Below are 60,948 nucleotides of genomic sequence, written 5' to 3' on the forward strand. Positions count from 1 at the left end.
TGTTGGGTCATTTGTAATATGCAAATAAAAAAAAATGACAGAAATGTACCAAGACTAGGTCTTGGATTAGCAGTGTGGGAATAATAATAAATACGAGCTCGAGCGGTGTTACACCGACTTCGAGCAAAAACCGATTCGATAAAAGAATTAGAATGTAGCGATAAGGCTAAATTCTAATTGACTCCAAAAAATATGAAAACACCACGAAAATTTGTTTTGAGAGGTGGTTGAACCAATTCAAAATGACCCCGCTCTGATACCAATTGTTGGATCGAGCCGCGCTAGAGGGGGGTGAATAGCACTCGTGGCTATTTTATCGATTTAAAACTAAGAGTAGAAACGCAGCGGAAAATAAATGAAAGCACACAGAGACGCAAGTTTTACTTCGTTCAGAGCCTATAGCGACTCCTACTCGAAGGCCCGCGGTCCTTGACCGCTTCCGGTGGGCAACAACTATAATATCGAAAAGATTACAATTTGTAGTACAATTAATGCAATAACGAAATTATACCAACGAAAAAGGAGAATGCAGAACTTTGGCGTTGATTCGTTGGAGCAGCAAGGCGTTGTTGAAGTGTATGGACCAACACACAAGAGCACAGCACTTCTGTTCGAAATCGATGTCTGAGCTGCACCTCGAGGCCTCCTTTTATAGCTCTGTGAAGTCTGATCCAGATCCCCAAGTCTCGGGATCAAATTTGACCCAAAGCGGATCGGTCGACCGATCCCCACGTTTGGTCGACCGATCAGATGATCTCCACCGCATCTGATCCGTCCATCCGTCGATCCGCTTCGATCTGGTCAAACTTTATCCCTGGGTTCAGTCGACCGATCCCAAGGTTCGGTCGACCGATCAGTCTCCTCTGACCCGCACACCTCGGCTTGATCCAGTCGACACCTATCCCAGGTTCGGTCGACCGATCCCGATGTCCGGTCGACCGATCCCTGGTCGAACCCGACCCATCTTCTGGAGATCTGATCTGGTAGCTTGAAGGTTCGGTCGACCGATCCCAAGGTTCGGTCGACCGATCCTGGTCAGTTCTAACCCTGCACGAAAATATTAGTTTCCTGCTAAACAGAGTTAGAACACACATAAGGATAAAATGATAAATAGAATTTTCAGTCATCGGACTGACCGGGTCTGACTTCGAATTTCCACCCGAAAACCCTAGGTCGACCCGACGCTTACTGTTCCCTCTACGAGGAATGCGTCCTCACCTACTCCACTCAGGAGATTTTACCTGTTGCCAGTATGATCCTCCAGATCGACTGGACTTTTGCTCAGCACTCGACGCTTCCGGACTTTCTGCTGGACATCCGCTTCCTGGCCAGTCCAGTCTTTCACCTGGTTCGCGACACCAGGACTTTCCACCTAGGGTTACCACCCCCTAGGACTTTTGCCTGAAGTCATCGACCTGCCAAGACTTTCCGCATAGGGTTACCACCCCTTATGACCTAGGGTTACCGCCCCCTAGGGTTTTCCCTTTGCCTAACCGCAGCAAGGACTTTTCTCCACCTAGGGTTACCACCCCCTAGGGTTTTACCTTGCCTAACCACAGTTAGGACTTTCCTGAAACACTCATTCAACATGTTAGATCACCAAACACCTTAACTTTGAATCCTTTGCCATTTATCAAAACTCGGGTTCGATCGTCGGATGCTTCCCGCACCAACAGAATAGGTGTCGTTAAATAATATTGATATTACATCGATTTTCCACTGTTGCCAAAATCGGTGTCATTAACTGATATGCCATCAGTTTTATATCGTTGATGGAATTGGTGTTGTTAATATTACATCGGTCGTAAATCGCTGCCAAACCTGGTGTTATTAACATATATTACATCGATTTTACACCGTTGCTGAAATGATGTCGTTAAGTGATACTACACCGGTTCATAATCGATTTGAAAATCGGTGTCGTTAAGTGATACTACACCGATTATAACCCGATGTCTAAAATGGCAGACCTTTTACATCGCCTTCATAGACATCGGTCAATTTTGTAATAGACAACGGTGGAAAATCGATGTCTATGAGGGTTTTTCGTGAAGTGATTCCTCGAGTGTACTTACCTCCAGGTCCTTCGAAATGTAGTAGGTGTCGATGATTGACGTCCATTCTAGAGTTCTGGGAAAAGCGTTGAGTGCGTAGCGTATGGTGTCCCGGTTGGTTACCGTTTCACCTAGATTTTCGAGTCTGGTAATTAACTCTTTTACCTTTGCATGTAGATCGACTACTTTCTCACCTCTTTCCAGACGGATGCTCGTCAGTTTATTCCAAAGTATATCTCTCCTTGCGAGTTTGGCTTCGAATGTGCCTTTGTGAAGCTCCAGGAATTTTTCATAGAGTTCTTTGGCCGACGAGTAGCTTCCAATGTGGTTGCTTCTTGAGGTGCCAGCACGCTCAACAAGTGATACTCCGCTCGGTTATTTGCTATGGAATCATTCTGCTCCTTTTTCGTCCAAAGACTCTCTTCTTTTTCCTCTCTATTTTGATTTGTCAGAGCTACAAAACCGTACTTTATTATTAAATGAATTTCGAAATCGATTTTCAGAAATACCTCCATACAACGCTTCTAGTGTGCGAAGTCCCCCTCGAATTTTGGTGGAGCAATGCTTGGTCCGACCATTGGTTGCTTGCTTCGGTCGGCGGTTAGTCCTTCTGAAGTGTCCTTGCTCTGATACTACTTGTTCGTCCCTTTGGAGGCTGGCAAGAGGGGAGGGGTGAATTATCCTAAAAAAATAAATTCGACCTTTCTCAAATTTTCAACTAAAACACTTGCATAAACAAAGTAAACAAAAGAGAACAAAGAAAACGAGACTCACAATTTACTTGGTTACAACCGGGGAGGTTATTAATCCAAGGCAGATGAAAAGCATACTACAAAGTCTTCTCTGAGCGGAGAAGCCTCTTACAACGTTGACACACAAGAAATAGAAGCTTAACTCTAAAATGGAGCATACAAGTGCTAGAATTGAATTACTTGTGATTGATGAAAAGCTTCTGGACTAAGGTTATATTTATAGCATTGGTCGGGGTGGCTCGAAGGGGTTCCAGGCGCCTTGGGGAGGGGGGGATAAAACTTTATCCCCAACGTAACGGATTGCGCTAGATGCGATCTAGTCAAAAAACTGACTCCGGGCGCCCAGAATGGTTCCGGGAGGCCGGACCACTAAGTCAACCTAGTTGACTTTCTGGTCGGGGCCTTCTGCTCCGGTGTTGCTCGCCTCAATCTAGGTCTTCCGCTCCGGCTCTGCTAGCTTGGGTGATCTTGACCATCCGGAATAGAGCTCACCCGAACCCAACTTCCGGCCTTCTCCTCGAGCAGCCTTCCTCCTCGGTTTCTCGTCCCTCGAACGTTGTGTACGTTCTTCTTGTCCACCGGTGTACTCTTCCGCGATCACCTCGTCCCTCGGACGCACCGAGCCCGTCGGCTCTCTCCCCGTACCGTCCTTCTCGCTAGCCGCGTCTTCCGCTCGACTTCTTGTGTTCCTAAGCTCCTGCACAATTAGATACAAGGGTTAAACAAAATAGGACATAACTTAACTTGTTTGATCACATCAAAACACCTTGGGGTTCCATCATAATCTTCAAGTATCAGGACTCTATTTATAGTTCATTAGTCGCAACTAGCTGTTTACTGACGCGACACCTCTCGGACGCCTAAGCCGATCCGGAAGCCTAGACTTGGTCAACTCGATCCACTCCGCAATAGCTTCTTTCCAATGGATCTTGCTTTCCCGTGTGCCTAGACTTGATCCAGGCACCTGGAGTCAGTTGACGTGTACTCCAGTGTTGGATGCAATGTCTCGCTAACTTGGCCGAGACATCCAGGGCACCTAGACCTAGTCCGGGTGCCTGGACAAAGTTAATTCAGCAGTTGACTTGTCCAGTCGCTTGGGTCATTCTCTGATCTTCCAGAGTTGAGCTCACCCGAACCCAATTCCGACCTTCTCCTCGAGCAGTCTTCCTCCCCGGATTCTCGTCCCTCGAAAGCACAACACAAGTATTTCTTGTTCGCCAATGTACTCTTCCACATCTCCTCGTCCCTTAAATACACCGAGTCTGTCGACTTGCTTGTCATACTATCCTTCTCGCTAGCTGCGTCTTATGCTCGACTTCTTGCGTTCCTAAGTTCCTGCACACTTACACACAAGGGATCAAAATTGCAAAGTCTAACTTAATTCGGTTGATCACATCAAACTAACCCGGGGTACTTACAATTCTCTCCCTTAGTAGTATCAAGTTATATTATTTTCTCTCCTTGACTCCACAGATGTTTGGTAGTCATGGTATCGAGTTATTTTCTCCCTCATTGGGATTGATTATTATTATATTCTCTCTCAGTAGGTTCGAACATGTTATTTTATCTCTCATTGACTTGTGGATACTTGGAAGTTGTGGGATCGAGCTATTCTTCCCATCAGTGGCATATTATCTCGTTGACTCCATGGGCATTCAGGAGTTGAAAGATCAAGTTATTCATTCTCAGTAGGAGTGGAGTATTCTTTCCCCCTTAGTGAGATTAAGTATTGTCTCATTCTCTCTCATGATTCTGTGGGCATTCAGGAGTCACGGGACCAAGTTATTCATTCTCAATAGAATTGGGTTATTCAGATCTCCCTTAGCGGGATCGAGCTTATTATTCTCTCCTCAAATTCATGGGTGTTCAAGAGTCAAGGGATCGAGTCATTTCCTCAACGAGATCTATATTACTATTCTCTCCCTGACTCCATGGATACTTGGGAGTCAACAAATTAAGCTATTATTGTTGGTGCATGAAACACCAGATGATCAAACCTATGTTTTGATAATGACAAAGGATTCAAAAGTTAAGATGTCTTGTTGTCTAATAAGGTTGATTGAGCTTGCAGGAAAGACCTAAGTTGTCTTAGGCAAAAGTTCTAGTGGATTCTAGGCAGGTGGAAAACCTTAGGGGGTGGTAACCCTAGGTCCTAGGGGTGGTAACCCTAAGTGATGGAAAGTCCTAGCTATGGTTAGGTAGGTGAAAAACCCTAGGGGGTGGTAACCCTAGACGGAAAGTCTTGACGGGTAGAGAATCTTTGGGTGAAATCTTAGAGTCAGAGATTCTAGGTGAAAATTCCGGTGTTTGCGAACCAGGTTGAAGACTGGATGGGTCGGGAATCAGATGTCCAGCGAAAAAGTCCTGAAGACTCGGACGTGGAGAAAAAGCTCAGTCGGTCTGGAGGATCGGTCTGACAACATGTAAACTCTCCTGAGAGGAATAGGTGAGGACACATTCCCTGTTGAGGGAACAATAGGCGTCGGTTTGACCTAGGATTTTCCGAGATAAAATCCAAAGTCAGAACCGGACAGTCCAGAGACTGTCAAAATAACTTATTATTTCATATTTTATTATGCTAACTCTATTTTTGTAGGATATGTTTTGTATTTTGGACTAATGCATCTTGCAGGGAGAGAAAAGGACTTAAAAGCATTGGATGAACTGTTCCCGAGACGCCCTCTATAGAGCTTGGAGGCGCCTCTAGTGCCTTGGTCGAAATCCTCGCGCAGCAAGGCACGAAGGCGCCTTCCAAGGAGATGAAAGGCGCCTTGAATGCTAGATGGAGGGTGCCCTTCATGGAGCTTGGAGGCACCTTCGAGTGGATAAGCAGTGGGTGCCGCAGAGCTTATCGACGCTACGAAATTAGGATAAGTATCCCCGCTGAAGGTGTCTCCTATGGAGGTTGGAGGTGTTGGAGTGTATACTAAAAAGCCTAGCTTTTGTAAACATTTATTTTTGAAATAAAAGAATCACATTGGTCAATATCTACATTTATTTGTTAAATGTAATTGTTCAATTAATTTATATAGTAGATAACATGGAGTGTGGTGTCACACTCAGAAGATCATGTTATCGGTTCTCTATAAATTATAAACAGTTGCTCACGACTAAGATGGAAAGGAATAAACCATCAGAATAATCGTAGTGATATTAAGTATTAGTTTATCTTAATTAATAAATTACACTGGTACACTCTAAGTGTATTGAGTAGGACCATTTTAGGTAAGTTCTTTTTGTACTGATTTAATAAAAAAACTAGACCTTAGTTATTATGGAAGAGTGTACTCTTAATCCTAATATAATAACAAGTGCATATATTTAATGTTTATTTCTTTGACTTATCAAAGGGTGAGGTTTAGCTCGATAAATCAATATGCCCAATAAGTTGGGAAATGATATTACTTATAGTGTGTATTGTTGATTATAGAAGGAATCTGTGTCCTAGTTATCTAGGTTGAGAATGCCCCCAAGAGGAGCTCATAAGGATTGTCATGTTAAACCCTGCAGGTGGACTTAGTCCGACATGATAATGAAGTTGAGTGGTACTACTCTTGGAGCTAGATATTAACTAAGTGAGTTGTCAGTAACTTACTTAATTAGTGGGCATTTGTTATCTTAAACACAGGGAGACTAACACACTCATGATAAGAAGGAGCCCATAATGTAATTTGGTATTAGTGCGGTAGTGCGGTAGTGCGATAATAACTCTCTAGTGGAATGAGTTATTATTGATGAACTTGAGTTGTGTGTTTGGGGCGAGCACGGGATACTCAAGCTCATCAGAAGGTCAAAACCAATTTCTCCTCTAGGTCCCTATCGTAGCCTCATTATAACCTCAAGTCCATCCAAATGTAAGGCTCTTCTTGGTGTCCAAGAAGGGGGTCGGTCCAATGCTTGGTGACCAAGCAAGGGCCGGCCACATCCTCTTTATAGGGGCCGGCTCTATTGCTTGGTGACCAAGCTTGTAGGGGCCGGCCAAGATTAATTCAAATAGGAGGGTTATTTTGAATTTTTAAAATCTTTTCTTTGTAGAAAACTATAAGTTTTAAAAGAGAGATTTTAATTTTTTTAAAAAACTTTCCTTATTTGAATTAGGTCACATGTTTTAATAGAGAGTTTTAAAAGTTTTAAAACTTTCCTTTTTTAACCATTCTCATGGTTTAAGAAAAAAGGAAGATAAGTTTTAAAATTATAATTTTCTATCACCATGTTAAAAAAGGAAATTTTATAAGAGAAGTTTTAAATTTTAAAACATGATTTTAATTTTTAGAACTTTCCTTTTTTAACTCCTACTTTAGGAAAGAGAGCTTGTAAAATTTTATAAGAATTTTTCTTGTAAAATTTTATTAAAAAATAAAAATTCTTTTCCTCTTATAGGGGCCGACCACCCTTGCTTGGTGCCCAAGCAAGGTGGTCGGCCATGTTTAAAAATATAAAATCATCATCAATTAATTTTGGTGATTGATTCAATCAAGAGGAAAGAAAAGGAAAATTAAAAGGGAAAAGGAAAAGCTAGAGGAAGATTTTAATTTTTGTAAAAATTCTTCCCTTATTTGCCTTGGGCAACTAATATAAAAAAAGGGGTGGGGAGACTTCATGAGACACAACTCTTATTCTCTTGCTTGGAGACTCTCTTGGTGTGGCCGACCCTCTCCCTTCTCTTTTCCCTTTTGCTCTCTTCTCCTTGGTGGTGGTGGTGGCCGGTTTTTAGAAGAAGAGGAAGAAGCTTTTGGGTGGTGTTCATCTTGGAGGATCGTCGCCCACACGACGTCCAAGGCGAGGCGAGGAATACGGCAGAAGATCTCGAGGTCATTAGCTTACAAAGAGAAGGTATAACTAGTAATTTTCTTCCGCATCATACTAGTTATTTTCATTATAAGTATTCTAAATACAAGAGGCAATTGGATAGAGCTTATCGAATTTATTTTTCAAGTTTGTATTTTCTTCTTTTTCGAATTTGTGATTCGATTGTTCTTTTTGGTTAACCTAGATTTATTTAAGGAAATTAAATATTAGCTTTCCTTAAAAGGCTTTGTCTAGGCGGTGATGGTTGCTCCCATATCCAAGAAGGTCATGTGCCTCGCCATGCAGTCCTGGAAGCCAATTTTAGAAATTAATATTTAATGGAATTAATAACATAGGTGGATTTGAATCAATAGTGTTAAGTTCCGCTTGCGATTCAAATCTAAACCATTAAGAACAGATAAGTTAAATTTGGAATCAATGATGTTAAGTTCCGTCTGTGATTCCTAATTTAACTTCTAAAGAATACAATAGGTTATTTAAGGAAAGGTTCAACACTTGTACAAAAAAAATTTTTATATAGTGGAACCAGTACGTTTTCCTAGGACTAACCAACAGGAGGCGCCTTCAATGGCTTACTTAAGCCTAGTTTGAGCAGGGGCAAAATATAAGAAATTTGCAAGTCTTCTTTTGTGTGTTGCTCGAAAGACATTTCGACAAAGTCATAACACTGTTTCGACGACCTAAAACTCCAATTCCATATTTCTTAGTTGTTGGTATATTTTTACAACACTTAATTAACTATACTTAAATTTGTAATATTTTGGACTGATGGTAAATTACACAAAGTAAACACTCAACGAGTGTGGGCCTTGGAGTAAGAGTCATCACAGGCTTCGAAACAAGTAAAACCAACTTGTGTCATTGTTTTCTTTAATTGTTCTTATTCTGCTGCATTTATTCGATTCTTTTAAAACAAATGAATTAGCCACGAGCGCTATTCATCCCCTCTATCGCTTTTCAATCCTACAATTATCTCCATCTTCAAGACGTTGGTGGGGTCACCTTAAAACTGCATATCAAGTTCAAGTATGTATGGTTATATCATTCGAATATGAATTGTTGCTCTTCTTTGTAGCTTTACAGTAAGGTATTTTGCGTCACAAACCATAGATGTCCATCAGCAATTGTCCTCTTAAGGGATGAACCTCCCCTCCAATCAAGAGCTCACAACCTCCTGTCTCAGATCAGTAGCATCCGTCAGCAATTGTCCTCTTAAGGGCTCAACCTACCTTCAACACATTTTGAAAAAATTATTTTCTTTGAGAAATACATAATTTTGAAAGTTTTTGAAAAATCAGATCATTTGTAAAATTTAAAAAAGTATTTTGAATCTATACTCTTAAAATTATCTTGAAAATATTTCTTACATAAAAACTTTTTTTAAGCATATTTCTTAGAAAAATATTTTCTTCAAAATTACTTTAAAAATTTTGCTTAGAAAATTCTTCTTTAAACTTATTATGAAAATCTTTCTTAAAAAATTTTTTCTTCAAAATTTCTTTAAAAAATTTTCTTAGAAAATTTTTCTATTAGAAATTTGGCTAGAAGGACCTAACACCAGACTGAAATCCAGCTAGGTCCACGGGCCCCGATAGTTGGTGTGAAGTCCAGATAGGTCTGCGGAACCCGATATCTGACGAGAAGTCCGGTTGGGTCTACAGGACCTAACAGCCGACCGAAGTCCAGTTAGTCCGCGGGACCTAACAACTGGCGGGAAGATCTAGTGGGTCAAAGGCAAGTCAAGCGACTACAATTGGTAAGTAAAAGGTAAGCAATTGGAGGAGAGATCCAGTGAGAATGCCTTCCCAATTGAGGGAACTGTAGGAGTTAGTCCATCTTAAGTCAATTTGGGAAACCTAAGCTGAGATCTTGACTAGATTCTGATGTCGAGGAGACAGAATATAATTACTACTATTATCATACTGTATTATGCTAACTTTATTTTACTGGATAAATTTATTTTTTGTTGCTTGAACTAACCCTTTTTTGCATGGAAGGAGCTGCTAAAAAAAGGAGTTCAGGCGCCTAGAGCTGGTTCGGGCGCTCGGAGCTGGTCCGGGCTCCCGAAGATGGTTTGGGCACCCAAACCAACTGCACCCGGACTACCTGGGCAGGCACCCGGGTGGCCCGGGCGCCCAAAGCTAGTCCAGGCACCTGGACTAGAAAATCATCCAGAAGTTGAGTTGGAGCGTGACGACTGGCCAAACCCATGTCAACGATCTAGGCGTCCGAAGGGGGTCAAGGCGTTTGGAGGAGGATAAACTTGACGGATCAAGTTTCTACGAGAGATCACCATGTTAGCAAGAGTCCAGGTGTCCAGAGGGATTCCAGGCGCCCAGAATAGGCCTATATGAAGGCCTTCAACCAGCAGCTTCAGAACAATCATGTGCTACAAGTTTCATTCTTGCGTGCTGCTCTGAAAAGGCTCCGATAACACCGAAAGACTGCTCCGAAATTTGAAGAACTAAAGACTTCAAATTTCCTTTCTGTTTGTCGGTAACAATTAATTTCTGTTCTTATACTCATTCTACTTGCATCTCATTTGCACTTTCCTACTTGTAATTCTTCATCGTTTTTTTGAAAAAATATAAAACAATAGTTTTGAGACATATTTGAGAACATCAAACCTTCTACTTTGCTAACTTGTCCGATAGCAAAATGACTAGTATTTTCTTAGTTCATGTGTTGTCAAGATAGTGTTAGTATGTTTGGTGTATCTCCTTTCTTTATCTTTAGTAATATGAAATAAGCTAAGTATTATATGGAGTTTGATATAAGTCTTGGCCTAACCTTAAGGATCTTATTTTCACTACACTTAAGTACTTAAGCTTGAATAGTAGAGATATTTTTGAAATAGTTATGATTCATCCAAATTGTTTAGTACTTTTGTTCCCATGGTGATTTCTTATTTACATTTTGGTTACTAGATGACCTCGGATTATGGAAGCTCATTTGGAAAAATCTAAATCCCAATATATGCATCTCGTATTTGTGATTAGTGCTACACCTCTGTAGCACCAATTTTTTTTTTTTTTGAATAAGGGATAAAAAATAGTTGTTGTGAGTGGAAATTAACAATTTACCCCTTTGAGACCGAGTTAGGTTACTAGGGAAATAAATGTTATGTTTCTCTTGATTTCAAGTAGTATCCTTTGAGACCTTGTGTAATTTAAGGAAAACGAACCAAGTGTGTGGCGGGTAAGTGCCTATCACCGGAAACATTAGAAACTCAATTGTATAACGACTTAACTAAGACAGAGAATTGAAACTTGAAGAGTTTGAGTTACTTATGTTAGGATGTATACTAAAAGCCTAGCTTTTGGTATAAACATTTATCTAGAAATAAGAATCACATTGGTCAAATGTCTACATTTATGATAAATGTAGTTGTTCAATTAATTTATATTGTAGATAACATAGTGTGTGGTGTCACACACAGAAGATCATGTTATCGGTTCTTTATAAATTATAAACAGTTGCTCACGACTAAGATGGAAAGGAACAAACCATTGGAATAGTCGTAGTGTAATTAGGTATTAGTTTATCTTGACTAATAAATTACACTAGTACACTCTAAGTGTATTGAGTAGGACCATTTTAGGTAAGTTCTTTTTATACTGACTTGATAAAAGAACTAGACCTTAGTTATTATGGAAGTGTGTGCTCTTAATCCTAATATAATAACAAGCACATATATTTGATATTTATTTCTTTAATTTATCAATGGGTGAGATTTAGTTCGATAAATCAATAAGCCCGATAAGTTGGAAAATGATATCACTTATAGTGTGTGTTGTTGATTATAGAAGGAAACTGTGTCCTAGTGATCTAGGTTGATTGATCCGGCGGTTAGAACAGGGGACCCCCATTCTGAGGGGTCAATGACACGTGGGAGTCAAAAGGTCAGGTGGCCGACCGGAGAAGGATGGGCCGACCTCCCGGCCGGCCAACCGGTGAATAACCGATGGCAAAAGGCGCCCCGACAGAAGTCGGGGTTCCGGCGCTCAATTGAACAGTAGCGAAGAGCCGAGCGGAAGGCCGAAGACAAGGTGACATACTGCTAGCAGTCCCCACAGCACCTTACCGAGGATCTACCCAGCATACCGAGGCATACGAAGAGTCGGACGGGGTGTGATTGGTTTTAGGTATGGAGTAAGATGAGTGCCGGCCGGACTCCCTGTCCGGCCGGTCGGACGGGCACCTCGTCATGGGGTAGGGATAGGACAATTTATATCTTATGACAGCGGTCAAGTCCTATGACTAGGCCATACTCCTAATCTGGCGACGAGGTGTTCTGCTGTCCCATCGAGAGCGTGCTTGGACTGTAGCAGTATGGTGTCAGGTAAGCTCTCTGACAAACACATACCGAGGTATGGGCTAAGAACACGTGTTTACCTCGATTGGTGTGCATGAGTTTCTTCCAGCCCTATATAAGAAGCCTTATACTTCGCCGGAGGTACGTTTTGAAACCTTTGGAGCCACTTTTTTCACTACTTGCTTGCCTGACTTGAGCGTCGGAGAGTCGCCGCCGGGAACCTCTTCTCGGCCCGACTTTTGTGCAGGTTCACCGGAGGTTCGTGCAACCAGTCGAAGATCCACGTCAGCAGCCGGGGAGCGCCACGTGCCCAGCGTCCGTTGATTCAGTATTCGGACAGGATCAATTTGGCGCCGTCTGTGGGAACGCTCCTGCATCCGAACGGAAGCAATGGACGAGGCTGGATGACAGCACACGGTGACGCTTTCCATGGAAGAACTCGACGCTCTTATCGAGTTGAGGGCCGCTAAGTTGGTGGAATAAAAACAGAAGGCGCCATCCGAGCGGCCTGAGCAACAAGCAACATCAGCATCCGGTGGCCGAGCGGAAGCACCCCCAGCCACAGTTCCGTTCCATCAAGCTCTTTTTCGCACTCCTCCCGAAGCCGCAGCAGCTAATCGGGATAGAGGCTCTTCGTCAGATGAAGTACCCATACGGGATAACAGAAAAGGCAAAGCCCCCCGAGCGGACGCCTCGCCCGAGCGGGTCAATCGTCAGTTCTCAGAGGCCATCTTGAAAGATCCTCTGCCAAAGCACTATGTGCCCCCGGCAATCGGCGAATACAATGGAACTACAGACCCGGATGACCATTTGGGTAAGTTCGACAACACCGCTACCCTTCATCAATATACAGACGGAGTAAAGTGCCGAGTTTTTCTTACCACCCTCTCGGGATCGGCTTAACGGTGGTTTTGGAGGCTGCCGGACGGATCCATCACAAGCTTCAAAGACTTCCGAACGGCCTTCCTCCACCACTTCGCCAGCAGTCGGTGCTACCAGAAGACTAGCGTGAGCCTATTCGCCATAAAGCAAGAGGCTCGCGAGCCGCTCAGAACTTATATCCAGCGGTTCAATCAAGTGGCCATGGACATTCCAACGACCACCTCAGAGACAATGATGAACGCATTTACACAAGGCCTCGTGGACGGGGACTTCTTCCGCTCGCTCGTTCGGAAGCCGCCCCGAGACTACGACCATATGCTACACCGAGCCAACGAGTACATCAATGTGGAGGAAGCCCAAGCGTATCGAAGAAAGGAAACTCCAACTGATCGGGCTCCCCCTGCCGAGCAGAAGCCTCACACCGCTCATCAACCGCCGAGAGGACCGAGGGCCGAAGCAATCCGCTCCCCCCATGTGCGGTCCCACGTGTAAGAAGTAGCGGCCGAGCGGCCCAAGCCAAAGAAGAAATGGACTCCCATGTTCTGCTCATTCCACCGCACGGACACCCACAATACCAGAGACTGTCGGAGTCTGCCCCTGATTGCCCATCCCGTTCCCCAAAGTGGTGGCCGTAGATCACCGTCATCTGACAGGCGACAGAGGCCTCGTATATCTGAGCGGACAATGCCCGATAGGAGGCCAAGGCAAACTCCCGAGCGGCATCATACACCGAGACGAGAAGACAATCCCCGGCAGTCTAGGGAGCGACCCAGACCGTCCGCCCGGGAGGAAGAGAATAGAAACAACACTTCCCGGGGCGAGATCAACATCATAGCTGGTGGGCCGACCGGAGGTGACTCTAACCGAGCAAGAAAGGCGAGAATCCGGCAGCTCCAAATCCATGCAGTCGGCTGCAGCCAAGAGCGGGCGAGCGGACCTGAAATCAGTTTCGGGCCAGGGGACTTGGAAGGAGTTGAAGTACCCCACGACGACGCTCTCCTCATCAAAGCGGTAATAGACAACTACACTGTTCACCGCGTATTTGTTGACACAGGAAGTTCAGTCAACATCATATTTAAAAAGGCATTCGATCAACTACAAATTGATCGGGCCGAGTTGCTACCCATGACGACCCCCCTATACGGGTTTACGGGTAACGAAGTTCAGCCGGTCGGACAGATCCGGCTGGCTATCTCGCTGAGAGAAGAGCCGCTCAGGAGGACGCGGACAGCAAACTTCGTGGTGGTCGACTCTCCCTCGTCATATAACGTCATTTTGGGACGACCGGCGCTCAGCGAGTTCCGAGCGACCGTCTCCACCTTCCACCAGAAGATCAAGTTCCCCGTCGAAGACAAAGTGGGAGAAGTACGGGGAGATCAACTGGCAGCTCGGCGATGCTATGTCGAAATGGTCCGAGCAGAAGCAAATTCCGCTCGGAAGTCGCCACGGATCGAGGTGAATGCTATAACTGAAAAGCCTCCCTCTTTAGTTTATGAAGAAAAAGAGGAAGTGCAGATACACCCGACCCAATCGAAGGCCACGACTTCATCGCGTCTGATCTGGAGGCGAATCAGAAAGAGGAGATCTTCGGAGGCATTGGATCACCTCCTCTTTCTGATTCGCCTCCAGATCGGACGCGATGAATGTCTTCGTCTGGTCGACACACGAGCTGCCCGGAATTTCACCAAGTATAACGCAGCATGAGCTCCACGTCCGACCGGACGCTCGGCCAGTAAAGCAAAGAAAAAGGGACTTCAGCGCCGAGCAGAATGCCATCATCCGAGCGGAGGTGGAGAAACTCTTGGAGGCCGGCCATATACGCAAGGTCCAGTTCCCGAGCTGGTTGGCGAATGTGGTGCTAGTTTCCAAGCCCGGTAATAAGTGGAGAGTGTGCATCGATTTCCGGGACCTTAACAAGGCGTGCCCAAAGGACTTTTACCCCTTGCCCCGAATCGATCAACTGGTGGATTCTACGGCCGGCTGCGAGTTGATATGCATGCTCGACGCCTATCAGGGATACCATCAAGTGCCGCTCGCCCGGCAAGATCAAGAAAAAGTTAGCTTCGTGACGTCCAACGGCACCTACTGCTATAATGTGATGTCGTTCGGATTGAAGAACGCGGGAGCCACCTATCAACGCTTGATGAACAAAGTGTTCAAGGAGCAGATCGGGCGGAATCTGGAAGCTTATGTGGACTACATTCTTATCAAGTCCGTCCGAGCGGCTGATCTCTTCAAAGACATGGAGGAAACCTTCCGAACGTTACAAAAATATGGAGTCAAGTTAAATCCTCATAAATGCCTGTTCGGAGCAAAAGGAGGGTGTTTCTTAGGATACATAGTGACCGAGCGGGGTATCGAAGCAAATCCCAGCAAGGTGAAAGCTCTACAAGACATGCCGCCTCCGCGAAATACGAGGGAAGTGCAGCGTTTGACCGGTCGGATAACTGCTTTGTCCAGATTCATATCCAAAATTACCGACCGGAGCCTTCCTTTTTTCAAAATCTTGCGCAAGGCCACTAAGTTTCACTGGGACAAAGAATGCGATCGGGCGTTCGAAGATTTGAAGGCATATCTGAACTCTCTCCCGGTATTAGCCAAGCCGGCTGCGGGTGAGCCACTTTGTATCTACTTGTCTTCAACCGAGCAAGCGATCGGCTCGGCACTAGTGAAGGCGAGCAGGGAAGAGCCTGTGTATTTTCTTAGTCATATTTTAAAAGATGTTGAATCTCGCTACACTGGGCTCGAGAAGCTGGCTTTCGCTCTAGTCCTCGCCGCTCGGCGCCTTCGTCCCTACTTCCTGGCGCATACCATCATTGTCAAAACCAATAGCCCGCTCGGGCGAGTATTACTAAATCCAGAAGCGTCCGGGCGACTCATCAAATGGACGACGGAGTTGAGTGAATTTGACATCCAATACCAGCCCCGCTCGGCAATCAAAGTGCAGTCCTTGGCAGATTTCGTGACCGAGGTGCAGAATTCAGAGCCCGAAGCTATGTGGAAATTATTTGTGGACGGGTCATCCACTCGGCTCGGAAGTGGGATTGGAATACTGTTGCTCTCCCCTCAAGAAGAAAAGATGCATTTATCCGTCCGGCTGGATTATAAAGCTACAAACAATGAAGCAGAGTATGAGGCCCTCATAGCCGGCTTGCAGGCAGCACAGCATGTGGGAGCCAGTCGGGTAACGCTTCATTCGGATTCGCAGTTGGCCGCTCAGCAGCTCTCTGGCGCCTTTGAAATCAACAGCGCTCGGCTCAAACTCTACGCTGAAGCCTTTGAGAAGCTCAAAGCTAATTTTAGAGAAGTCATTGTTCGGAAGATACCCAGAGCGGAAAATCAAGCGGCCGATGAGTTAGCCAAACTCGCGAGCTCAATAACGTCGGTCGCCATTCTGCAGCCGATTGAACAAGTATTGTTGGTGGCGCACATCGACCGTATGAAGGGTCTCACGTTTCCGAGCGACTGGAGGACACCGATCATGGAGTTTCTCCGCTCGGGTTCTACGCCATCCGATCGGGATGAGGCCCAGCTACTAAGGAGGAGAGTCGGTTGGTTCACGCTCATTGGAGATCAGCTATACAAGAAGGCTTTCTCCCGTCCGCTTCTGAAATGCGTGAGTTCAGAAGATGCGGCATACATCCTTCAAGAGGTGCATCAAGGATCGTGCGGGGGTCATCCGGGCGGGCGATCACTAGCTAAAAAGATACTGCTGGCCGGATACTTCTGGCCAACTTTACAAGCAGATGCCGCTCGGACCGTCGCGACGTGCCTTTCTTGTCAAAGGTATCATAATTTCTCTCACCGACCGGCGAAAGAAATGAAGGCCGCTACTGTCTCTTGCCCGTTCGACCAATGGGGAATGGATATTGTGGGTCCATTTCCTATGGCAACCGGACAGCGGAAATTTTTATTGGTGGCGGTTGATTATTTTTCCAAGTGGGTGGAAGCCGAGCCGCTAGCCAAGATCACCGAGCAGATGGTCAAGAAATTTATTTGGCAGAACATCATCTGTCGGTTCGGCATCCCCCGTCGACTTATCTCCGATAATGGGCGGCAATTCACAGGAAAGTTGCTCGAAGATTGGTGCAAAAGCTATAGCATCGAGCAACACTTCACGTCCGTGGCATATCCCCAAAGCAATGGTCAAGCCGAAGTAGTCAATCGGGAAATTCTTCGTATTTTGCGTGCTCGGCTCGATCATATGGGAGGAAGCTGGGTGGATGAGGTGTCAGGCGTCTTATGGGCCATCCGAACGACCCCGAAGGAAGGAACTGGCGTCACGCCCTTCCATTTGGTGTATGGCGGCGAAGCGGTTATTCCTGTCGAAGTTGGAGTTGAGTCCGCTCGGATCCAAAATTATGATGAGGACAACGCCGAGCGGAGGAACATGGAGCTGGATTTGGTCGAGGAAGAAAGAGCCAAGGCATCCGTCCGGCTGATGGCGTATCGTCAAAGAATGAAGCAGAGTTACAACCGGCGCGTAATCCCCAGATCATTCCAGGTTGGCAATCTTGTCTGGAAGAAAGTAAAGTCGGTCGGCGACGTCGGCAAGCTAGAAGCTCCTTGGGCAGGCCCCTTCAAAATCATCGAAAAGCTCCGCTCGGGCGCTTACTATTTGGAGGATGAAGACGGGCGGCAGCTGGACTGACCTTGGAGCGCGAATCATCTCCAGCCTTATAGAGCTGGGTGAAAGGTGCACTGATGTAACTCATTTTCGTGTATATGCTAGTCGCCCATGCCCTTGTAATGTAGTAAGCCAAAATAATTGAAGGATGGCAAATAGCTTCGCCGAACGGTTGTGTCAAGTTAGCCTTAAAGGCCGTCGAGCTCCGACGTTAAATATCGAGAGACGAGCCGGCGTCTATAAACCCTCCGAGCGGAAGACCGTCGAGCTCCGACGTTAAATATCGAGAAACGAGCCGGCGTCTATAAACCCTCCGAGCGGGAGGTCGTCGAGCTCCGAAGTTAAATATCGAGAGACGAGCCGGCGTCTATAAACCCTCCGAGCGGAAGACCGCCGATCGTGGAGCCAAGCGATCGAGCCGGCGTCTATAAACCCTCCGAGCGGAAGACCGTCGAGCTCCGACGTTAAATATCGAGAGACGAGCCGGCGTCTATAAACCCTCCGAGCGGGAGGCCGTCGAGCTCCGACGTTAAATATCGAGAGACGAGCCGGTGTCTATAAACCCTCCGAGCGGAAGACCGTCGAGCTCCGACGTTAAATATCGAGAGACGAGCCGGCGTCTATAAACCCTCCGAGCGGAAGGCCGTCGAGCTCCGACGTTAAATATCGAGAGACGAGCCGGCGTCTATAAACCCTCCGAGCGGAAGACCGTCGAGCTCCGACGTTAAATATCGAGAGACGAGCCGGCGTCTATAAACCTCCCGGTCCGATAGAATGCAGCGTGACACTGGCCAATGGTAAGAGCAGATCGACAACAGCTTGCTCTGTGAGGTCAATATACGGCTGAGCGGCACGCTCGTCAGCAAGGCCTTCCAAGTAAGGAGGTAAAGTAAAATAGGATTAATGAATAGAGAGCGAGGGAATGAACGAGGTTCGCACGCCGAACAGTAAGCGCACAGGCTCTTGGCGAAAAATACTTGCAAATAGTCGGCTCTAATCCGAGTTAGCATATCTAACCGAACGGATTACTCGCAAGGAATACTTGGCAAAAGCAAATTTCATTCATACCCAGCGACGAACAGACAAAAGTTGATGACAAAAAATATTTTTGCCGAACGGCGATGATACAAAAAAGTTGATAAAAAACACTCCTCACGCGTCAAAATCAAAAAGAGCATCAGGAATGGCGCCCATCACGGTAGCCAGATCCTCTGGGGGGATGGTCAGCTCGGCGGGAAGGTGGCCTTTAGTCTTCAAGTAATCCACCGCCGTCTTGATCGCCTCTTCGAAAGTGAGGGAAATCTTGTCGGTGAATTTCTCTCCGAAGTCGTTCGAGCGGACAAATGCCTTCCTCACTTCGTCAGAGCGGGCCGATTCCCCATCCTGATACCCTTTGAGCGTGGCTCGGGAAGCATCGTTAGCGGCATGGAGATCCTTCAAGTCTCCTTCAAATTTGAGCAGATCGGCCGAGCGGCTCTCCTTCTCGGTGTCCAGAAGGGCATCCAGCTCCTTGACGCGTTGCTCTAGCCCTCTGATCTCCACCTTCATTAGATCCATGTCGTCGATGGCCTTGCGCTTCCGAGATGTCGCTGTCTTGATCTCTTTATCCCGTTGTTTGACCACAGCTTCCAGCCGAGCGACCTCGCTCGCCAGATCGGAAGCTCGTTTCCGTTCGGCTTCCAAAAGCTTTTTGCTTTTCTCCAGAGCAGCTGTGGATTACCCTTGGTTTGCCTCCGAAAGTTTGAGTTTTTTCATTTCGTCCTCCAGCTCAGCTAGTCGATTACTGACGGCGATCTGCTCTACCCAACTCTGCGAACAAAGGCAGTTAAGTTAAAAGCTGAAATAAAAAGTATCAATAAAGCAAAAAGGCATACCCCGGTCGCCTGCTGCAGGTTACTGTCCCCTAGCTGACTGGGGGACATGAGCGCGACGCGTATGCGCGCGTCCTCCCAAACTTTGGCGAGCGGGCCGGTGAGGGTTATTTGTTGTTCAGGGACTGCAGGCCGATCGACGGCCGATAGATACTCCTCCGAAGGAAATCGGAGAACTGTTTTGATCACCCTCGGGCCGCTCGGATCCTCCTGAGATGCGGCGGCCTGGCCAGAAGGCTCGCCGGTCAGGGCAGGATGCTCGCCTAGTCGCTTGAGGCGACGCAGAGGCTGGGAGGTGGAAGGCTGCGTCTCGGGAACAGTCGGGGGTAATCTAACCTGCGTCGGAGTGTGCTCTGAAGAGACTGCCTCAGAGACCGCGTGAGCTGCATCACTCCGCTCGGAAGGCTGCCCATCTGATGAGATCGGTTGAGGAGCTTGCTCCAGACGTCGGCGCTTTCGAGTCGCCAAAGGTGCCTCGTCAGCCGATCGGCCTTCCTCCTCGGCCGGGGCAGATGTTGTGATATTGGCCGCGGCCTCGTCAGTGAAGACTCGGGCGGCCGATGCCTCGGGAGCAACTTGAGTTCCCTCGCTCCCTTCAGTTGCAGAGCCGGTCAGGACCAGCCCTCGTTCGGCCGCTTCCTTATCCTTCACCGCCTCAATATTGGCGGCTTTCAGCTTTAGCTTTTCAGTTACCTTAGCACACCACATAACTTCAGCTGCAAAAACAAAGAATAAATCAGTTAGCACAAAAGAAAAAGGGGGATAAGAATCGCTTACTCATGGTGCAAGGAAGATCGGCTTGGATGGGAGACAAGCCGAATATATACATTACTCCAGGAAGGAGCAACTTGTCGATATCGTAACGTTGGCCGACCAGCTGGTTGGCCGCATGAAGATACGCTGGATGGCTCTTGAATTTGCCAAGACCCGGTTGATTCGGCACCGCCGTCTGCCACTTCGTTCGGAAGGCCGGCCGCTCCGGGAGACGCATAAAAAAGAAATGCTCCTTCCAATGCTTATTGGAGCTCAGCATGTTGGTAAATAGGACGAAACCCGACCTAGATTGAAATATGAAGGTCCCCCACTCGGATTGTTTTGGGTAGAAGAAATAGTGGAAGATTTGGGGGTCAAAGGGGATATCGTTCAATTTGAAAAGGACTATCACCCCGCTCAACAACCTAATTGAGTTCGGGACTAATTGGTCGAGCGGGAGGCGAAAGTGGTTGCATATTTTGAGGATGAACGAATGTGGAGGAAAGCGCAGCCCGGCCAAAAATTGATCACGGAAGAAGCAAATGGTGCCGGGCGGCGGATCATTAGGCCGATCGGAAGGAGTAGCTACAACTATCTCATGGTCGGCCGGAATTTCATACGCCCGAATGAGACGCAATGCGTCTTCTTCATCGAATCGGCTCTCCATAGTCGTATATCAGAGACTAGGAGCGCCGACTGTAGGCGTAGAAGTACTCGCCATGGTTGAAACAGAAGAGATATTGACAGAAAAACTAAAATAAAATGCCAACAGAATGAAAAAGAAAGCAATACAGGAGGCGGGGAGCTGAAAAGGAAGGCTTACGGGTACGAGAAAGATCGAGGAAAGGAAGAAGATGGCGAGCGCACCAAACAGGCGGGGAATAAGGATCGCCGGAGCAGAAACAACAGCGGGAGGTCGAAGGTCGATGAAGAAGAAGGCGGCGGAGAGAGGGGGCCGCGAGATTTATAACGTTTGCCCCGTACGGCCTTAGCCGTCCGATTCAGGTCGTGAAGAACGAGGTCATCATCCAGCCGTTCATTTCAAACGGCGGCTGTCCCATCGGAGGTGACGCCACCGCCATACCCTGACAAAAGTAAGATTGCCACGTGTCAGAAAGATACGGGTTACATTTAATGAGCGCCCCGTACCGCACACAACGCACGTGAGGGGCAGTAGAGAAGAGGATTCGGCATGGATTCCAAGGCAATACAAGGCACAGGCAAGATATCGCCGAACGGATGAGCATCCCTGAGCCTGGCCGAGCGGACTAATGTATCGGTCGTTACTCAGTCAGATCGGCAGTCCAGTCAGTCGGACTTCGCCTCCTTCGACTAGACTTGAGGGGGAGGCAAGTGATCCGGCGGTTAGAACAGGGGACCCCCATTCTGAGGGGTCAATGCCACGTGGGAGTCAAAAGGCCAGGTGGCCGACCGGAGAAGGATGGGCCGACCTCCCGGCCGGCCAACCGGTGAATAACCGATGGCAAAAGGCGCCCCGACAGAAGTCGGGGTTCCGGCGCTCAATTGAACAGTAGCGAAGAGCCGAGCGGAAGGCCGAAGACAAGGTGACATACTGCTAGCAGTCCCCACAGCACCTTACCGAGGATCTACCCAGCATACCGAGGCATACGAAGAGCCGGACGAGGTGTGATTGGTTTTGGGTATAGAGTAAGATGAGTGCCGGTCGGACGCCCTGTCCGGCCGGCCGGACGGGCACCTCGTCATGGGGTAGGGATAGGACAATTTATATCTTATGACAGCGGTCAAGTCCTATGACTAGGTCATACTCCTAATCTGGCGACGAGGTGTTCTGCTGTCCCATCGAGAGCGTGCTTGGACTGTAGCAGTATGGTGTCAGGTAAGCTCTATGACAAACACATACCGAGGTATGGGGTAAGAACACGTGTTTACCTCGATTGGTGTGCATGAGTTTCTTCCAGCCCTATATAAGAAGCCTTATACTTCGTCGGAGGTACGTTTCGACACCTTTGGAGCCACTTTTTTCACTACTTGCTTGCCTGACTTGAGCGTCGGAGGGTCGCCGCCGGGAACCTCTTCCCGACCCGACTTCTATGCAGGTTCGCCAGAGGTTCGTGCAATCAGTCGAAGATCCACGTCAGCAGCCGGGGAGCGCCACGTACCCAGCGTCCGTTGATTCAATATTCGGACAGGATCATTGATAATGTCCCCAAGAGGAGCTCATAAGGATTGTCATGTTAAACCCTGCAGGTGGACTTAGTCCGACATGATGATAAGGTTGAGTGGTACTACTCTTGGACTAAGATATTAATTAAGTGAGTTGTCAGTAACTCATTTAATTAGTAGACATTCGACATCTTAAACACAGGGAGACTAACACACTCATAATAAGAAGGAGCCCAAAATGTAATTTGGGATTGGTGCGGTAGTTCAATAATAATTCTTTAGTGGTATGAATTATTATTGATGAAGTTAAGTTGTGTGTTCGGGGCGAACACGGGAAGCTTAATTTCATCGGGAGACCAAAACCAATTCCTCCTCTCGGTCCTTATCGTAGCCTCTTGTATATAGAGATTTATACCCACCACATACTCACCTTCTTACCCACTCTTTGGTGGTCGGCCAAGCTAGCTTGGAACCCAAGCTAGGGCCGGCCAAGACACAAAGGTTGAGCCAAGTTCGTGGTCGGCCAATGCTTGGAGTCCAAGCATGATGTGGCCGGCCACATCATATTAAAAAGGATTTTATTTATAAATTTTTCTTATGTGGATTCCATGGTTTTAAAAGATAGTTTAAAATTTAAATCTTTTCTTTTATAGCTTTCTACAAAAGATTAAGAAAAGATTTGAAATCTTTCCTTATTTGTAGATTGAAAGGTAGATTTTAATTTTGAGAAAACTTTTCTTTTTTAATCATGTTCATGATTTAAAAGAGAATTTAAAAATTAAATATTCTCTTTTATAAGTTTCTACAAAAGATTAAGAAAAGATTTGATATCTTTCCTTATTTGTAGATTGAAAGGAGATTTTAATTTTTAGAAATAACTTTCCTTTTTGGAAATCATCCACATGTTTAAAAGAAAGATTTTAATTTATAAAATTTCCTTTTTATAATCCACCATGAAGGGAAAAATTATTGGAGAAATTTTTATAAATTTCTGGAGACAAATTAGGAAGTTTTAATTCTTGTGTTAATTAAAACTCTCCTTGTTTTGGAGATTAATGTGGTCAGCCATAATGTTTAATGAGAAGAAAATTATTTTTAATTAAATAAATTTTCCAAATTATTTTTAATTAAATAAATTTTCCTTTTCATGGCAAAAGAATTAAGGAAGTTTTTTATTAAATTTCCTTATTTGCCAAGACCAAGAATTATAAAAGAGGGGGTAGAGGTGCCTTCATGGCTAACGACTCTATTATTTTTCTCCTCTCTTTTTCTCCTTGGGTGTGGCCGGCCCCTCCTCTTTCTCTCTTCTCCATCTTGTGGCCGAACCTCATCTCATCCTTGGAGTCCTTGTGGTGGCCGGATCTTGCTTGGAGAAGAATGAGAGAAAAGGAGGCGATATTTCTAGCATCCCTTGGAGCTTGGTGGTGGTCGAACCTCTTCATCTTTGGAGGAGCTTTTGGTAGCTGAAACCTAGAAGGAAGAAGAAGGTGCTTGGTGGTTTTCATCTCGAAAGATCGTTTCCCACACAACGTCCGAGGTTAGAAGAGGAATACGGTAGAAGATCAAGAGGTTATTTTTGCTTACAAAGAAAGGTATAGCTAGTAATTGTTTTCCGCATCATCTGATTGTTCAAACTAAATCATGTCTTCCGTACCACCTTACATCGAACGACTTTTATAGAGGACTCGAAAGTATATTAGGGTTTTTTATTTTTTTTTCCCCTTCTTCCTCCAACACCCACCTTTGTTGTCTTTTTCTAAATTTCTGTCGCGGTCATCTTCTCTTCGCCTTCTGCCTTTTGCGTTCTGCTTGCCCTCCCTCTTGTGTAAGCCCTCCTTTCTATTTTCTCTTTTCTACTTGCCTCCAGGATTTAGATTCCTCCCATCCCCAATGAATCTATAACTCCCATGGCATTTGCTTCTTGGTATAAAACCATTCACTTGACTGTAACCGAATAGCTTAGAAAAAAGCTTTGGATGGACTATGGGATTTCAAACGATTATACAATTTGAATACTCAGAAGAGATCAGGTACCTTCTATGCCTCCTTTTGATTTTACTAATTTTTTTCATAGGCAAATCGAAAGTGGTCTCCGATTTCCTATCCCTGAGTTCTTCGGGGATATTTGCACTTATTTTGAGATTTTTCTACACCAACTAGCCTCGAATGCTATTAGGATCCTACGTGAGGTGGCTATAGTTTTTTGTCTGTATAATATTCCTCTTACCCCCACTTGTTTTCATTACTTCTTTCATCCTGAGAGGGTTGAGTTAGGAGCCTTTCACTTCATGTCCCAAGCGGGATGTAAGTTCTTGGAGGGCAACCCATCATCCCACAAAGGTTGGAGAAGTAAGTTTTTTCTATTTGAAGCAATCGGTGCCCTTCACATTCCTGACCAATTGGATAGGAGAGCTTCCGGGCCCACCATCGGTTGAGAAGTACAAGAAGAAACTCGAATATCTCTAAGCCTTAGAGATACTCATTGGTATGTGTTTCAACTGCACTGTTATTATGCAAAATGAAGGTCTTCTATATCGAGCTTGTCTAAGCCCTATCGCCACTGAGATGAAAAAGTCGCTCAGTAAGTCCTTCTTTACTCTTCTTCTTCTATGAGAGCTGACTTACCTTTCTTGCTCGTTGGTAGAAGACATTATGTTGGGCGCTTTAATGAAGAGGCTTCTGAAGGCAGATCGAGCAACCTTTTAGGCTTTGGCCACTCCCGAAGTTTCTTCAGATGCCGCAAGAGTGGCTTCTACCAAGGTTGATCTGCCACCCCCGAGAGTCCTTAGGTACCAGGATAGAAATAAGCTCCTCCAGTCAAGCGATGTCGGTAACTAAAGGAGCATCTTGAGCAACCTCTACTGCCGCAACAGTTAAGCAGGTTAACGATCTTACCGCTGCTGACGATATGTTCGACATTCCAATCGGGGAGGCGACTAATGACCCGATCAGGGAAGAAGAACCCGAGCCACTGGTATCTTCTTTACGGATAAGCAGGCATAAACACCCCGAGCCACCTATACCAACAGATCCTTTGTCGGAATGACCCGTCTCTCGCCCAAGAATGGGCGTCCTAACTATTGAGTCTCCCATGGTGCAATTAGTGGGTTCCCCCTCCATCTCTGAAACAACACCGAGAATTTTGATGACCCCTACTGAAGGAGAATTGTTACCCAAATTAGACACTTCTGTGGGTTCTGCCTTCCCTTGGGTTCCTTCCAATCCAAGCTGATCGAAGGAGACTGCCCGTCAGGCCGACCTACTACAACCGATAAAGTCGGGTGATTATGCTAAGTCGATGTATAGTTTAGACGTGCTTGAAGTCAGTCGACATACCAACGCATCTATCCTTAAGGTACATTTTTTTATGCCTGTTACCTCTACCTTACCACTCGCGAAATTATATTTACATAGGAATTTTTTATGCAACTATGGACGGAACATATGCACGTCTGATTTGTCTTCGTTATTCACCATGTCGCCAAGTCTTCGAAGAAAAGGTGAGCTGCTCTCATCATCGAGAGAGTCAGGAGGAAGATGAGTTGTCTGAAGATGCCTGCGAGGAGTAACGTAGCAAAGGAGGGGTTAGAATGGAGGTTGGGGTTGCCTCGGCTCATCCATACCAATGCTCAAGTTAGTCTTCAATGAAGAATAAATGGAGAATTACAGTAAAATATTGAAATGCATGAAGAGATGTATGTGCTTGTATATGAGTATGTGTGTGTGTATGTACGTGTACTTGGGTCTGCATTCGAATGCAAAATATTTTGTAAAATTTGATCCCGCTCTGAGATCCCTCGAAGAATGAGCCATCGGTGAGCTATCTGGAATGTTGATGAAATCACCATGACTAGGAGGAAGAGGAGGGTGAGTTGTCTTTGATGTTGACAAGGTTGCTAATTCTCTAAAGAAAAGATAAATTGCCCCCATCGCTGGGAGAGCTAGGAGAAAGATGAGGTGCCCGAAGATACCTATAAGGAGTTAGAGAGTAAAAGAGGGGTTATAATGGAGGGCGGTGTGTCCTGGCTCATCCACTCTGATGCTCAAGTTAGCCGTCAATGAAGAATAAATGGAGGAGAATTATAGTAAAATGCTAAAATGCATGAAGGAGTATATGCGCTTGTATATGAGTATATGTGTTACTATGTACACCTGCAGGGGTGAGACTTTTTATAACACAGAGGAGTGGAATGTGAGTCGGGGCATCTGAATGGTGGGGCCGCTCATAGATGAACTGAATCGAGATCAATAGGGCTTAAAGGCTGGAGTGCTCCGGACACGACAGGGCTTGCTACTACTCAGGTGACTCAAAGGTTGTAGGCAACTCGGAGACCGAAGGTAGCTCGGACGCCGGAGGTGGCTTGGAGACCAGGTCGGCTATGGCTCACGTAGCCGAAAGGCTGGAGGAGGCTCGAAGGCTAGAGGAGTCTCAGAGGTCGGAGGCGACGATAGGGGCTCGGAGGATAGTTACAATTCAGGCATCCCAAAGGTTGGGGGCAACAAGGAGGCCGGAGGCGGTTACAGGGGGTCGGAAGTCGACTGTGGCTTTGGCGGCTTTCGACCAACTGTGGCTTAGGAAGCTCAGAGGCAGAGGCGGCTTAAAGGCTAAAGGCTCCTATAAGGGTGGCAATGACAGCGGCAGGAGGTGGCGACAACAATGATATTTGATCAGGGATGGGGAGGGGGGAGCGACCTGCTCCTTGTTGAAATACATAATGCGGAAGCACATTATTACACATAGACATAAGAAAGAACTAGAGAGATAAGGAAAGAAAAGACAATTATTTCTTTATTATTGATTGATAATAGGCTAACTCACCTATTTATACATATTGTCAAAATAATATATGGAAAATATAATGATAAATATGGAAATATATTATTATAAATATAGTAATAATAATTATAGAAACAATGAAAAATATGGTTTTGAGTTTGGTTGTTAACAAATCATATCTTCTAGAGAAAAATCCACCAATACAATCAACGAAACGACAGATTTGTTGAACTTGGCCTTTGATGAAAGAAGACAACAACTAGAAGGAGACGAGGAGTTGTTGGTTGATGGTTGGAATATGATCTGTCTCCGAAATAAAAGCAGCAGAGAAAGAAGGCTGCATTTTGATGGTTGCATATGCTGGAGTAGAGGTAGAAAATCTGTTATTGTGTGTTGAGCAATGAAAAAAGCTTGCTATTTGGCCTATTAGAAGATGGCTAAAAAGAAATAACACTTATGGAGGAAAGACAGCTATAATGCGGCTGCTACTGTTAAAAAAAAAGAGAGAGAAGGAGAAGAAAGGAAGATAAAGAGTACAGAAGAATAAAATTTGATGTTCTTGAAATTAAGGAGGGCAATAATATTGCTCTTACTATGAGAAAAACAAGAAGAGAAAGAGAAAAGAGGAGGAATTAAACGTCACTAAAAAGAAGATAGGAAGGAAAAGAAAAGAGGACAGTAAGAGTAAGAGAGAGGAGCTTTAGAGTAACTTGTTGTTTTTGGGAAAGAAAGAATAAGAGGAAGACATTTGTGAGTAGAAGATTCTTACCGAAACTTGAAAGAAGAAGAAGGGGAACATTAATGAAGAAAGATAAGAAAAATAATTTCGGACTATATTTTAGAAGTAAACAACAAGAGAAAAGGGAAATAAAAAAATAGTTGCTAAAAGTCGAAACAACGAGGGAATGGAAAGAGAGGAGAAAGAAGCTTCTAAGAAAGCATAAGAGACTATAGAGGAGGCCGTAAAGAAAGTCCGAGAGAAGGCAATGCCAACGAAGGAGGTGTCGTAAAGTGAACTTAAACCTACGAAGAAGAAAGCAAAGAAAGCGGTGGAGTTGGTGAATTTTTAAGGAAAGGGGGTGACTCCTAGACTTTTGTAACAAGGAGTTGGTGTTGTGGGTGCTACATCCAGTGTCGCCTTCAGCTAGTTGCTAACTTGCGTATGGATCTGTAATTTGTGGTGAAGAAAAGGATGCATAGAGAAGAGGTTGCAACAGCATTATGGTAAAAAGAAGCAATATAGAAAGAAAGAAAGAAAGTAAGAAAGTAAGAAGAGCTAGATACTTTAGCAGTAGTATAAAGAAGAGAGAAATTGATGGGAAGAAAAATTAAGAGAAAGAGAAATTAGTTGTTGTTGTCGAGTAGAGAAAAAGAGAGAAATTGATGGGAAGAAATTAAAGATCATGACTCTGATACCATGTTGAAATACATAATGTGGAATCACATAGACATAAGAAAGAACTAGAGAGATAAGGAAAGAAAAGACAATTGCTTCTTTATTATTGATTGATAATTGTCATAGGTTAACTCACCTATTTATACATATTGGTAAGATAGTATATGGAAAATATAATGATAAATATGAAAATATATTATTATAAATATGGTAATAATAATTATAGAAATAATGAAAAATATAGTTTGAATTACAATCCAAACATGGTAAATCATCAATAATTAAAATCAATCTCTGAATTTCCTGAATTGTTATCTTTGTCGTCATTACTCCCGTGGTGGACACTCAGAGGCAGAGGAAGGAGTGGCTAATAGAGGTGGCTAGTCGCATGAGAGAGGCAAGGGGCAGAGATCTCGTGTCGGTGTGGAGAAGGTGAGAGGGGTCGTCGACGAGGAGAGGAAGAGGCGACGATGTCCAACTGAGGCGGTGGCGTTGTAGGAAGGGGGAGAGGCGGCAACATTAGGGAAGAGGCAGCTTGCATGTGAGAGAAAAGGGGACAAAGGTGGCAGTGAGTAGCCGGCAGGGAGGGAGGAGAAGGAGTGTTGGGTGGAGATCTAGTGCCGGTAGTGACTAAGAAGAGGAGAGGAGGCACATGCCGTTGTGAGGAAGGGAGATGAGGGAGGTGCGCCAGGGAGAAAGTCAAAAGGGCCTCCCTAACCCTCTGTTTGGGAGGAGGCGAGTGAAGGGAAGGGTAAACAGGGAAAAGGAGAATGTTTACCCTTGTTTCGGAGGGAGTGAGTTATGGAGGGGGAGGGGAGAGAAGGGTAAAGGTTACCCTTGCTTGCTTGGAAATAAGTAAAATTTCTTACACCCCAATTTGAATGTAAGGAAGAGGAAGGAGAGGGAAGGAGAAATTGTTCTAATTTTATCCTTATTTTTTCACATGCAAATTTATTATAAAAAAAGAGAATATTTTTATAATTTTATATATTTAATATTCATTCCCCTCCCTTTCCTCCCGAATGAACCTTCCCTCCCTTTCAAATAAGGATAAGATAAATTCTTTACTTCCCTATCCTTTCCCTCTCTTCTCCTTCTATTAATGAATAACCTTCCTTCGCCCCATCTAAACAGAAGGTAAAGGAAGCGGCGGTGGAGATGCCGACAAGATGATGCTAGACGGAAAGTCTGCGTGAGCCCTCCCTCGCGATTATGATGTTGGGGAGTAAGCAAAAATGGGAGGATTGATCCCTCCCTCTCCCACGAAAGGAAAACCCCTAAAAAAGGGAGGAGAAAAATCTCCCCTCCACTTGTCATTATCCATACTCTCACATCATTCACATAACAATAAGGTTATATTTGATTAGGACTAATAATCAAACTTGTAATGTAATAAAATTTATAATATAATATAATTAATATTACATTACTACGTTTAGTAAAAAAGATATATTATGCGTATAATATTTGATTATAAGGATGATTACATTCTTTTATTCGGTATTTATTATTATTTTTATAAAAAATATCATTTATATTATTATAAAATAATAAAAATATCATGCAACCTATGCCGACGACGGTAGTCAATGGTGACCAGCGGCCGATGGCGGAGGCCAGCGGTGCGGAGACTAACGGTAATGACATTGACGACATTTAAATTTTAATTAAATATGAAGCCTGAAATGTAATTAGATTACATATTATTGGTCTTATAATTAAATTACAAAATTTTATTATCTTCTAATTTATAATCCAAATTATCATTTTAAAATTATATTATAATATAATTTTAATTACATTAAAACGATTATCCCCACTAATGTGGCATGAAAGAACTATCCGTACTTAAAATTAAACTTCTAAATTGATTTCAAAAATTTGAAATGGTATTACATTTATAAATTTCCATCAAATTTATTTTCATAAAGTATTATATAACTGACATCAACTTTTTTTCCAAAAAAGTTTATCATGCGTAAGAATGCAGCAGGTTAACAAACTTTTCCCAAAAAGTTTTTGTTTTTAAAAATAAGACAAAAGCAATTGCGACACGACAGCGTTGTAGATCGTCGATCACTAACTGGTTGACTCTTGAATCTCCGCCGCACTCGTTCATCCTCTCGAAGGAGACTTGAACACGTGCTGTGAACTTGTCACATCCAGGACCCACCATTTTGATCGCCTCCCCTGTTCCGAAGCTCGAAGCCATTCGCTCGCAAGCACGTGGCGGATCGATGGCAGCGCTATCTACCCCACCGATTCCTAGGGTCCCGCCTTGGTCGGAGATGGAACGGAGATTTACTCGACTCGGGTTGACGTGGGCGGCAGCGCTCCATCCGATTTCAGTTCGTTCGATCCTACCTATAAAGACAGTGTCTCAACCTTTGTTTTTTTTCCAGCTTTTTATCTAATCCAATAAATAAGTTTTAAAATATCTAAATTATATATCATAATTTTAAAATTATCAAATTAGATACCTCCTTCCTATTTTACTCTCATCCTTCAATACGATCCAAAAAAAATAAATTAATTAAATCAATTTTATTCTATTTAAAAAATCATCAGTAGGTTTCAACTAAAATCAACTTATAAACTTATAGATCTTAAAATGATATAAAATCAATTTCTATATATTGATCTAATTGTAAAAATACTATTAAACATTAATTTGACCTAATATATTAAGAGAAATGATTTTTTAAAGTTAAATTATTTTTCCGAATACATTCGTGTTCAAAAAATCACTGTTCTTAATATATTGTGTTAAATTGATATTTGATAGTATTTTTATAATCAGAAAAACTAGATGAACACATAGAAACTGGTTTTATGTCATTTCAAGATTTCTAGGTCTATCACTTTTTTTTTAAACTATAGTCGAATGAACCTAAATAAAATCAATATAAGTTCATTAGGGCAAAATCAGTTGATGGACCTAGAGAGCTCGGAATGAACTGAAACTATATCCTATAAGTTCTTCTAGTTCTTATGATTATATTAATTCTCTCAAATATAACTTAACCCAATATATTTAGAGCAATGATTTTTTAATATAAATTAATTTTTTAAATATATTTATATTTAAAAAATTACTGCTCTCAATATATTCGGTCAAATTGATGTTTGATAGTATTTTTATAATCGAGAGAACTAGATGAACACATTGGAACTAATTTCATGTAATTTCGATATCTCTATGTCCATCAGCCGATTTTGGTCGAAATCAATTGATGAACTTAGAGATCTCGAAATGACATGAAACTAATTCCTATGTGTTGGTCAAGTTCTTCCGATTGTAAAAATACTATCAAATATCAATTTACCCAATATATTAAGAGCAGTAATTTTTTAAATATGAATTAGTTTCGAAAAACTAATTTATATTTAAAAAATAATGCTCTTAGTATATTGGATCAAATTAATATTTGATAGCAATTTTAAGAACTATACGAAACATATGAACTGATTTCATGTCATTTTGAGGTCTCTAACACCATCAACTATTTTAGCTGAAACTGGCCGATGAATTTTTTTCAAATACATAGAAAGAAATCAATTCAACTGAAAATTTTTTCGAGTCGAATTGATTTAAGGATGAGGGTAAAACGGGAAGTGAGTACGTGATTTGGATATTTTAAACACTTATCTACTAGTTTGGTAAAAAGTTAGGGTGTGTTTGATTTACGCATGTTCTATTTTCATTTTCTGAAAAATATACGTTTTTTAAAAAATAGAAATTAGAAAATGATTTTTCGTCATTCTCTATTATTTTTTTAGAAAATGCTATATATTTTTTTAGAAAAATAGACATGAAAAATACAAACTAAACATCATTTTTCAAAAACACGTATTTTTCAAAAAATAAAAATGGAAAAAAAACATATAAACCAAACACACCCTTATTTTTTATGTATATATTTTAAATTTTTTTATTTACAGTATAGAATTTTACATTAGGATTTAGAAATTAAATTATAATATTAAACATAAAAAAAATCAAAATGGAAAAAAAAAATACTCATGAAATGATGAAAATGACGTATTTCCGCCACTCCTGACCTAGCACCTAAGTTTTTTCTTCATTTATTTTTTTTATACTGAATACTATAATCAAACCTTTAAATCTTAAAATAAAACTCTTTTTTAAACCGATATAAGAGGGTTGGGGACTTGGGGGCACTGCCCACAGACAAGATCAAAGACCCTCTGATTTTAAGGCAACTCAAACAATTAAAGAAAAAACTTTTAATTATTAGGACATATGTCGTCGGTAGCATTTTATAAGAGTTTTTTTTAACAATTTTTAAAGTATCATCTCAATGTCATATAAAAATCTATTTCATTCTACAATAAAAAAAAACTTCCCTATAATTTTTTTTACCTATATTATCAAATTTTTTTATATCATTAATTATTGACCTCACTCATATTATTAATTTTATTATAAAAGAATAGATTCGAAATTTCATTATCACTTTTAAACTTCAAATGTCAAACTTTACATTCGTAATGGTTAAAGTTTTTTTCTTCAATTTTTTGATTTCACAAATTTCTCTATAAACCTTCTATTAGATATGCCTTTATATATCAAAAGTTTGAGATTTATAATTTAAGAGTGATAATTAAATTTCACACATATTTTATTATCTCAAAATTAATAATATGAATTAGACTAGTCATTAATGATGTACAGACAAATTTAATAATGTAGGATAAAAAAATTATAAGGAAGTTTTTTTTATTGTGGAGGGAGAGATGAGTTTTTATATGACATTGAAGTGATATATTAGAGTAACAAAAACTCATATAGAATTTTAAGATTATATTTGATTCAAGTTATCATATATAATTTTGGTTATATGATTATCAAGTAATCATATAATTAAGATTATAGAGAATAAAATATAATATAATGTTATTTAATTCAATTAAATAATATAACAAAAACTTATTTATTTAGAAATATTAATATATAATATAATTTAATATTTTACTGTATTATCCCTGATTACAAAACCAACAATATATATTATTTTTTTCTTTTTGAACTTTACATTTTTACAACTTTACCCTTTTCCCTCTCTCTCAATAATATTTTTAAAAATATAATTTTATTTTTTAAATAAAATATCACATATTTTTTATTTAATTTTTATAATTTAAAATAGAATTTAAATAAAAAAACTCTAATTTTATGAGATTTTTTAATTTTGGATTGCATAACCTTTTTACCTATATATCGAGAATGGATCATTACTCGAGAATCACGGATTACTTAAATGAATCAAAATTTTCATTGATAATTTTAGATGAATTATTTTTAATAGGAAATTTTTAAAAAAGATTTGTGAAATGAAAAAGTTAGAAGAAAAAACTCCAATTATATAGACAAAAGGTTTGTGATTTATAATTTAAAAATGATAGTTAAAATCTAAACTTATTTTTTTTCATCTCACAATTAATAACATGGGTGAGATTAATTATTAATAATGTAAAAAAATGTAATAACATAGGATCTATAAGGTTTTTTTTATTATTACGAAGAAGAGGGATAGACTTTCATATTTTGATTGTGATATTAAGATGACATATTAGATATTATTAAAAAAAATCAAATCGAACTCTAACTAATGGGAGATGCCTTGACTATTTGAGATGCCTCATAAGTCATGACCCACTCGAACAATAAAGCGTGGTGCGTGCTCTGCGGAGGACTGTAGATCACGTCTGACGTGGAGGGACAGGTGGGATTGCGTTGGCGCCGGTCAGATGGCGTTTGCTGAATCTCGTCCGTCGGATCAGGGAAGGCGACATACGTGCTCCGTTCTAAAGCGGATGATGTGAGAGAAAGTGGGATAGGAAACGGGGATAAAGTGAACAAGAGTGAGCCAGATAGAGAGACAAGGCAGAGAGGGGCCGTTTGGAGAAGCATCGGGCCGCTGTTTATGTTGGTGAAGAGGGAGGAAAAGCTTCGATCTTTCTGTCCCTTCGCGTCGCTTCTCGGCGCGTTTCAAATGTCAATGGAATCAGATTGAAGAGCGGAATCGAGAAATCGAGCGAGAATCTTCGTTTCCTGTGGTCGGTGTTGGATTCGAGACAGCGTGTTCGGTACTCTCCTCTCTCAGTTTTCTTGCGTTTTCTCCACCTCTTTTGTCCCAGTTTTGCTGCGTGGAGAGGATGGAGAGACTGAATCTTGACGAATGAGTCTCGGTAGGCGTGTTCGAGGTTTTCTTATTCTTTCTAATATCCATCTGTCTTCTTTTTTATTGTTTCTTTCTTCGGTGGTGGAGTTGATTTTGGTTTGAGCAATCTTGAGGGGAACTTGGTTAGGAGCTCTGCGAATGATCTCTTCGTTTTTTTGTTCTGACCCAGACGTACGGCTACGGAGACAATGATCGAGGTTTAGGTCCGAGTTCGGTGGTTTTTGGTTTGTTTTGTTTTCATCTTCCTGCTTCGTATTTTTTTTGAATGATCCCATAAATGCTGGATCCAAAATTTCTTCCTTTCCTCTTCTTTTTCGGTGCTTTATCTGAGAACCCGATTCCTTTGGGCTCCCAAGATGAAGCTCTCTTTCCCCCCTTTTTTCCCTTCTTGCTTTTAATATCCCCAACTCTCTTGTTGCTTATCTTTGTTTCTTTGTCTTCACCTCCGTTCTGCCTTTCCCTTCCTTCTTGGTCTTATTTCCTAATTTTGGATTTCTCAAATATTACACGTTTTAGGTTTTAGTTTGCTCACTTAATTCGAACTCTGCGAATAATAATCTCAGATAAAAACATTTTCCCTTGGCGCAAAATTAAGAAAAAAAAAAGTAACTTTTGACAGGCAGTATTCTACCTTTATTAACCCCACCAGATCTCTCTCTCTCTCTAATATGACATTCTAGTTTCTTGATGACATATCTATAGCGGATATGATTTAGAAATGATATAAGGATGCTAAAAATCTCTCTGGCTTTGGCTTTGCCTTTGGTTTTCCAGAGTGGCGAGAGGAGACTGCAGTGCAGAAGAGCTAGCCGTCTGATCATGGATGAATCAGAGAAGGACGCAGAGGGATCGCGAGGTTTGATGCGCAGCAGAAGAATGGCTAATCGATCCTCGCCCGCAACGCGACAGCAGCGAATGGGCTCCTCTTCTCCAACCGGTACTTTGTACGCTTTCCCTTCGGAGTTCCCCAGATTGCCCTCGGTCCCTCATCAAATTTACTTTGGGAGGGACCTTGCTGCTATTATTTAAATACTTTAATAACAACAAGGAACGGTTTTGTTTGGTGTTCTGCTTCTCTGTGGGTTAATGGTGTGTGCTTGATTGTTTGCTCTTTTGTCCTCTTCTTTGCTCTTCTCTTCCTTTATTAGTATGATCCGTACCTTTGATGCTCGATTAATTGACGTTTTTTTTTTTTTGTATTTCACAGTTTCTAATGATAACGGCGATTGTAGTTTTGGAGATGGAGTGAATGATAATGTGGCAATGGTTAGGCGGAAGAAGGTTAAGATCAATCCTTCCAGATGGAGATCAAGCAATAAGGATGCTTCTGGCGACGCAGGTGGCAGTGACTCTGAAGCTGAGGATTTTGGTTCATTCCAACCAATGTTTAGTGCAACATGTGCCACTAGTCTTCCTAGTCAAAAGAAAGAACGGATACAGAGAAAGGTTTGATTGTTTTTTTCTTTTCTTTTTGTGCCTGTTTAACTTAGTGTTTGTTTACCTGATGTTTTGCTTCAAAAGGTTGCTGAGGAGAGTGATTCTGTTGATCCTGCACTTGTTCCAAGGAAATTGAGATCAGGTATGAACTAGTTTTTCTTCCTTGAAGAATGTGTAAAATAGTCATCATTATATAAAGTATTTTGAAAATTATTCAGTGCACAACCATATCAAAAATATGATTCCAGAGGGATGAAACAATAGAAAAAGAGGGACAGATACACTCAAAGTTAAGGACCAAAAGAACAAAGAAAAGTTTAGGCCGCACCATCGAAAACAATTTCATTGAGAGATCACCAAGTAACCTAAACATGGATATATTTAGAAGCTATCATAGGTTGATAGTTAATTTGTCCCAGTTCAGGTGAATGCTCATTGCTCAAAGTGACAAGACATGGAGAACCATATACAGCATATTGAATAGCACCCTCGGCAAAGATGGTTGCAGGTTTTGCGTTGACATTGACATTGACAGAGAGTGAACGACGCATCATGGGAGCCCCCTTTGGGAGAGATGCTATTGTGGGAATGCTATCTTGCTGCAGATGATAACAGTAAATTTTGGTTTCACAAAGTTTAATGGGTATACTCTCTTCCTACTCAACATGGACATTCTGCTCCATAGTGTTCCGCCAGAGACCAACTCATTGTGAAATGGTCCAGATCCTTATATAAGTTTTATGGATCCCAAGGTTTACTTGAATGTTTGTTGCTTGATTGCAACCATTTTCTAATTTTGCTGTCTGTCACTTCTAATGCATATCACTGGTTATTATATAAAAATTATTTTAACATCATTTTTGGACAATTTTTTAACGACATTTGATATTCTTTCTTTTTATAATTTTTAGAACATGTCAATTTCTACTAGGTTGCTTTTCCTTTTGTAAAAATGGTACCAAACATTACAAGGTTATATAGCTTGTATCTTTATGCACTAATGCTTTGATTATATCTTGGTGATCTTTTCTGCTTCAGCTATAAATAAACGCAGCAGAGGACCCTTATCTCTTGCAATACCAAATGCAAAGAAGAAACATTGTCAAACTTTTAATAGACTTCCGGGGTTTCCAAGAAACGGAGGAAGGAAATGCAAGCAAAATCAGGTCAGTTGTTGTTTGTGATTTACCTTGGATGATTTTTTTGTTTAAACTTACAACTGGTGGTGTATATCTTATCCTCATTTGCTGTTTTAAGTAGTTGTTCGAAGCATTTACAAAGGATGAAGAGGTTGTTATCGAGGCTTTGTGTGAATTATCCAAAATGCTACCTATAGGTGCACAAACTGCAGATAAGGAAGATAGAAAAGCATTGGACAATCACCAAATTTACTTGGCTAGTTGCTCAGAAGGTGAATTCTTTTATATATACTTTGTTTTTTTTTTCATTTTCAGTTTTTGGAATTTGAAGGGGAGCCTTGGCGCAATGGTAAAGTTGTTGCTTTGTGACCAGCCTCTTGCAAAAAGCAGAGTAAGGCTGCGTACAATGAATCCTTCCCCGGGACCCCGCATGGCGGGAGCTTCGTGCACCGGGCTGTCCTTTTTTTTCAGTTTTTGAAATTTATGCATTTTATCTGATTTAACAGGTTCGAAAGTGGATAAAAATCTTTTGCAACAAGCCCTGGCTGATGAAAGTAAGAATACCTCTTCTTGCTTGGTGAAGCCATTAGAAGATGAAAAAATTGAAGTGCATGCTCCTTCTGAGCAGTCTACGGCAGTTTGCCAGAAAAAAACTGCTGATTCTAATTTGAATAGAACTCCAGAACTAACTTTGATTGAAACTGAACACCCAGAGAATGCTCCTTCCATAACTTGTATGAGTATTTCCAGACGTCCAGGAGTCCTGCATCGTTGCTGTACTGGAAATAGGTTGGTTTTTTCCATCTGAGCTGTGGTCTTTTCAACATTGTTTGGTTAACAACATATTATTATATTCTGTTCACTTTTTTTTCTTCTTCATTTTCATGAAAGAGTGATACAACCAGCTGAGCAAGTTGAGTGTAACAATGAAGGTAATGTAAAGTTGGTGCCTGACATAGGAAATGAATTGATTCCCCAAAACATTATAATATGAATAATTTAAATAGTTTAGTTTTAATTAACCTAATCAATAATGTAATTAATAATTACTTCCTAATGCACTTAGCAGGAACTCCATCACAAATCCAGAAATCAAGCAGTTCTACAGTTTGGTCTCGTCCTCGGAACAATATCACTGGACTTTCTTCCAAAGTAATTGATCTTCCAACTGAGAAGGTAATAATGCATGAAAAATAGAAAGACTATTTATTTATAGATACATCTGTGTGTGAAACTTCCTCCAATCCTTTTAATTAGTCTTCTTGTTCATGTTGCTTGTAACTTTTTGTAGTGTTCTTACTTTGGTCCCACCAAATAATTTTTTTTACTTTCGGATTGTATAAGCCTACAATTGTTTCTAGTAGTAGTTATGTTGTGTTGCTTACAGGTTCCTCTTGGTGCAATCCCAACATGGAAGAAGTGCGCCATTCATGTATTCATCGGACATAATATCAAAAGCTATCAGGATAAAGAGAGACAATGCAGACTTTCCTCAGTGTGTGATGAATCTAAGCAGGGGGAGAGAAAATCATGTGCACTAGCAAACAATGAGAGAGCTGGGTCACAAAGTGGATCGAGTGGAATGGCTTCTGCTGCTATTTCTCTAGTGGAGAGGAATAAGCACGACGGAAGAAATGGAATTTTATGTTATAGTAGACAGATGCAAGCCCAGCAATATTCTGGTTTACTGGATGTCAAGCAAAAACCGGTAATTTCTTGTTGTCATTGTTTTTGATTTCACATGTCCCTAATAGATTTCATCTTTCTTTTCCAGGTCTGTGACTTTCTTTCGTTGTCATCCGGAGGTGATAGTGTCCATACTGCAGACGGAGCGAAGTTTACTGGGCAGCTTCATTCTCCCAATTTGCATACCCATGTTCCTCAACATTCCCTTATGCCTTTTCCTTTCCATAGTTATCCATATGCCCTACCTTATTCAGAAAAGCTACTTCCTGTGGCGACTCAACAGGTAGACAAATAATCATTTTTCTATGAAGACATTTCACATTCCTTTTTCCTCTGTGACTGGATCATTAATCAATAAGCTTTTCATACTCTGTTTGGAATTCCGGTTGAGGCTTCCTGGAACTTAAATTGCTTTTTCTTTTCTTTTTGTGTATACAGGTGCAACTACAGGCACCACATTTTATGGGAAATCAATTCTATAGACCCCAGATGGACAGCACCATCAGCAATATACAGCTTCAACAGCAGTATCAGCTGCAACTGCTATGGCAGGCTCATTATGCTAACTACCGACCCCCTGCAGGTATCGGTGTGCCACCGAATGAGCGGCCACACGACTCTTCTGCTTCTCTTGTCCAAAGTGCTCGGACTTCAATTCTCTCTCCTCCCCTTTCTGTACAGATGCAAGGCGAATCTTATCACCCAACTTTCCTTCGCCAACATCGTCAGCTTATTGCTAATGCTTCCTCATCATCTGCAAATGTAAAGCCTCACAAGAACCGACAATTGGGGACCCTGTTATGAGTGGCTCTCGTGATAGACACTCTCTTGGTGACAAATTTATCCAATAGGATGACATATCCACTTATCTTGTTCTTTCGAGGGCGGCCTAGCTGCGGTTTACAAGCACTCTCGATGACAAATTTATCCACTAGGATGACATTTCCGACACCTCTGTCTGTATACTTGGCGAAGCATATAGGAAGCGAACTCGTCCTGATGATCTGGTTTTCTTTTGCATTGGTTTAGGAAGGAAGAGCCCTGTGTTCAGTGCTTGGCATTCCAATTTAGTTAGATTTGTGTGTTTCGCTGTACTTTGTGACGTGGGCTAGTAATATGGTGCAGTGATGCCCAAGTCTAGTTAAATCAGATATTTGGTAAATATGTTAAAAGTTGTGATATTTGTAGCGACATCGATGGTAATGCAATGATAGTTACAACAGTAAGAATTTTTTGGGATGTATTCAATTAAGAGATTAAATTATTTTTATTTTTTTTTAATGATAGATTTATGCGGAGTTGATAGATTTTTATTGATTTTTATAGAATCTCATATAGTACAAATTTGATGAAGTTTTATAAATTTTTTTGCAAGATTTTTATAAATATTTATAAATTTCATGAAAACTTGTTAATTTAAGAGATGTATTAAATCTTGGAAAAGGTGGTGTCTAAGGGGGTGTATTTAATATTGGGCTTTTAGTTATTTTGAATGACTTTTGTGAATTTTAAAATCTAGGTGTATTCAATCTAGACTTTTATAAACTTTATAGAAATCTGATGGTATCCAAATTAGATTTTTATAGATATATGGAAAAAATTTTCCATTTACTCTATTCATTGGTGTCGTTGAGTAATATTGGGAAAATTTTCTCATTTGTATTTGTTCGAACTCGTGATCTGAACGGATCGCACATACACCCTAGTACATGCTCCTCGACGCTGAGGACATTCTCTAAGAGCGAGAGATTTCGTAATATTTCTTATTGGCTGATTGACTGTCTTGCATTTCTAATAAGTTGTTTAATAGTCGGCATGCCGTATAATTATATAATTAGAAATTAGAATGGAAATGTGGTATTTAAACTTAGACTTTTTAAAACTCTATGAAAATTTTTTGGTATTTAAAGTTTAAATAGATTTCCATAGATTCTTTTAGAAATCCTTGGATATAAATTTTAATTAATAAAAACTCTTCAAAACATTTAGTACAATTTTTAAAATAAAATAAAAAGTCTTCTCATCTTTAAAATTTTTATAGACTTCAAATCGCTTTAATTTTTTACAAATAAGTTCTTTCTTTTTCCGCTCCTCGATTTTGATTATTTATTTGATCTTAAAGGTCTTATCCTTGTTCGACCTCTTGGCGGCGTGCATCAACCTCTCAGCATGCATTTCATGCGAAGCTGAGAGTCTTATGAAATGTCGTTCTCTGATGTTATAACTGCAAAAGAATGGATCGGAACGGCTAGAATGGAACAGCAACCGCTTGCAGCCTTTTCTCCGACGGCGACTCATGGCCGCAGGCTGCAAGCGGAGATTTTTTCTTCGGTTGCTCGTGATGGAAAACAATGAGTGTCATCCGGTGAAACTTGCGGTGCACCAGAAAAGAGGAAAACCAATAGAAAAATTGTTTAAGGCAGTCGGTGATGCTTTTGTCGACTACTTGTGAGTAGGTCAAACTCGAAGTTGATTTAAACGACGGCGTTGTGCGGAAGAGAAACTTGAGACAGTAGATTTTAATATAAAATATATATTAATAAATCAAATAAATTCTAAACTTAATTAATAGCTAATTTAATAAAGTCTAATAAAATTGGACCTAAATAATATTCTATAAAATTTATAAAATTTTAAAAATTCCTAAATAAATTTTATATATTTATATTTATTTATTTTAATAATATTATTACTAATCAAATTTATCAATTTAACATTTTATTAAAAATTTGACTAAATTAAAGGGTTGACCAACATTTGAAGTTAATTTGGATCAAATTTATAAATAAAAATATTAAAATTATTATAAAATTGTTGGATTTAAAATTATATTATTAAAAATTTTTATTTAAGTAAGACGTTATCTTCTCTTTGTTTTTAGCCAAAATAAATAAAAGTATAAAAAGTTGTTTATGGACAAGTATACTATTTATTATTTTATTAAAAAAATAAATTTAATTAGATATTTTAAGTTTTGTTTGAAAATAAATATCGTGCGAGACCATAACCGTCTACGCTTTTCCAAGATTGAATACATCTCCTTAAATCCACAAGTTTCCGTGAAATTTATAAATGTCTGTAAAAATCTTGCAAAAAAGTCTATAGAACTTTATAGAATTCTTTTCATAACTATATGAGATTATATAAAAATCAATAAAAATCTATGAACTCCAAAAAAATCTATCATTTAAAAAAATCAATAAAAGTCATTCAATCTTGAATACAACCGTAAATTAAAGGGTGGATTTCTTAGAGTTCTATAGCTTTTTTTTTCAAACAAAACCTAAAATACCTAATTAAATTTATTTTTTTTAAATAAAATAATAAATAGTATATTTGTCTATAAAAAAACTTTTTATATTTTTATCTTATTTTGGTTAAAAACAAAGAGAGGATAACGTCTCACTTTATAATTAAAAAAAGTTCATAATATAATTTTAAATCTAATAATATTATAATAATTTTAAATATTTTTATTTATAATTTTGATCTAAATTATCATGAAATGTTACCCTTTTATTTGGTCAAACTTTTAATAAAATATTGAATTGATAAATTTGATTAGTAATAAAATTAATAATATTATTATTAATTTGATTAGTAATTATATAAATTTATTTAGGAATTTTTTAAATTTAATAAATTTTATAGAGTATTTTTATGGTGTAATTTCATTAGACTTTATTAAATTATCTATTAATTAAGTTGAGAATTAATTTAATTTATTAATATATATTTTATATTAAAATATAATGTCTCAAGTTTCTCTTCCCTATATCCACATAGTCATAGTCCAAATCGACTTTGACTTTGACCTACTCACAAGTAACCGATAGAAGCATTATCGGTCGTCTCAAATAATTTTTTTGTTTGTTTTCCTCTTTTTCGACGCATCGCAGGCTTCACTGGATGATACTCTTCATTGTTTCTCATCACGAGCAACCGGAGAAAAAATCTCTACCTGTCACCTGCCATTATGAGCCGCAACTGGAGAAAAGGCTGCAAGCGGTTGTCATTCCGTTTCAGCTGTTCTGATCCATTCTTTTGTCATTATAATGTCAGAGAACGCCATTTTAGAGGACTCTCAGCTTCGCATGAAATGAATGCTGAGAGATTGATGTAGGCTACTGAAAGATTGAACAAGGACAAGGACTTTAAGATAAAAAAAAAATAATCAAAATAGAGGAGTAGGAAAAGAAACAACTTATTCGTAAAAAATTAAGGTGATTGGAAATCTATAGAAATATCAAAGACGAGAAGAAGATTTTTTATTTTATTTTTAAAATTGTACTAAGTATTTTGGATAGCTCTTATTAGTTAAAATTTATATCCAAAGAATTCTAAAAGAATCCATCAAAATTTATTGAAACTTTAAATATCAAAAAATTTTCATAGAATTTTAAAAAGTCAAATTTGAATACCACATATTTTTTTAAAATTTTATAAAAATTTAATTATTAGATATCTATAAAATTTATAAAAATCTAAATTAAACACACTTAGATTTTTAAACTTTATTAAAATTATTTAAAATAATTAAAAGTCTAAGACTCCTTTATTTCGGTTTTTATCCTGACAACTATTAGTACAACTCTGCCATTTGGCTGCTGTTATCAGTTCTGTTGCTAACCATTCTTCCGTGGAACAAATTGCGTGTTACACTGGCGATGGGGCGTCTCACTGCGTCCGTGATTCACGCTCACGAAGTAGTCCAGGCGAATACTTTTTCTCCCTGCGCCCTGACAGTCCGCCCCAGGTAAATCATGTGATTAAAAGATAAATGGTAGATGAACCATAAACTGGATTTAACCTCAAATTACAAATCAGGGAGCTATGGACGGCGTAGATGCGGACATCTCATTGAACCAGATGGGGTGGTGTAATTGCATGTTTACAATCTTGGAGAGGATCTCTTCGACCCCGTCCCAACTGCAAAATTGTCTTAATTCTACTCGTTTAAGTCGCCGCCCTGCTAAGACACCTTCTCACAACTGATACCTCCGGGTACCCTCGTTCGCTCCGTCCGCCATGGCCTTTAGGGTTTGGCCGCTTCTTCTACTGGCGCTCCTCCTCGTACTATCGTCGCCGTTCCTCCAAGGTTTGCTTCTTGATGTCCGCGTTCTGCGACCCGTCATGTCCGATTATATATAACTAATGAATTTGCGGAAGCTGTTCTGCCAACTGCGGCTTCTTCTTGATGCAGTTCTTCCATGCGTGCACGGTTATCGAAAAATATTTCAGCATTCTTTAGTCCCTAATTCATTTGTTCTCCTTGATAATTGGATCTTCTAGGCCTTCGTAAAAAGTTGATTTTTATTTATCTACATAGAGGAAGAGGATCGACGTAGATTTAGATACAATAGTATTATAATTACTAAACTGCATGATAAACGACATAATGATGTATATATATTAGTAAGTAGATTAGGATGGTAGCTAGTTAAAGGTGTTTATCATTCTTCAGACGAACGTTAAAAACCACATGCGAGCAATATCTGCTTTACCTTGTGCGACTCATTTTCTCTCTTTCTCAATAAATAGAAATTATAGTACTAATAACTTCTCGGTCAATTTTAGAAATTGTTGTCTTCTCTGCTGCCCAAGGTTAGCCACCAAGCCACAGTGTCTATGTACTTTTTTTAGATATTATTCAGCAGTGGATGATACATTTTATGTTGCGTTTATTTGACAAATTAATCCCCGCTTTTAATAATGACTTACATCTTGCCAGCTTATTGTATTTTTTAGCAACTTTTTGGTTGCTCTTCAAGGCTAAAGCAACTAATAAGAAAGTCATAAAGAGCAACCATTGTTTTGACCACTATCTATTGACTTTAAGTCCCGGTAGTTGTTAGATGCCAATCAGATGAGGATGCTGCCTCAACCAAAGTAGCTGAAGGAAGTGATGGCGATATAGCTGGTGATGATACACAAGTATTCAGTGATGTGGTGCTGGGTCCAGCTTCTGGAGTCCATACTGTTTGTGTATTTCCAAAGAATGCTGCTAGATGTAAGTACAATTTCTACAGAGCAAACCCATCAATTCAAATAGAGCTTTTGTAGCTTTTACAGGAGGCGCATGCACTATTCTTATACAGCTATCTATCCATGCAGTAGTACTAGCAGGAGAAGAAACTGAGCTACTAGTTGGCTTACATAATGAGGGTTAGTGCTTACTTCCTTTTAGTACTAGATTATCTGTTCAATCATGTGGATCTTATATTTTGATTTTTATTTTACATAATTCAGAATAGCTTGTATAAAATTCCACCTCCTGACATTCTCTATGGCACATGCAAGTTTCTGTGACCAACCTTATGCATTGTACTTTCCTTTTAAAGTTAGTTTTACTGACATAACTCAATGAACTAGAAAATTAGAGAATTATTACTTCTTTTCATTTTCTGTAAAATAGTGCTTGTATCTTCTGGATTAGGGAATACTGGAGGCTGAATCTTTGATGATGCTAAGTTGTTTCTTTGCGGTAGAATGATTCTCTTTGCTAGATTCCTAGATATATATATTGAATATTATATTGTTTTTTTTTTTGTAAAACTCTAATCTTTCTTTCCTGACACGTTTTCCCCCTCTGTGATTGTTATTAACTCTTTATACAAACAATTGCCCTATGTTGGTCAGCCATAATTATCTTCACTTACATTTACTTCTCTGACTATTGGCCAGAAAGCTGAATGTTTATAGGGTGTTGTTTGAATGCATTATTGGTGCTGTAATTTTTTTTTAGTTGTTACAATCTTTGTGCTTCCAATGTATCCCTCTATATTAATCCTCATAGGCTCATACTTTGTTTTGGTGCTAGCTTCTTGCTAAGCATGGAGGTTCCATGCATTTTTTTTTCCTGTAGATCGTCTTCTGTTATCTAAATGGATGATATCTTATCATTTCGGCAATCGCAGGCGAATCAATTTTAAATGTGATTGCTGTGCATGCTAGCCTTCATCTTCCATTTGATCACCATATGTTTGTGCAGAATCTAACTCTGCAGGTTGGTATTAGTGTATAGGGCCTGATCTTGTTTGTTATTTTGGTGCTTTCTTTTGGGCAGTTACTTGTAATCCTTTGGTTATTCACTAAATGTTTTACTAACTGCCCTAATTTCTGGCTTTCATATTAACCTTGTATGTACATTTTACTCAAATTCCTCGACAGATTTCTATATCCTGCTATGCTGACCATAAGGGAACATGCTTGGAATAGAAGATGGATCACTATATCTAGACTTTCAAATAGATTGGCTACTTTTTCAATTCGCTATTATTGTTTGTCGGTAGTTAGTATCCATATTTTACTGGAAGATGCTTACAGTATATTGCAATCCATAGTAAAAAAAAAAGATGATTAACCAGGCTGGGTAACGTCGAGCCTGGAATGACCGGCTTGGCCCCATGGAAAATTTCCACTGGCCACTAATGTAATTCGGGAAGCACTTGCGGTGGGCGGCCCAGAAGTCCAGCATCCCTTAGTTGTAAGTCCCATTTGGAGGAAAAATCCAAACCAATACGCCGTAGCTGGGAATATTGCAATCGATAGTAGCGTCTAGATGAAGTTGACAATATTGTATCTGATGATATATCATTCAATTTCCTTTTTTTGTTTTACTTAGTTATTATCATGTTCTATATTTTTGGCTCATTACAATTTGCTTCAGATTTTTCTACTATACATCCCGATCCTAAGCAATTTGAGGTCATGGTGATTTCAAAGTACGTGTCAATTGTGGTATCCATATGTTTATTTTTATGCTAATTCTTACAAGGACTGAAGTATCATAATCAAGATAATTTTTTAATTAGCCAAATCAGATCTGAATCGTGGGAAACTATTTTGAGGCTTGCATAAGTATCTGTTTGCTTACCTTTCTTTGCCCTGGCAGCTCACATGCACAATTAGTAATCTAGATAAATCAATTATTTAACTATTTCTGTGGCTTCTAGATCTTATCGCACAATATGTATGATTAACATGTCAATCATCATAACTCATTTGTGTTGGTTGAATTTAGACCTGTACTTTTGGTGGTTCAAGAAATTATCTGCTTGGTGATGCTATCAACTGCTTTGATGGTTGTGCATGGATATCTAATTGGGTCATTGTGGGTAACTGATGAGTGGGTCCTTTCTATTGTGGATTCTGTTTAGGCAATCATGCTGTTGATTTTTAAAGTTCTCTTTCTCCATTTGATCCATCATTTATTTCTTCAAATATAAATCTTGCTGGTATCCCAATTATGAAATGAAACATGTACATGTCCCTGTGCGTCATTCAATTTTGCACAAATGATATTGAATTTTGCCAGAATTGCTCCTGCAGGAATTTTATAATGCATCAGTGCCAGTTTCAGCTCAAGCTACCTTCCCCTATTTATTCGCTGTCAGCAAGTTTTTGCAGGTGGTGCTGCTCTTATGACTGTAAAATTCTTCATCATAACAAGTTCTTTCAGATGCAATTGCCACTACACCTATATTATTCTTATATAAATGATTGTTTCTCTTAATGTTGTGTGCACACATATGTTGAAAATAAGTATTACTAATTACTAGAAATATGGAGAAAAAAAATGAGGGTGGAAACAGAGGGGAGCTTCTCCCAAATCTTTTGTTATCATCACATGCTCTTAGTCCAAATGGAATTTTTCTTTAGACAGTATCATCAAAGAAATAATAAAAGGAATTTAAGAGGTATGGATACTATTAGTGATATAGACTTGCAAATTGTTTTAGGATCCATATAGTTAACCCCAAGTTAGTTGAAACTAGCACAGTTTGTTGATGTTGTGCCATGCATCTTAGTTTATTTATTGATATTGATAATCGGCATTATTTGTTATTGTTGCAGCCTGGCTCTTTTGATTTAGTTGGTTCGGTAGTCTATGAGATTGAACAACAGGCATATCAGAATATTTTCTATAACGGTACCATAGAAGTAGCTGAGGCCGGTGGTTTTCTAAGTGTTGAGTCAATATTTCTTGTGGCCCTTGGTCTTGCTCTCATTGGACTTCTGGGGTTGTGGGCATATGGTCAAATTCGACAATTCTCAAAGGTACCTTTTAACTAATTTCTTATTTATTGATGGTGTATGCTATTTGGGTGCATCCACACAGCATAGATTCGTCTAGTGTATTATTCTAGATGCAGGATTATGTTATCTTTCAGTCTTTTCTTCCTGGAGTGTTTGTTTGAGGCTGTTGCAAAGATTCCTCTACATTTTCCTTCCTATTCTCAATTACTAGAAAAAGGGTGGATTAAATTTAGTCACCAAGAATTTTGTCTTACCTTTTAATTTTTATGGTTGTTACTAAGAGTTTGAACTCTTAATCATATAAACTTGAACAATCACTTCCTATAGTTTAACTTTCTATGTTAGTGGCTAGAGGTGTCAAAAAGGTCTTCTGCTAGTAGCTTGATCGAGCATGCCTCAGGCCTTGGTTGTAGCTAGAGGTGTCAAAAGAGTTACATCATCCATAGCCTAACTTGGTAGTTGGTACAGCATGAACTGTGCTAGGCATGGCCGTTTAGGGTATTACTTTATTGATTTTGTTTAAAAAAAATGAAAACCAAATTGAAATTTGTCAATTAAAAAATAAATACAAATTAACCCGTGACCAATAAACAACTATCCTATTAATATAAATAATAAAAATTATTATAATTTTATGCTTATATAGATCAGGAAACATTAAAGGACAATGATGATAAAAACTTACAATAATTGACATTAATTTGTCTATAACACACATATTTAAAATCTTAATGGTTTAGTTCAGTTTTAATGATTTATACAAGTCAACAAAGTCAAACTAAAAGTGATGGTTTTAGCTAATTTTCAAACTAGACCGAACCTTTTTTTTGGTTTGGGTTGACTTGGTTTGAAGGGGAGCCTTGGCGCATCAGAAGTTGCTGCCATGGGTTTGAGTTTTAGAAACAATCTTTTGCAAAGCAAGGTTAAACTTTATACAATATACCCTTTTCTGTGACCCTGCATTAGCAGAACTTTGTGCACCAGGCTGTCCTTTGTTTTTTGGTTGGCTTGGTTTAATCAATTTTGGGTTATAGATTCCCACGGAGCTTGGCACTGGATTGAGCCTGTCAAAACTTACAAGCTTAGTCTGGCTAATATTTTTTTTTAATATTTGATAAACTTACCATGGTTTAATAATCATTCTTACTTTTTTGAATCAGTTAGATTTTTTTTATCAAATTCAAATACCGTTAACAATTTTAAATATTAAAATAAGAAACAGGCTCAGTGGGTCTGGGCAGACTTAAGGTCCCAGACTCATGCTAGGTCGGCCCCTTGGGTAATTTGGGCCATTTCGAGTTCGTCATGGTCTGCAATGGGCTGGGCTGTGCAGGTCTAGGAGCTTATAAGTTGTTTTAGGAGCTTATAAGTTGTTAGATCTTATTTTTAAAATAAGTTGTTAAAGTGTTTGGGTGAACTTATTACAATCAACTTAAAGGTATTGATGTGTTTGGTATTATAAGATCTTTTTATTAATAAAATTACCAAAAATGATATAATACTATTAATAGAGGATTTTGAGATTTTTATTAATAGAGGGTTTTGGACGAATTTTTTCACCGGGGGAGAGAAAATTGGAAAGAGGCATTGGCCGAGAAGATGACACAGCGTTGGAAGAAAAGTCGGCGGAGATAAAAAAATATTAGACTTATAAAAATTTATGGAGGATAAAGTGAGGATTTATGAAATTATATAAGGATATTTTAGAGAAAAAAATTATTAAAATAAGATCTTTTCTAAAAAAGTAGGGTCTTCCATACTTTTTTAAAAACAGTTTATAAGCTCCAAAATAACTTATTTTGACAGCTTATAAGCTGTTCGAACAAATTTTTACCAAACAAATTTGAAGAGCTTATAAGATCCAAAACAGCTTATAAGTTGTTTTAGAGAGCTTATAAGCTCAGCCAAACACCCTCTAAGTCATTTTTATTTTTGGAAATTGTCTAGTGTTGAGCACATGCTGCTGCATATTATTAGTTTGCCCCCTTTTTTTTTAAAATAGTTTGCAAACTGTGCTCCTTTAGAGCTTCTTCCTCATTTCCTCTTTGTACGATTGTTTTCCTTGAGGCTCTCATTCTCAATTCCTGTGTTTTTCCTCCCCAGAAAACGGAAAGATCTCAGAAAGTAGAAGTTGGTACTAAAACCACAGACGCTGATATGGACGAGTGGTTACAGGTACTGTATTGTAAGAAAGTTGGCTAACTGCATTTGTATTTCTCTCGAGCTTTATTTTAGGTTTCATTGGTCAAGATTTAAGAGGGGGAGAGTTTTTTCTGGATGATCAAGAAGATGCTTTTTTGGTAGTTAGATATCAAGAGCATTCCTTGTTCGTTTACTAATTTTAAAAGAGCTATACTGATATACTAAAAAGGCAATTGAAAATTGAAGGTAAAAATCTACTCTAAATTGAATCAAATTGTAGTTAGAAGTTAGTTAGAAATATTGAGAAGCTAAGCTTTAAGTATGAGGTTCATCCAAGTTGGAACTAAAAGAACTAGTTCGCTTCCTTTTTAAAAAAATAGAAATGGGACTCTAAATTGATCTAACTTATATTTTTGATCTCTGGTACTCCAAATTTCTTCCTTTTGAAATTTGAGTTGATTTCGAGTCTCTATTATATATTCTTTGGAAAAATTGTTTTGTTTGAAGTTAGGGGGGGAAAACACTTAGGTGCCTCTTGGTGAACATGGTTAAGAAGAAAATATACTCAAGTGGACTTCACCTCATTTCATTCATCTCCTAATGCTGACGTGCATTTCGTTTCTCAGGGAACTGCTTATGCTCGATCATTGTCGAGCAAGCCACAGAAAAAGACGTAAACTGCAGTGTCCAAATGGTTCAGTACACATGTTGTTCAAGCTCAAATAATGGTAGAATGAGGCGGTTCCAGAAAGTTTTCAATAGTAGTTTATCAGCCGGTTCTCTCTTTTATTTCAGATACTAAGTTTAAATCTTCGGTTTCGAAAAACTGTTTAATTTAGAAACCCGAATTTTGTTGTGACGGCTAGATAGACTTTTTGGTTCTGAATTAACTGCATGAGGGTTTTCTTCAAGATCTGTGGCGACTCTTGTCATCTTCCCGTTCTTGCCCAATTCGATGATATCTCCTGCGGCTGTATATTTATCGCACGAGGGTTCACCATGTGGTTGTTGATAAATTTTCCCATAGATTGGTTCATGTGAAAATTATGCCCCTGATTAAAAATCCCATGTTATCAAAAGACGTACTCTCGTGAGTTTTCAAGTATATAATTACATCTGATATTTTAAGTATAAAAAATTTAAAAAATAATATAATTTTTTTAAAATTTAATACATTAAATTAGAATTTAGTATATTTTTTATTAAATCGAGCATAATTAAAATATATTAGATTTTTTTTAAATGACGTTGAATTTAAGAGTAATTATATTAAGTAGAAAAAAAATTATGTTCAATTTAATAAAAAATATATTCGATTTTAATTTAAAATGTTAAATTTAATAGAAATTATATTCATTTTTACATTATTTGTATCTAAAAAAATATAAGGAATAATTTTAATAGAAAATATAATAATATGAAATATCGATTTTAAGAGGAATTATACTCATTTTAGTATATTTTCTATTAAACTGAGTATGATTTTTTTTCCATCTCAATTGAATGAAAAATATATTAAATTTTCTTTAAATGATACTCAATTGAATAAAAAATATATTATATTTTCTTTAAATGGTGTTAAATTTAGAATGAATTATATTAAAATAAAAAAAATCATGTTGAATTTAATAGAAAATATACTCAATTTTAATATAAAATATTGACTTTAAAAAAAATTATATTCATTTTTAAATTTTTCTATACTTTATCGATAAAATAATGGATTTTGCATTACATTCTTCAGGGCACCTTTTAAAGTCTATTCTTTTTTATGCTTATCCTCCGCCCCCACCGGTCACGTGAGAATCATGTGCGTGCGCGAATCTCGCGTTAAAGCTAGAAGCATCCTATGGTTCCATCACCGCCACCTTTTAACCCTGCGGTGGAGTTAGGCTAACTCCTCTCGTCCTCTCAAACCCTACACTGTCCATGATTTCGACACGCGTTTCTTTTGACGGACTGGATCTTTTCAAAAGAATATCTCCTTCCGGTCGTCGCCCTCGCCGTTTCTTTATAAAAGACGAGCCCTAATGATCCGCAAAAAATCAAAGCCTTGGCATCTGCTTTCCCGAGACGACGATGGCGAATCCTCGCGTTTTCTTCGACATGTCCGTCGGCGGCGCTCCGGTGGGGAAGATCGTGATGGAGCTGTATGCGGACGTGGTGCCGAGGACGGCGGAGAATTTCCGCGCGCTGTGCACCGGTGAGAAAGGGACGGGGCGCGCTGGGAAGCCGCTCCACTTCAAGGGTTCGAGCTTCCACCGGGTGATCCCAGGATTTATGTGCCAGGGCGGCGACTTCACTCGCGGCAACGGCACCGGCGGTGAATCCATCTACGGTGAGAAGTTCGCTGATGAGAACTTCGTGAAGAAGCATACTGGCCCCGGTGTGCTCTCCATGGCGAACGCCGGGAAGAATACCAACGGTTCGCAGTTCTTCATCTGCACCGAGAAGACGGCGTGGCTCGACGGCAAGCATGTAGTCTTCGGTCGCATCGTGGAGGGGATGGACGTGGTCAAGGCGATCGAGGCAGTCGGATCCCAGAGCGGCGCCACCAAGAAGCCCGTTGTCATTTCCGACTGCGGCCAGATTTCTTAGATGAACATCGTCGTCGTCGTCATCACCCCCTCTTCTCTCTACCGCAACTAGTAGTAACGTTCGATTTCGTTTTCGTCGTGCTGGTAATGATCCGTAATAAGGTATGGATCACGGCGGTGGCCGGCGATCTCATCCATTTCCGGATCTGTTTTCTTCCGTGTGTCTTCTTCTGTTCCGTGTTTGTTGAATTTTAGAATATCCGTGTGATCCATTGATGATGGGAAAAAACAATCAACTGATAAATTTGCCTTCGTTTGATCTGTGCGTTTCAAGATGTTTGATCGATCGATGGAACCATCTACGATTTGCTAAAAGTAGTAGTATATTTTCTACTTCGAAGCGAAATAGGATGCGTTTACTCGAAAGGGGGCGTGGGCGGTTGAATGGACCTCTTGTCAGAATCTGAGCTCCGTTAGATATTTGTTCTATTGTCTTTTTTATTTGTTTATTTTGCATCCATTTATTTTGGGGTATTTTACAATCATCTTCTGTATATCTTTTATTTGGGGTATTTTGCATCCAGTGCTATCCCGTATTTTTATTTGTTTTCTTCAAACGTTGTAAAGTGATAGCCAAAACTGATTAAGTAAAGCAAGAAGAAGCCACAAGAACAAGTTGCCTTGACCGGCTGTCGTGGGGCCCAATGTCCAGACCATCTGTGCCTGATTGGTCACAACCAAACCGCGTTCGCTGTACATTGCTTAACGTCAAATCCACAAACCCAACAAATCAATATGAGAGGTGCTTTTCGCACCCCTCTGACACGCTCCCTCCCGGTTTCATTTTCAATTTTCCATTTATACCCTTACAAGCTGACTTTTGTTCCTTTTTTTTAGTTTTGTTATTTTTTTTATTGATTTTGTTTTATCAATTTTTTTTAAAGATTGGAAGGGGATTTAATAATAATAATAATAATAATAATAATAGTGTTTTGATATAGGTTAAGGGTTAGAAAATGGGTAATTTAATAAAGGTATTTTTCCCACCCTTTTTACATATTCTTTTTTTCGACTCTGTCTCAAATTTTAATTTTATTTACGTTTATATCTTTTTATTTGTTTAGTTTTATTTTTTAATCAGTTTTTTTATTATTTATTAGAGTATCCACAATAAAGTGTTAAATGAGTGTTATAACACCCATTTAACATTCCCTTTCCATATAATGACCACTCACAATAGAAAGGAGAGAGAGTGTTCAAAGATTTGAACAATTTTTAACACTCTTTCTCTTAATTTTTTAATATTTTTTTCTTTTTTAAATTATAAAATTTTAATATTATTTAAAAAATCAATAAAATGGATGAATAAGTGGATAGTGGGACTCATATTAATGTTAAAAGGGTTGTGAGTAAAAGATATGTTGTTATAATGAATATGTGGCAGTGTACCCCATATCTTTTGATGAGGTGGTGGATGTTATAACGTATTAGCGTTGCGGATGCTCTTATGAGTTTTATTTTTTAAATAATTTTTTTAATTATATGTTTGTAATCTACGTAAATTTTAAGATTTATTATTTGTAAAAATTCAAAATAATATATATATATATATATATATATTTTGAAACTAATAAAAATATTAATACTTAATAGTAAATACATTTCTAGCTTATAAATAAATATTTTTTTAAAATAAAAAATATAATCCTAATTAGTCTCATTAACTACTCTGGGTAATTGGCTCAGTCCCATGAAAATTTTCTACCGGCTACCAGGATAAATCAAGAAGCGCACGCGACAGCTAGTCCAGAAACCAACATCTTTTGGTTGTGCCTCTCATTTGGAAGAATTTTTTTTACAAATACGTCGTAGTTGGGAATTGAACTGCGGGTGCCTGTGTAATAATCTGGATATCCTACCATAATATCATAACCCCGGGGACGGAGCCAGATCAACTAGTCCATAAAAAAGTGGACCAGGGGATGGACCATTTTTAAGGTTCACTGTCCCCTTTAAGTTATAATTTAGGTCGGAGCGGACGGCTGAAGGCCGTTTGAAAGTCGTCGAAGGTGGGCAAGTGGCCAGGCTGTTGGGCGTCGAGCGGGGGGCGACTTTCGGAGGACTTTCGACCGCCCGTTCCGACCCAAACTATAACCTAGATGGGATGGTGAATTCAAAAAAGTATTGCAATTAATTGCGGCCAGGTCGCGGTCAAGATCTGATTACAATTAAGGGTGAGCTATATCCTGGTCTATTTTTTATGGACTAGAAGATCTGCTCCTTCTAGGGACATGTAATAATGCACACAAAAATATATAAAATTAAAAAATTTAATCAATATTACCTTTAAATTTTACTTCGACGTATTTGAAGGTGTACTTATTATTTTGTACCATAAATAAATACGTGTTGAGTGACATATGTTGAAAATTATATAAAATAAAAAATTATGATTAAAAAAATAATAAATAAAATTGATTAAAAAAATGTAAATTAAAATTAAATAAATTTGAAAACAAAGAAGGAAATAACTCGATATTAAAAAAGGAAGATAACTTGTTTTTTCTTTTCTTTTGCGATTTCTTCTATTTGATTCCTGATTATGATTGTCTTATCAGCAAGATGTTTCATTTCATTTTCTATGAATAAAAAATTTGTCCAATTCATATATTGAATTTGCATGATCGATTCAAGAGGGTAGAAAAGTCATTTCAAAGGGAGACAAAAGGGGATTTGTGTTAGGGGAGGGGGGAGAAGCAATTTACTTATATATTGATGTGAGCTGTTTTTCCCACCTTCTGACACATCCCTTCCCAGCCTCCACTCCAAAAATTACACTTATAACCTTTGTCATTTCTTTTGTTTTTTTTTAAATTTTGTTTGTTTATTCAAAAAAAAAAAAAGCAAAATTAATAAAAAATATTGCTGGGCCCGGCCAATTTTTTTTTATTGATTTTAAAAAAAAACAAAATTAATAAAAAAAAATGTTGGGTCAGTAAAAATTTATTTTAGATTTGTTTATTTTTTTTATTAATTTAAGCTTTTTAACAAAAAAAAAACAAAACTAATAAAAAAATATTGGGGGCCGCAAAAAAATTGTATATTGGGGGTGTGAAAATAAAAATAAAAATTATTTTTTTATTGTTAACAAAAAAAATAAAACCAATTAAAAAAATAATATTGTTAACATAAAAAATTTATTTTAGTTTTGTTTTTTTTAACAAAAAAAAACATAACTAATAAAAAAAAATATTGGGGCCGGTCAAAAAAAAATTGTGCATTGGGAGTGCTAAAATAAAAAATTTGTTTGTTTTTTTATTATTAACAAAAAAAATAAAATCAATTTAAAAAATAACAAATAACAAATAAAGTATAAAAGGGTATAAATGTGAATATCATTAAATTTTTGATGAGTCAAGGAGATGAATGTGTCAGATGGGTGGGAGAAGCAAATTACTTCTAAAAATATAATGAAAGAGAGGATTGGATTACAAAGGGAATTTATATTATAAGTGGATTATAATTGACATTTTAGGAAATTGAAGAGTGAGTAAGAAATAAATGAGAAATTGCGATTTCAAATCGAGCTTCTGGTTTGGGATCGAAATGAGGGCTAGTAATAATTGCAATATCACGCGTCGATTCAGATGGCAGGCAAAATAGGAATGCTGCGGAGCAAATGTCGCGTTAAAAACCCTGGCAAAGAACGGCAGGCAGAGGAGGAGAAAGAGGAAGAACCAGAGGAAGAATAACGACGACGGGCTTTCTCTCCTCCTATTCCCGCCGTTTCCATCTCCTTGTACGCAAAGAGCAAGAATTCGAACGCCATGGGCGCTTAGAGATCCCTTTTCGGTTTATTTTGATCCCTAGAAGTTGCAGAAGAAGAAAAAAAATCTCGCATTTCTGCATCCCCGATTTCCAGGACGGGAACAAACACGAATTTTGGGGCATTTACTTGAAAAAAGTTCATCTTTTGGTTGATTTTGCAATCCATTTTTTTTCTCTACAATTGCAGAAGGAGAGCTTCACCATCTGATTGCTTCGTCGTCGCCATAATTCAGGAAGGGATTCTAGAATTTAGGGTTGAAAGTTTCTTCTTGTATGTGAAATTATCATCGATCTTCTTTTTCTCTCTTTTTTTTTTTTTATCTCTGGGAGTTGGAGTAGAAGTAGGCGACAAGATGATGGGCGATGGCGGGGTAAAGCAGACACTGGCGAAGCCAATCTTATTGGCGGACCAGGTGACGAAGTGGGCGGACGACGCGCACTCGTTCCGGCAGGAGTGCATGGAACTGAAGGCGAAGACGGAGCGCTTGGCGGGGCTGCTGCGGCAGGCCGCGCGATCAGAACTCTACGAGCGGCCTGCTCGCCGCATCATGAACGACACCGAACAGGTGCTCGACAAGGCGCTTGCCCTCGTCCTCAAGTGTCGCGCCAATGGCTTCGTCCGCCGCATCTTCACCATCATCCCCGCCGCGGCCTTCAAGAAGATGTCCACGCAGCTCGACAACTCCGTCGGCGATGTCTCCTGGCTCATCCGCGTCTCTTCCTCTGCCGCTGGCTCTGACGACGACATCCACCTTGGCCTCCCGCCCATCGCCCAAAACGAGCCCATTCTATTCCTAATCTGGGAGCAGATCGCCACTCTCCTCACCGGCACTCTGGAATCTCGTGCCGACGCCGCTGCCAGCCTCGTCTCCCTCGCCCGCGACAACGACCGCTACGGCAAGCTTATTATCGAGGAGGACGGCGTCGGCCCTCTCCTCCGTCTCATCAAGGAAGGCCATCTCGAGGGCCAGGAGAGCGCCGCCCACGCCATCGGCCTCCTCGCCCGCGACCCCGACAGCGTTGAAGCGATGGTACTCGCAGGCGTCTGTTCCACCTTCGCCAAAGTCCTCAAGGAGGGACCTATGAAGGTCCAGGCTATGGTCGCTTGGGCCGTGTCGGAGCTTGCAGTCAGCCACCCCAAATGCCAGGACGTCTTCGCGCAGAACAACGTGGTCCGCCTCCTCGTTGGTCACCTGGCCTTTGAGACCGTGCAGGAACACAGCAAGTACACCATCCCCTCCAAGGGCATGTCCATCCACTCCGTCGTCATGGCCAATAGCACCACTTCTACTGCGGCCGGGAATGACCCCATTGCAGCCGTTTCCGACACCTCTGACCAAGCCGTCGTCAAGCACCCTGCCGCCTCTCAATCGCAGTGCGCCAACATAAACGAGATGCATTCCGTCATCCAGTCCACCATGGCATCCAAATCCAACAAGACCCCCACCAATTCCAATACCCATAACCCCTCCGCCAGCGGCAACACCAAGCACCACCCTGTCTCCTTGGCCGGCGTCAGCATCAAGGGGCGCGAGTTCGAGGAGCCCGCCACCAAGGCCTACATGAAGGCCATGTCCGCCAAGGCTCTGTGTCAACTCTGCAAGGGCAATCTATCCGTCTGCAAAAACATCACTGAATCCAGAGCTATCCTTTGTTTTTCAGTTCTCATTGAGAAAGGCACAGACGAGGTGCAGTACTACTCCGCGATGGCCTTGATGGAGATTGCGCGTGTTGCCGAGCAGCATTCCGAGCTACGGCGGTCCGCCTTCAAGCCAAGTTCCCCTGCAGCCCGTGCAGTGGTCGACCAGATTCTCAGAATCGTGAAGAAAGCAGACGATGACCTCCTTGTGCCCTGCATTGTAGCTTTGGGTTGTCTGTCGAGGACCTTTCGGGCCACTGAGACCAGGATCATCGCTCCATTGGTGAAGTTACTCGACGAAACAGAGGCTGTCGTTGCAAAAGAGGCTGCTATTGCCTTGACTAAATTTGCTTGCTCAGACAACTACCTCCACCTGGATCATTCCAAGGCGATCATCAATGCAGGAGGCACCAAACACCTAGTGCAGCTGGTTTACTTTGGAGAGCATTTGGTTCAGATTTCAGCTTTGATATTGTTGTGCTACATTGCTCTCCATGTGCCCGATAGTGAGGCATTAGCGCAGGCTGAGGTGCTGACAGTGCTTGAGTGGACTTCCAAGCAAGCGTACATGGTTCAGGATCCAACAGTTGATCATTTGTTACCGGAAGCAAAGGTTAGATTGGAGCTTTACCAAGCAAGGGGTAATAACAGAGGATACCATTAACCATTCTTCTCATAGATTGACAGACAGGGTAAAGGGCTGTATGCCCAACTTTGCAACTCTTTCTTTGCTCAAGGTCGATGAATGTACATAATTTGAGGTTACCTGTATATGCATTTTTATGCACAGGGGTTTATCTGTTCCTAATCTAGTATTTAGTTGTTGGAAGATATCTGTTCCTATAATTTTTTAGTGTACCATATAGTCTGCAAATTTTAGAGTCTGAGACAGTGTGTTGGTTTCTTTCAGTTGGAACTTGTATTAGTTGTGGATCGTATTTGGTAACTTGATGTCTTTAGTCTCTTCAATCTGCATGTTCTTCTCTTTTCATGCTCTTCAGTTTGAAAAATACTCTACTGGTCTTGGTGTGTTGTGAAATATTTGTTTTCTTTCTGTCAGTATAAAGAACTTGAACTGCCTGGCACGTTTTCAAGTTATCAGAAATTAGTGGTTTAATGGTGCAGAACCCCCCTGCTTCTTTTGGACTTGCATTAATTTTGCACCAGCAAGGTTTACAAACCCCCCTGCCTCTTTTGGACTTGGGACCAGATGCCAGTCGAGCGCACCATGGTTCAACCAACCGGAAAACCCAATAACCAGCAGGCCTTCAGTATTCTTTCTGTGTGCTAGTTTTGGATACAGAAACCTAATTTCCTCATGGGTAGTGCATTCAACTTTTGTTTATCTGCATGTTGATTTTTCCTACAAAGATATGCATGAACTCAATTCTCCGTTGTCACTCGACTCATCGTTGATTTTGAATTTTGTTATGATCAAGGTGATGCTTGACTAGAGTCTAGAAACTTTCAATTCTTGCAAACCACATTGTTTTCTCTGGAATTCGTCTTTAAGCTTTCTTTCGGCAACTATGGCAGATTAGTGCTTCCAATTGTTGTATTCTGCTATTTTCTGAAAGAATTTTCTATCTGCTTTGCAAACCTTGACGTACTCCGAGTCAGAAATTTCAAGACTCCTGTACAAAAAAAAAATGAAATATTGATTTTTTTTTTTTTTAAACTCCTTTTGCATTCTATCCTTCTTGTTCTCTTCTAGTCTGTGGGTGACAAACAAATGCTGATTTCCAATTTTTTTTTATCAATATTCTATAGTTAAATTTTATTCTTGTTCTCTTAACAAGTTTTAATTGCCTTTTGATGCTCCTCTTAATTAACATTGGAGAGGGTTTTAATATTTGAGTCAATACATAAATTAAATATGTTTAGTATTTTTTTATCTAATCTAGTACTGATCCTGTCCGAAAATCGAAAAGACGGATATTAGAGACATGACGCTCTTGTTGACTTTCGGTAGACTTCGCTTCCGTCTGCAACACAAGCAACGTCAGTGTCGAGCCAGGAAAGGGAGTCCCCGGCGATGACCCTCCGACGCTCAAGTCAATATCCGGCAAAGCAAGAAGTGAAACGTACTGTAGCGCAACCGTAGAAATCATGAGAGAAACATACCTCCGCCGATGCTTAGACCCCCTCTTTATATAGGGCTCCTGTAGCATGTGTGCACGTTTATTAAAGCGGACACGTTTTCCCTAGAAAGATATGTCAGTAAAGTGTCCCTGCCACAATATCTTAATGGGTCAAGTATATCTCTGAAGTGACAGTGGAAGCTTCCGTCGTACGATTCTTTGTCTGACCATGCCGTCTGTCAGCGATACTAACTCCCAAAAGGATGTCGAAGAATATCCCGCTATGTCTGTTGCTTGGCCGAACGGAATAGCCACTCGGCCAAGATTCTGATATCCTTGCGTCTCCTGTCACACCGAGCAGGATAGCCACTTGGCCGAAAGTGCCTTACCCGAGCGTCATCTGTTGTTGGGTCGAGCGGAATGACCGCTCGGCCGGAAGCTCACTGTCGCGCCGAGTAGGAGAGCCGCTCGGCCCATGTCGCTCGTTGCTGGGTCGAGCGGGATGACCACTCTGTCGGAAGTCCACCATCGCGTCGAGCGGGAGAGCCGCTCGATCTGTGTCGCCTGTTGCTGGGCCGAGCGGGATGGCCACTCGGCATCTACGCGTCCCTTGAGTGTCGGTTTGATTACTTCGTGTCGGAGATGGTGAGTCGGTGCTCAACCCACGATCAGAATATGCCCCGCCCGACCGGCCAAGACCATTCATTCATTGACCGTCTTAATTTTGACTTCCATTGACCTTCATCGTGACAACGGAACGAGACCCCTCGTCATCACCGTATTAAATATAATATTCAGATTTCATATTAATTTTACCATCCTTCCATATTTTA

At 40.3% G+C, this 60,948-nt stretch overlaps 4 protein-coding genes across 9 annotated transcripts; all 4 read left to right on the top strand.

Annotated features, from left to right (window-relative positions):
• Positions 1–34,241: 34,241 nt before the first annotated feature.
• On the top strand, positions 34,242–39,871 carry LOC122014912. 6 transcript variants are annotated; one of them, XM_042571429.1, is made up of 13 exons: positions 34,242–34,492; positions 35,362–35,524; positions 35,795–36,033; positions 36,109–36,166; positions 37,063–37,190; positions 37,285–37,435; positions 37,670–37,952; positions 38,055–38,095; positions 38,233–38,339; positions 38,551–38,871; positions 38,938–39,132; positions 39,288–39,432; positions 39,531–39,871. In XM_042571429.1, the coding sequence occupies exons 2-13, from the start codon at positions 35,407–35,409 to the stop codon at positions 39,587–39,589; spliced, it is 1,845 nt and encodes a 614-aa protein (XP_042427363.1). In that variant the 5' UTR covers positions 34,242–34,492; positions 35,362–35,406; the 3' UTR covers positions 39,590–39,871. The 6 variants fall into 6 exon arrangements, with proteins under 6 accessions (XP_042427363.1, XP_042427365.1, XP_042427360.1 ...); XM_042571431.1 differs by having other exon boundaries at positions 34,242–34,594; positions 35,362–35,531; positions 39,288–39,871; XM_042571426.1 differs by having other exon boundaries at positions 34,242–34,594; positions 39,288–39,871.
• A 3,938-nt stretch (positions 39,872–43,809) lies between these two features.
• Positions 43,810–50,941, top strand: LOC122014917 (translocon-associated protein subunit alpha-like). The gene is made up of 8 exons (XM_042571437.1): positions 43,810–43,947; positions 44,698–44,859; positions 44,964–45,014; positions 45,767–45,855; positions 47,181–47,258; positions 47,706–47,909; positions 49,992–50,063; positions 50,657–50,941. The coding sequence occupies exons 1-8, from the start codon at positions 43,878–43,880 to the stop codon at positions 50,705–50,707; spliced, it is 777 nt and encodes a 258-aa protein (XP_042427371.1). The 5' UTR covers positions 43,810–43,877; the 3' UTR covers positions 50,708–50,941.
• Positions 50,942–52,060: 1,119 nt separating this feature from the next.
• LOC122014919 (peptidyl-prolyl cis-trans isomerase-like) lies at positions 52,061–52,884 on the top strand. The gene has a single exon (XM_042571439.1). It carries the CDS (start codon positions 52,110–52,112, stop codon positions 52,626–52,628), a length of 519 nt encoding a protein of 172 aa, XP_042427373.1. The 5' UTR covers positions 52,061–52,109; the 3' UTR covers positions 52,629–52,884.
• A 3,222-nt stretch (positions 52,885–56,106) lies between these two features.
• On the top strand, positions 56,107–59,034 carry LOC122014913. Its single transcript, XM_042571432.1, has one exon. It carries the CDS (start codon positions 56,749–56,751, stop codon positions 58,696–58,698), a length of 1,950 nt encoding a protein of 649 aa, XP_042427366.1. The 5' UTR covers positions 56,107–56,748; the 3' UTR covers positions 58,699–59,034.
• The last annotated feature ends 1,914 nt before the right edge of the window (positions 59,035–60,948 follow it).

The sequence above is a fragment of the Zingiber officinale genome, chromosome 8B (assembly GCF_018446385.1).
Source record: "Zingiber officinale cultivar Zhangliang chromosome 8B, Zo_v1.1, whole genome shotgun sequence".
Classification (NCBI taxonomy): domain Eukaryota; kingdom Viridiplantae; phylum Streptophyta; class Magnoliopsida; order Zingiberales; family Zingiberaceae; genus Zingiber; species Zingiber officinale.

What these genes read in the sequence shown, in the direction of transcription:
- LOC122014912 (XM_042571426.1), top strand. Translation starts at nt 35,407, where the DNA reads ATGGATGAATCAGAGAAGGACGCAGAGGGATCGCGAGGTTTGATGCGC. An exon ending in CTTGGCTAGTTGCTCAGAAG is followed by an intron (nt 37,436 to 37,669) that starts GTGAATTCTTTT and finishes CTGATTTAACAG; the next exon opens with GTTCGAAAGTGGATAAAAAT. An exon ending in TGGATGTCAAGCAAAAACCG is followed by an intron (nt 38,872 to 38,937) that starts GTAATTTCTTGT and finishes TTTCTTTTCCAG; the next exon opens with GTCTGTGACTTTCTTTCGTT.
- LOC122014917 (XM_042571437.1), top strand. Translation starts at nt 43,878, where the DNA reads ATGGCCTTTAGGGTTTGGCCGCTTCTTCTACTGGCGCTCCTCCTCGTA. An exon ending in ATCGTCGCCGTTCCTCCAAG is followed by an intron (nt 43,948 to 44,697) that starts GTTTGCTTCTTG and finishes AAGTCCCGGTAG; the next exon opens with TTGTTAGATGCCAATCAGAT. An exon ending in AGTTGGCTTACATAATGAGG is followed by an intron (nt 45,015 to 45,766) that starts GTTAGTGCTTAC and finishes CGGCAATCGCAG; the next exon opens with GCGAATCAATTTTAAATGTG.
- LOC122014919 (XM_042571439.1), top strand. Translation starts at nt 52,110, where the DNA reads ATGGCGAATCCTCGCGTTTTCTTCGACATGTCCGTCGGCGGCGCTCCG.
- LOC122014913 (XM_042571432.1), top strand. Translation starts at nt 56,749, where the DNA reads ATGATGGGCGATGGCGGGGTAAAGCAGACACTGGCGAAGCCAATCTTA.